Source organism: Leiobunum rupestre, chromosome 8 (genome assembly GCF_980474605.1).
Source record: "Leiobunum rupestre chromosome 8, qqLeiRupe1.1.hap1, whole genome shotgun sequence".
Lineage (NCBI taxonomy): Eukaryota > Metazoa > Arthropoda > Arachnida > Opiliones > Sclerosomatidae > Leiobunum > Leiobunum rupestre.
Window position 1 is genome coordinate 47117499 of NC_143391.1, and position 72089 is coordinate 47189587.

The 72089-nt window shown below is 34.8% G+C and overlaps 3 protein-coding genes across 8 annotated transcripts in view; 2 read left to right on the forward strand and 1 right to left on the reverse strand.

The window, feature by feature from the left end:
• The window catches only part of BHD (folliculin), a 23141-nt gene extending 5111 nt beyond the window's left edge, over positions 1–18030 (forward strand). The window contains exons 2-11 of one of the 2 annotated variants that reach the window (XM_090155869.1): positions 3243–3499; positions 4457–4603; positions 5640–5861; positions 5935–6199; positions 8429–8649; positions 9361–9474; positions 9537–9762; positions 12501–12603; positions 14924–15026; positions 17677–18029. In XM_090155869.1, the coding sequence (XP_090011995.1) occupies positions 3245–3499; positions 4457–4603; positions 5640–5861; positions 5935–6199; positions 8429–8649; positions 9361–9474; positions 9537–9762; positions 12501–12603; positions 14924–15026; positions 17677–17775 (1755 nt within the window). In that variant the 5' untranslated portion in view covers positions 3243–3244 and the 3' untranslated portion in view covers positions 17776–18029. Of the gene's footprint in view, positions 1–3242; positions 3500–4456; positions 4604–5639; positions 5862–5934; positions 6200–8428; positions 8650–9360; positions 9475–9536; positions 9763–12500; positions 12604–14923; positions 15027–17676 lie in introns of both variants that reach the window. The other variant, XM_090155868.1, reaches the window with a different exon arrangement.
• A 1187-nt stretch (positions 18031–19217) lies between these two features.
• On the reverse strand, positions 19218–22543 carry mge (translocase of outer mitochondrial membrane 22 homolog mge). Its single transcript, XM_090155492.1, has 4 exons — positions 22379–22543; positions 22167–22312; positions 20466–20705; positions 19218–19399 (listed from the first exon to the last, which is right to left on the reverse strand). The coding sequence occupies exons 2-4, from the start codon at positions 22308–22310 to the stop codon at positions 19313–19315; spliced, it is 471 nt and encodes a 156-aa protein (XP_090011618.1). The 5' UTR covers positions 22311–22312; positions 22379–22543; the 3' UTR covers positions 19218–19312.
• Positions 22544–28876: 6333 nt separating this feature from the next.
• LOC149933543 (uncharacterized) lies at positions 28877–57391 on the forward strand. Of its 5 annotated transcripts, XM_090155302.1 has the most exons (14): positions 28877–29005; positions 31522–32503; positions 42529–42635; positions 43236–43394; positions 43458–45162; positions 45256–45423; positions 47487–47624; positions 49838–50076; positions 51341–51400; positions 53788–53940; positions 54015–54645; positions 55441–55718; positions 56388–56487; positions 57056–57391. In XM_090155302.1, the coding sequence occupies exons 2-14, from the start codon at positions 31567–31569 to the stop codon at positions 57328–57330; spliced, it is 4950 nt and encodes a 1649-aa protein (XP_090011428.1). In that variant the 5' UTR covers positions 28877–29005; positions 31522–31566; the 3' UTR covers positions 57331–57391. The 5 variants fall into 5 exon arrangements, with proteins under 5 accessions (XP_090011428.1, XP_090011424.1, XP_090011429.1 ...); XM_090155298.1 differs by having other exon boundaries at positions 43458–45423; XM_090155300.1 differs by lacking the exon at positions 28877–29005 and adding an exon at positions 29051–29145 and having other exon boundaries at positions 43458–45423.
• The last annotated feature ends 14698 nt before the right edge of the window (positions 57392–72089 follow it).

The window sequence follows — 72089 nt, forward strand, 5'->3', positions numbered from 1 at the left end:
TGTTTTTAACATACTGTCGCAAACAATTCCAGGTTCCAGAGATATTACCTTAATTTTCCGTGAGTTTTTTCTTAAAGAAAGACTTCTTTGAGTTACGTAAGTGTGTAGTCACTGCATTTCGAAGGTTTTTGTACATTTGAATATAAGTGTTGTCGCTATTTTGTTTAATCCTATGACTGTGATGGTTACGTAGGTACATAAGTTGTTTGGCTGTGTCATCAATCCATGGAGGAAGTCCTATATGTATGCGGATAGATCTAATAGGTGCATGTTTATCAAGAGTGTTGCTAATAGCCGCTTGAAAGTTCCAGCATAGGGATTTCGAGTTGTTAATTGCCCTGAGATTTTGTTGTAGAGTAGTAACAAAATTAGTAGGTTCAATGGAAGAGAGATGGCGAGTCTTGATGAAAGTAATTGGCTGTTTATACAAGTGTATATTTTCCTGACACAGTAGATAAGGTGATGATCAGAAACTCCGTGGGCAATGACACCACTATCGATAATTCGTAGGGGGTGACTGACATAGATGTGGTCAATCAAAGTACCAGAGGATGGCCGAGTAATATCCACAATTAATTGCTTTAGAGTAGTCATGGTAGAGCAGAGGGCTTTGGTATTACTTGTTTTGCGATGTGCAAGGAGATTACAATTAAAGTCTCCCATAATTATAATTTCATTATTTACGGAGTCAGTAATTGAAGTAAGGTGCAAGTTCAGTTCTTGAAAGGATAGAATGTTGAGATCTGGAGGACAATAACAGACGCCAATGAGAATAGGGCTTGCTTTAGGATTGAGTAAGTTGGCACCAGAGCACTTCAATATGCGAGGTGTCGGGTAGAGATGTAATCAGTGTTGAGCTCCAGGGCTGTAGGTTTAAGAGTTGTTTTACATAAATGCAGAGGCCACCCCAGCGATTTCTTTGTCGATCCTTACGAAGAAGGGAATATCCGCTAATTTCAAGAATATTATTCGGGTGGGATGGGGTAAGCCAAGATTCAGAGATACTCATTATGTCGAAGTCATAGTCGAATATTATACATGTTACTTCATCCAGGTGGGGTAGCAAGCTTTTTATATTAATGTGACTGATCTTTAGTCCTCGAAGTAGTTTTTTTATGGTATTAGCATTGCTTGGGTGGTCAGTTGCTTGACTCCTTATTAGGCTATTTTCTTGTATTGATTCTGGTACATTATTCACATTTTTGATGTAAGTAAATTTGTTTGATCTAGTGCGTCATACCTCATTAATATCCAAGAAAGTAGTTTTTGGTTCCTTACGGCGCTGAATTTTATATGGATGTGGCCAGTTTTCTCGATTTAGGATTTCATAATCTTGGTTAATTGACGATTCAATGATAAAAGATGCCTTCCAATTATTTTTTTGTTCTGACTTTTCCAACGTAATAAAATCGTTATCTACTTCTATATCTAATAAGTGATCCATTACCTCCTGGATTTGGGTGTTTTTGGGACAGTTTGAGGGATAATATTTGTATGTGGAAGCAAGAGATAACTCAAGCCCTTCCTTAGCATGGTTTGAGCCCCAAGTTTTTTTATTTTTGCTACGGTCGGTTTGAAGAATATGGCATGATATGCCAATAGGCCAAATTGCCTGAGTAAGTACAGTATCAATATCTGTTGGGGTGTTGATAATATAACATTTACTATGGGCTTCTGGGTTTTTTGATTGGCTGGTTGGTCTGATGGCATGTACCTCAACTCCCTGCGACTGAATGTATTCTGCCATAGAATCTTCATTTGATTTAGCTGAGCAGTTACCAATGAAAAAATCTAGTCCGTCTTGTTGGATTGTTAATTTGGCCCTGGTTTCGACCAACTACCCTGTTGGACTTCAGGTTTGCAGGACTCGATTCCTTAGAATATAATGCCAGTCTACCCCTCTGTGGTTTCTTATATGCATTTTGGAATCCTGGTTTCCCTTTTCTTGCGGTATTTAGGGGATTTCCTGAGGTCTTTGTAGGTTCCTGGAGTAATGGAGTTTGTAGTTGTATGTCCGGCTGCATGTTGCTATTGTTGGTCACCTTACGGTTAGTACTACTGGTTGTACTTTTAGTGCTCTCCAGATGGCCTTTTGATTTAGTACTTGTGTTTGTATTTACATTTATGATACTATCAACTTTATGCTCCAGTATGTTTAAGCTATTTGTGTGAGCAAGATTTATATTTCCAAGTTTTTCTTCTAGTATTTCCTCGGTTGTTGTTTTACCTATTTCAATATCTTTCATTATCGTTTTCAACTGGGCCTTATAATCCAACTTCATCGAGGCTATTTGTCTTTTAATTTCAGTCAATTCATTTTTAACTGATTTCATATGATTTGGGCCTTTGCAAAGGCAAGGGTTAACTAGGCGTTCTCTACAAATTTCACAACAGTAGAAACGATTTGATTGATTTATGGAAACTTTTACGCAGGTAATATGAAAATGGTTTAAACATATATCACAGATAATCATGTTATCATTTCCTTGCCTTTGAAGTGTGCAGTCCGGTAAACAAAGCAACACATTCACTTTTCCACTTGTCTCTTCATCCATGATTTTGGTAGTATAATAAGACGTTTGCAAATCTAAGCTCACGGCTTAAATTGTCAATAAAATTGAATCATTCTGATAAAATTCAGAAATCATAAAGTAAAATTTCAAAACTAGTTAGGCCTAGGTTAAAAAGCAGGAGCTAAAAATACATGCGTCTGTACTCCAGCAGGTTTGCCAATGTAAATAAACATATTTAATATATAATCAGTTTTTAATATAATTCCACCAATTTTTTTTTACCCCTAACATGAAAAAGTGTAGCATAATATTTTAATACGGCAAATACAAGTAACCTGACTGACATGGACAATGCTTTTAAAATTTTGGGACAAGAAACAAGTAACTCAAGAATTAAATAAACCATGGATTCTTCAGTTTCTTTAAATGAAATTATGTAATTTTGTGGCTATTGTTTATCAATAAAAACAACTTACAAAAGCTTGTAATTTCACAATAACAACTAAATATTTAAATCGCTATTTCTCAAAATAGCCTTAAAAAAATTACGTATATTTTGCTTTCAGCATGTACACATGGATAAGTCATGTCCTTTAAATCTTTCATTAGTCAACCAATGACTTAATCATACAGTGCAGTGTTGAAACATGGTTGAAAAATACACGATAAACAATAAATTCAATTTTTTAAAATGATTCATTTATTGACTGAAGAAAACAATATTTTCAGAAATGAATGCTGTGATATCTCTAAGCCATTTTTGTGAACTTCATGGCCCAAGTGTTTTATTTTGTACCCAAGCATTTCACGAACATTACCCGGTTGTTGGCTTGTCAACTGTATCTCCAAAATTATCAGATCAAGAAAAGTTAATATCATCTGGTAAAAACAAGAGATCGTATTATGGTCCACCAGAGCTGTTATTTTCCATGCAAACATCTAATGATTTGCATTCCATCTCCGATAAAGGTCTAGAAATATGTGAGGTATGTATGAAAATATAGTTCCCAGTTTTAAGTAAAGTATTTACATTAAAAATGTACTTAAATTTTAACATACCCTAAATAACAGAGTAGACATAAATAAATATAAGAAGTTTGAGTCTGGAATTTAAATAATTTCACAAAAATCAGGTAACAAGAAAATCAAGAACTAAATTATGCCTGAAATTTAAATTAATTACATTTTAGGTTCTAGTATGAAATTATTATAATATTTCAGCTGAGCTGTTGATTAAAAGTTTGGCCTAGTTGCTAAAAACTTGTTAGGCATTTTAAATTTTGCCAGGGTTGCTGAGTGCTGAATTAGCGTGTTATAGTGATGTCGGCAGCCTAAGCTGTAATCAAATATATGTATATCTGATACTAATTAGCGCCCTTAAAAAAGTAGTCATTTTTTTGCTTGTATATTTTATATATGTTCATGCCATTGGACCTGTGTATTAACCTGGCAATTTTGAATAGCTGGAACTATTCCATTGAGAAATAGGAAAATACTTTTATTTCTTACATTTTCATTTTTCAAAAAGCCTAAGGAGGCTAAGGTTCTGTAAGAACTGCAATTTTGTATCCTAATAAATATTTTTATTTTTTGAGTTTCTTAATCATTTTGTTAGAATATTGTCTAAAAAGAAAAAAGAAAACTTTTTTTAGGGTATAAACTCTTAAGAATTTAAAACTTGTTAAGGACTCTTAAAACTTGTAAGATCACAAACTGAAACTCAGTTGCAAAATTCTTTGAAACTCAAAATCAACTTGGACAAGTTGATGTCATTGAATTTTTACTTAAATGCAAATTATTTTAATTAATTTTCATATTATTTTGTTTTGGTCTTCGGTAAATTTTCGTCATTGGTGGTTTTCAGAATACAGAATTTCGAGCACATGTTCATCTGGGGATTAAAGCCATGTAATAATGATTAATATACAATCTAATTTTTTTAGGGATGCAGTTCAATGCCACATAATGTGAAACGCTTTTTGTGTAATGACCATGAAGCTAAAGTCAGTTATATAAGCAGTCAAAATCCAATGCATCCCGAATTGTTCAGTTTAGTTCGTCAAGCCTGTGTACGGAGTCTAAGCTGCGAGGTTTGTTATATTAGCCAATTAAAAAAATTAAAAAAACAGGCTTTATTTTCATAATATTTTCGTGGTAGTTTATCCAATGTTGAAATAGACTTATAACTATTTTTCTATGTAGATTACCTAAAAATAGTTTAAAAAATTTAAGATGAGTAGTTGGAGTTTTGCATCATTCTATGTAGATATACCTAGTTTATGCATTTATGATGTCTGGAAGTTATACTTTGTACACATGCAGTGGTTCTGCTAGAATTTCTTTACACGCTGTTCATTAAAAACAAAAATGCGTTGTCATAATGAAGTATCAGATTTTTGATTTTTTTACAAAGTTCCTTTTAATTTTAACAAAATATATTAATAATTCAAGCTTGAAAAATAGTAAATATTTCATTAATTATTTTGAAATGAAAACTAAAAGATATTTATAAAACTGAAAACTGAAAAATTGTGGCACTTTTTCCACTAAAATTTCATATTTAAGGAAATTATGGGCCCACATTAAACAAATTTGGGGCCCCTCTGAAATATGCATGTAGGCTGTAGCCTACTTAGCCGCTGTTGGAATGTCTAAGGAAGACTGTAATGCCCGAATGATTCCATTAAAAAGTGAGTGATTTTTGCTTGCATTGTGGTATAGTGCCAATTTGACACTAAGCCTTGTCTGGAATAAAAACAGCAATGTTGGTGCCGGGAGTAGACTACTGTACATTATATTTCCGGGCAACAAAACAATTTTAGGTGCCTTCTGTAAAATTTGTAGAAATCTAAAAATGAGTCCACTTTTGAGAAAAATATTGGCCTACGCATCCTAAAATCCTGATGTCAATACTTCCAAATACCTAAAGAATAGTACATAAATATGAGGTTCTTATAGACCAAACCTGCCTTCGCGTATGTATAAGCCGCACAACACATGGTACACCATTTTTTATTCATCACACACCCTGTAAAAGTGGCTCATAAAATCAAAGGCTGATGTAATCCCCTAATGTAGCTTTACAAAATGTATGAAAAAGGTAATAGTCAAGTTTCTTGTTACAAGGTATGTCCAGGACGAGAAGGTCCAATTTATTTTGGTGATAATGAAAGAGGACATGTCCTCAGCTATACATTCTTCATGAAAGACAGCCATGCGAGAGGATTTCAGCGCTGGTATTCTATCATTATTGTAATGATGGACAAAATATTTCTTTTAAATTCCTGGACGTTTCTTTTAAAACACATTCAGAAACTTGTAACAGAGCTTCAAGCAAAAGCATCTAAAGTAAATTATCATTTTCAATGATCCATTATATTGAATAAATTGACTTAACAACAGTTACCTGATCCTCGTATAGGTATATGATGGAGAGCAATCAGAGTGCTCACACAGAATGTTGCGTTTAAATTCTGTGACTAGAATGACTCCAGACAATTTTCGAAGGCAGAGGGGAAATGCAAAAGCACGTTCACTAACAGAGTTGACTGGAGATTTATCCATCTTTCCATACATTCACCTTTGGTTTACATGGATACTGAGAGCTGGGGGATGTAGAATAAGTGAACGTTTACTTGAGGGGCTTCCTAGTGAAGATACTGTTGTTGATCTGGAGGCTCAAGAAGGTATACCTATTTATATTTTACAAAAATCTTGATCATGTAACTAATATTATTTAATTAATAATTATTTATATATTTGCCATATCTATGGGTCTATTTTAGGAATGCTCCGATATATCGGCCTATTTTTCTAAAATTGGTATCAGCCAATATTGGCTTAAGCGAAGCCGATGTTAAGCGAAGCCGATATTGGCCAGCAATACTGGTATTAGAAAAATATTTTCAGAAAAAACTTTTAAAAATAAGAAAATTCTCGATTAACTAACTAATTATAATATTTAATTTGATTGGCCGCTCCATGTATGCCAGACTTCAGAAGCTAGATCATAGGTACCTTTTTTCTTTAGACAAGGGTTACGAGTGTATACAAATAAAAAACAATATTCGATTTGTGATAGAAAATATGTATCACATAAAATGAAAAGAAATTTTCGGATATGCTCTGGCAAACTTATTTTAATGAAAAATTAGAATAAAATGGTACAATAGTGTACCGAACCGTCTTTTACAAAAATTTATCATATACACTGCTGTTTTGATAGATAACTTCAATGTTAATATCGGTTGATATATCCTAAGATATTACAATATATATCAGCCACGAATTGCTGATATATTCAATGTACTGATATCAGTGCATCCCTAGTCTATTTGTGATAGAGATGTAGTCTACGATGCATTTTAAATGTGATAGACCCACTATATGGCTATAACATTATTTTAAAATTTGATAATTTTTATATGTGAAAAACACCTGTTTGTTTATTCCCAAAATACCTATTATTAAAATCATTATTTATTATATATGCTGGTTGTGAAATTATGTTTAAAAACACGTATATAGCTAATATCCAATATAGCTTTGTGACCTGATATAACAAATTTACTTAAGCATACTTATATCTTTATCTGCTTCAGCTGATAACATCTTTTACTGGCATACATTTATATGTTGGACCTATTCCTTAAGCTGACAAGGGTTATACCAGGAAACTATAGAGGTACACACTTTGAATGTCTAAGGTTCCATTGGGATGGTGATACGAAAGCGCTTCGAGAAAAAGGCGGGGCTTAACTACGTCAAGTGTAAGAGGTAACACGGCATTTCAAATTCATTGGCTCCAGGTTTGACGCGAAAAGAATGCGTCATGGTAACAAATAGGCAATCTTCCCGCGAAAAAGGCTTATAAAACAATGAATTTAAAAACCTCAATTTGTTATCGTACTTAATATTTTGAAAGAAGTGTAGTGATACCTTATTTCAAGTATTTGTATGGTTATAAAAGAGATAATCAGGTAAGCTAATAATATAATAACAATGACTAGGCTTAATGACGAGTTTTCATTGAATTAGGGTAGCGAGGTGCGAGAGTTTTTCTCATCAGTTTTCCCGCTTTAAGACCGCCCGTTTCTATGAGCTTCATCACGGCCGTAAAAATCTTCCTAGACATTCCAAGTGTATACCTATATAGTTTCCTGGTTATGCTCATCGATTTTGTTCTAACTCATGTAACTTGAAATTTCTTAAAGGGGAAAGTTTCAATGGACAATTAATGTTTTTGACATTTAAAATTTTTAATTTTCTCTGTGATTTAATCTTTGTTAATCTGGCTTGCTTTTTCCTGTTTGTACCTCGTGAATAGCAGATCCGAAGAATGATAATTTTTTCAGCCATATTTCCAAAATTTTATAAAATCAAATGATGAATATTTGGGTGAATTCAATTAATATCTATTAAATGCTAGGAAAATTTAGTTAACTGTGATAAATTCTAATGAATATTGAAATAATTTGAGTAAATTTTAAGCAATTGGGGCAAAGAAATTTCTAAATGCAAATAAATTTGGGTACTATCAAGTATAGATTAGAGCAGCGGTTCCCAAAAGGTGTTCCGCGGAACGCTGGGGTTCCGTAAAAGGGTCACAGGGGTTCCGAGAATTCGCAGCGGGGCCATCTTTGTTTGTGTCAAGAGTTAAAGATGAGTAAAAAAAATGAGTTGGGGCTCCGCCAGAATTAGGTGGATAATTTAGGGTTCCATAGCAAAATAAAATTGGGAACCGCTGGATTAGAGCACTCTGTAGCCATGTCCCTTATTTTGAGAGCAAATCTATAGTTAAAGAATGTAATTTCCCACTTTTTGGTGCTATGTAGTAAACTGGCTATATTTTTGTCTTTATTATTGCATTTTATCTGTAAAATTATGCTACCTACAATACTTATTTTTATATTTAGAAACTGAAGAAGGTTTCATAAAAGTTCACACCAAAACGGTTCTCAATGAATTTAAAGCGACTATTAGCGAAACTGGCAATAATAACACTACAACAAAGGATGCTATGCTGTCTTCAAACATTTGTGCTGCATCTGCTTTACTAAGTGATCTCTTGGAGCAAACATCTATAGGACAACAGTTCAAAGAATCAACTGTTTCATCTTTACGAGAATTATATAATGTAAGCTTCTACACAAATTTCTACAGAAACTTTTGAATATTAGGCATTAATTATTCTCTTAAGGGAATTTAGTGAAGTACAAAGTGAGTTAAGGATAATTTCCAAGAGGATGTCAGATTGTGTGTCAAATTGTTTAAGCAGACTGATTTATATAGCATACTATGGCTGTGTTAATCACTAAAATCTTATAATAATACGATACTTATCAAGATGTAAATAGTTGTTGTATGCCAAAACGCTCAAAACCCATTTAAAATTAGTCAATCAAAATGGCCGCAAGCAGAAATCTTCAACATGCTTGTTAAACCATCATACGTTTAGTAAATGTATCAGAAAAACCTGCTTGTCAAACATTTTAATTTGATACCCTTCCAATACCTATTGTGATTTCACAACCGGAAGATGCAAAACTCATTCAACAACTGTTACTGTTTTTCTGATACATAATCAGGAGTGAATCAGAAGGTAGTTGAACGCAGCCTATAGTACAGACCAATCAGACATTTTTTGTTTCCTTGTATACTGGTTGCCCTACTGGCTACTGAGCAAATAAAAGTTTAACATCAAACATCTCAAATATACTGAAATTCTACCAATAGTTGTGGTGTAGTTAGTGTAAAACTGGAAACTGAAAAATTTGTAAAAGCATAAATAGTGCAAACTTTCCATCCTGGTCTAAGTGATTAATTTTTGTATTGTTATTATTTCTAGGTGATTGGTAAAGAAATGTTTCTAGTCTTGTGTTACCACACCGTAATTGGAAATCAAATTATCTTGAAAGGAAGTTCAAGTAATCTCATAAAATCAATTATTGATTGCCTTCAGGTGCCAGAGATAGTAACTTTTTCTGAATAAACAGTTCCATAATTTAAAAATGTGCTCAACAGGTTGTTTTACCTCGAGGCTGTTGTCATCCTGTCTATTATTCTAGCCAATATGTAGACTCTTGGAAGTGTAATTTTCTGGGAGTGCAGAAAGATGTTCCTATTCCAGAACATGTGCTTTCATCTGATTTACATCTTTGTATAGATGTAAAAGACTCGGTGGTGAATCAGGATAAAAGTTTGTCATGGACATTAACACTTCATCACTGTACGTCATTACCAGAAAAATGTAGGTCTAATTGCCATGGTTGCCCTTGGTAAACCCACAGTATAAATATTATTATATAAGAGAGAACGATGTTCATGGACCAACTGTCAGTTGTTGTTAGAGGTAGTTTAGAGAGTTAGCTATATTAGTTGGGGATTGGTTAACTCCCCATCAGCGTTGGTTAAGATCTAGCAGCTATCTAGGTGGCTGCTCAAACTACATTGCATCTCCTTTAATTTCTAATTACTTAACAATTAGATGGATAGTAAACAGATTAGTTTATGTTTTAATACAATGGTTAATTAGCCCCAAAAGAAACATAACCACTTATGTTAATAGTAAGGGATGTTATCAGTGGGATGCGCTACACAGTTTAAAATGTATTTGAAAATGAGCTGAAGAGGATATTCCTGTGCTACAGCACGCAAATCGTGATTTATATTAGTTCTTACGTTAATAGTAAAATTATGGTCCCAAAAATTGTGACCTGTATTATTATTATTATTAGGAGTTGGGTGGTTGGATGAAGCCCAACCTAGCACTTCGACCAGAGGTTCATTGTGCAGCCCCAGCCTTTTAGACATGAAAAATCCCAGTCTCTTAAACGAAGCACAAGATTTGCTTAACCGAGATATTGGAAAGATCGCTAATTTCCAGCCTGTAAAAATAGGACACAAAGGACATTATAGGAAGTTTCCTCCTCTGCAAGGCATGCCACGCACATAAAACTCTCACTGATTCAGATGTCTATTTAGCTGGCAGTGACCTAAAAGTAGGCCCGTAACCACCCTGATACTACTCTTAGAGAGCGATTGCAACTCAGTTGCTCTTTCCTTTTTAAGGGATAAAATCCTTAGCCTGCCTCTGACCATCTGTCTCAAGCCAAAGCTTGACCTGTCTCTTAGCCATAGTTCCACACACATGGCTGCGAACCAAGCCATTGGGTATTGGAATAGTAAGAACCTATAGCCTCCGCACCCTCCTTGTAAAGGGTGTCGGCCCTTTCATTACTATGATGCCCCCTATGACCAGACACCCAATAGAGTTGAACCCTGTTATGGTTGCCCAGTTATGAAAGGAGATCCAGACAGCTAAGAACGAGCTTAGAAGTGGTACTAAACAGATTAATAGCCTTAAGGGCAGCTGTCTGAGAAAATCTGAACTGTCTTGCCGCAATACTTCTTCTTAAGACAGAAGTCTACGTATAAGCAAATTGCAGAAATCTGTCTGAAAAACCGTAGCAGAAACTCCTATGCTTTAAAAAAAAACTTCTAAGTCTGACAGGTAAACCCTGTAATTTAGGGGCACATTTGGGCCACCCTTATGCACCTTCTATCAAAACATTTGGTAAATGTGTCTTCCACATAGATTTAATTTTCAATTTTACTCTATTTTTCTCATTTCCCAATTTTCTACCCACACACTTGTCACATTCGGATGTGTCTGCCTATAGGTTTATTTAGGATGTTTATCTTTGACTGACCCATGTTTGACTTTTTACCTTCGTAAAAATATAATTTTTTGTTTGATATATTGATGAGAGGTCTAAATCAGATTTGGAGAGTTAGATATAACTGCAGAAAACATCAGTCATTTAATCAGATCTGTCCAAATATCTTCAAAACCAACTAACAACTGAGTTTTTTTTAAAAGGTTCAAACATTTTTTTTCTTCCCCTCGTAAAACTGCATTGATTACGATGATCAGCATATGCTTTCCCGGCCTCCGCATGTTGGAAGATTATATCTGACAGAGTACCCGTTGTAAAAATTGTGAGCAGTTTCAATACATTTTAGAACTGAGCTATTCTATATGGATTTTACCTACCCATATTTTGACAAAAATCCTTATTTGTCAATTTATTTTTACTTTTTTTGGTTCTGTAACATATAGAACATGTATCAATCTTAAATTCCATTAACTTAAGAATCATGGTCCCTAGAGATATAAAAACTATGAATTGGTGATTCATGATTTAAAACAGTCCAAAAACAGTTTATTAAATATGGCAGCCATTAGAGAATAAAATTGGGAAAAGTAAATGGGCATGTTTAAGCGTCTATAAATGTAATAAAATTTTATATTTTAAGCCAGACAAGTTTAACGTATCACAATTAAAAATATTGGATTACAGACCAGCTGGTCTCATTTCCTTGTATGACACTGATTTATCTACCAAAAGCGAGAAATTCCCATTCAGTTTGGCCAGAATTTGGCCAGCTAATTGTTGAACAAAACCAATCATAATTTGTCATTCAAGTCAGCTGTAAGGCTGCTTTACTCCCTTCGCTTCAAAAATGTTTTGTGCTACCACATACCTCTCTTAGATTAAATGAAAATGTCCATAATTTTGGTAATTCATATCTTTTGAAAATTATCTTTTTAATCAAATCGAAAAATTGCTTAATTTAATTACTAGAAATTTTAGGTGGATAATGCAAGTGACCTTGCACAGGGGCACGAAAAGTGTAGAATAAAATGTGGCTGGGAGGGGAGCGATTAATAATCAGCACCACCCTAGGCCCAAGCCGCCCAAGTAATCGAGCGACTTTTAATGCAATTAATTCAGGTGGTTGGAAAATCCAAAGTTAAATATCTTCATCCCTTTCAAGGAGAAGGTGCAATGTAAAAAATTATAGAAAATATTTTGGGATCAGTTAGTAACAGTTATATCTATCGTTAGAGATCGAAAAAAACTTAAGATGCACATGCATACCGGGAATTAATTATCCTCATTCTAAATTATTTTGTTTCTCTAGTACCTCAAGTTTTGTGTGACATAGAAAGGCTAGTTCACGATGAAGTTTGTACTGAACGTTCTATGGAGTCATGTATTACTACTCTAAAGGAAGTCTGGATGAAGTAAGTTTGTAACCGGTATCCAATTCTAATTACAGATAATTAATCGAATTATACGATACAAACTGTTACATTTAATTTTGTTCGGCCCTTATTAATACTTAGGCTTAACGTAATTCAGAAACAATGGAATTAATGAAGGAATTATCTTTATTGGGTCTTAATCTTTTAGACAAAAATTAAACTTACGATATAATCCAGTCCTTTCACGTTTAATTGTGTATAAAAGGGGACTTGACTCTCATGCACTCTTACTGAGTGTAATTCATAACCTAAAACAAATAACCTACACGCCGCTTGCTGCATGGGTATTTATATTTGACACAAAAAAGGTTTTATGACGTAGGCTACCCTTACCAAAAAATAAGTTGGATTTCAGTTTGTATTTAGTTTGTATACACATTATTAGTTGATATTGAGTTGGTATTAAGTAGGCTCAATATGTCAGCATATTTCAAGTTACTATTAAAGGGGTAATAAGTTGTTATTCAGTTGGTAGGAAAATACTGCTTTTGCTAAGTTTGTAATTAGTTGGTTTTTAGTAGTCAGGAAATTACATAATATTTTTAAGTTGCTTTTAAGTAGTTAAATGTAAATGTTGATTCTGGTTTAGTTGGAAATAAGTTGATTAATAAAGAGAATTTAAGTAATTTTTAAGTAGTCATTTGTTCCAAATACATACTGAAAACCAAGTTGAAATACAAGTTGTCCTAAGTGGTTTTTAGCCAACTTATTTTTTGGTAAGGGGCTCTTTAGTCGAAAACAAATATGAAGGAGTCCACAACGGAGCGGGTGACATCTGGTAGATGTCGACCGACCCGTTGCAAGTTATTGTACCATTAACAATAATAAAATGTCTCAATGACTTTTTAAGCTAGCACAAGGAGTTTTGTCAGTCAAAAATATTCTTAAATATTTATGTATTTATGGTGGTGAATATCAACACACCAACACATGTCCGATGTTGAACATTTCTGTGTAAAAAATATCTTGCGGAAATGAAAATTCGCTGAGACATTAATTTTTGAAAATTATAATTTTCTAGCGTTACTTACCTGATCTCCATTGAGAAAGACCTGGTTTTCGGGCATTAGTTTTCGTTATTATTATGGGTGGATTAAAATTAATTATTAAAACGATAAACTCTGAGATCAGGGATCCATACCTCGACCATAGTAATTCTTATCCTGCTATATCAGGAGATCTCGCTGACCATTTTGCTCACCAATCTCAACCACTCCCTTTCACAATACTGCTGTTTGGGTTTTCAATCTGTCAAAAACACTTAAGTTTCACCATCATTATGGTTTAAAATACATATGGAAAGAAATTGATTTTTTTAAATTGTTTTAAATAGTTGGAAAAAAAAAAACTTGTTTGCAAAGACCATGACAAATAAATTTAAATGAAGCTGAATAATAGCTAACCTCTACATTTTATCTGTGGCCTGTCTGATAATAGAACTATGGTTCATAACGAATCAAAGGCATCGAAATGTGAAGACTTTGCGGTTGAAACGCCAGTCTTTCATTTATTAGATCATTTGAATACCTCTACATTAGTTTCAAGTATGAATCAATATTGCAAATGTTATTTAAATAAGACTTGTTAGAGGTTTGTAATCCATTTTTGAAAAAATATTTATTACTTTAAATTATCCTATCAAAGATGGTCGTTTTTTGTGTCTGTCACATCCTCGCCTTCCAGTTAATTTTAGTAGTTTCTTGAACTTTTTCATCTTTTTCATTGTGGCATAGGGGTTTCTGTAGAAGTTTTTTTATCTAATGAAACTTGTACTTTCACTTGCATATTCGCCAGTAAAAGACGCGGATCTGGTCACGAGCTGCTCGCGATTTCCCAGTGGAAGACAAAATCTCATCATGAGCACTCGAAATCGCTATTTAGTTACAACAGTTGGAATTTTTTCGTTTTCTGGCAATTTTTGTAGTTATGATTAAATAGGGTTCAAGAAGCTGTAGAAAATCACTAAAAATTTACTCCATTTTCGGCGTTCAAACTTTAACAGAAATAATCTTGACTTTACAAAAAGAACTATTTTGTTTCTGGTTGAAAAGTGATAAATTAAGTTAAATTAGATAAAGTTATGGTCTTGGCAAGCTCGTAGTGCATGACATTTGAAAACTGGCATTAAGGGCAGTTGCTTAAGGGAAATACTTTTATAACTTCCGTTCATTTAAGAAACATTTAGGTGAAAATATATCTTAGATGGAATATACCATGTGCGGAAACATTGAATGAATCTCACTACTTTGGTTCCATGTTTCATCAGATGTAAATTTGGTTAATCAATTTATTTTTGCAGCAAGGTCAAAGTTCTTTTTGCTTTCTCAAGAGCTGGACAACATCCAGTTCAAGAGACTCAGAAATTGCTTAATGTACTAGGAGCCCAAGAGCAAGACAAATTGGTAAGATAGATGTTCTTACGAACTTAAATACAAAGATATAAAACAACTAGGACATAAATGAAGAGTGAGAAATTTACTTGAAAAGTTCAATATCATTGCGTCATTTAAGGCTTACTATAAAATTATACCATCTTTGTAAGAAATTAGTAATTATAATTTTGTGGCAATAAGCATTTTAAATATTAGATTTAAACTATGTAAAAAGAAAAAAAATTATAATGTTGTAGTAGTTGTCAAAAAATCTTTGACCAGATAAATCGGGTTTTAGCATTTTTTAAGTACTATTTTTGTAAAATTGCTTAATGCCAAACTATAAATTCAACGCTGGCGTGTATTGCTCCGTTTCTAGGGATATGCAGTAAGAAAATGGGTGAGGTTAAAACTACACTATTTTCAAATTAAAATGGCTGTTCACTATCACAACCTGAGAAAAAATAGAAGACATGCATTTAGAATACCAGTAAATGAATTTCAGAAACCCATTTTTATCGCTGAAGTTCTTTGAGAATTTTAATTGGTTCTAAACATTTATCAATTTGCTTATTAATTATCATATTTCCCTTACCCAAAAATAGGTTGGATTTCAGTTTGTATTTAGTTTGTATACACATTATTAGTTGATATTGAGTTGGTATTAAGTAGGCTCAAGTTGTCAGCATATTTCAAGTTACTATTAAAGGGGTAATAAGTTGTTATTCAGTTGGTAGGAAAATACTGCTTTTGCTAAGTTTATAATTAGTTGGTTTTTAGTAGTCAGGAAATTACATAATATTTTTCAGTTGGTTTTTAGATGTTTCCCTAGTAGGATTTAAGTTGCTTTTAAGTAGTTAAATGTAAATGTTGATTCTGGTTTAGTTGGAAATAAGTTGATTAATAAAGAGGATTTAAGTTATTTTTAAGTAGGCATTTGTCCCAAATACAAACTGAAAACCAAGTTGAAATACAAGTTGTCCTAAGTGGTTTTTAGCCAACTTATTTTTTGGTAAGGGTTATGTGGTTAAAAAAAGCATAAATGTGTGTTATTTATGACCTTCATTTGAGCAGAGTTCAAACTTCTCAGTTCGATTGAGTTTAGAGCTCCTTTTCATCTAATGTGGTTTCCCCTTTCAATAAAAACTTGTAGAGGTTAACGGTAATAGTTACTGTAGGGAGCTGTTGGCTCGCGTGGCATGAAGGGCTTGCCACCACCCTCCTACGCATTGTAACCTAGGCACCTGTTTAAAGGCATTATAAGTCGCTAGATGACTTGGCGGTGGTGCTTTTGGTTTTAGCCTAGCTGATTATTATTATTACGTCAATATTGAATAGAAGTTTTTGAATTTAGGGCAATAAAATAAAATTTGTTTAACATCAAGGTATACGAGAGGTATTATTTTTTTTATCAATCTTGGTGTGAGATTATTTACTTTGGTGTACTTCGCTATTGTTTTCCACATGTGATATTCAATTTTGTTTTTGCCTTGTCTATATCAGTTATTTACTTTGTTCCTTAATAGCCGAGTCGACATAAAAAGGTTATCAAATAGGTTATGTACTCTCAGTAGTGGCGCCAGGATTTTTGGGGAGGTAGGCAGACTATTTGGAGCCCCCCCCCCCCACCACAATGTTTTCAACGTGGATTATTTTATTTCTTTTAAGCAAGTGGTGCAATTTTTGGGTAAAATGGTACGCTATGAAAAAATTAAAACTAATTATGAATTTAAACATTACTAAAAACAGTGTGTTGATCCTTTTTTTGTGTACCGATAACACAACAAATGAGTGGTTATTTACTTATTTCTACGATTGAATTCCAGTATCAATTTACATTCGTTCCTTTGGTACTTCGCTTGTACATCCCTTACATCAGAACTTACAACTTTTCAAAAATGAATGTACGTAGGTACACTAACAAGGAGACGACCCGAGGTGTTACACACCGATTTTGTTCAAACTCGGGGGATTGTTAGACCTTCATGTAACTTGAAAAATCCTAAAGGGAATTTATTCAATGGGCAATGGTTTTGCCATGGCAACGAAAAATGTTTTTGATAACATAAAATTTAAATTTTCCCATTGAAAATAACATGGGATTTTGACCGATTCCTAGGGTCCCCTGTGAAAAATTTAAAAAATTTTAAAATACCAAAATCATAAAAAATTTATAAAAATTGACGAAAAAATCAAAATTGATCACCTTTTGATCAATTTGGACCAAATGGGTGACAATGAACCGATATGGCTAAAATTGGAAAAAATGTGAGAAAAAAATAAAAAAAAAACAAACATGGAAAAAAATATTTAAAAATTGGTTAAAATAATTTTTTTCAAAATTGAAAAAAATGTATAAAATTTAAAAAAATATTGATAAAAAACAGTAGTTTCGATCGAAATTCATAGGAATTGACGGAAATTTATAAGTTGTGTAAAATCTGATTAATGTATAGATAAATTGCGATTTTTTTTTAAAAAAGTATTTATCTTGGTCAATTTGATCAATGTTAAAATTATGTATGATTCAACTCTACAAAAAACCTCAGCTTTTATAAGTTACGGAACTGTACCAAATAGCAAACCTGTCTTTATAATTTTGTCCTGAGAGTTTTATAACGCTATTATGCTTCATCCATTAGGCATTTCTCTTCTTAAACTCTGTACATCTTTTTTCCAGTTCTTAAAGTTTTGGATGACTGGTTTAAGCACCCAATACAAAATGCATGTTCTCTCATCTTCTGTGCAGCAAGGTTCCCAACACGAATCAATTTCGTAATGCTATTTCCTTTCATGTAAATGAAACAGAAAAGCTGAAATATTGAGGACACATCCGTCACTAGAATGAATCAAGGAAATGTATGTTGCGTGGGGCTCAATTCGAGATGTGAAAAGTATTATATCCTACAACAACTTGGTCCCTTTTAAAGTCTTCTAAAATCGTTTTTGTACAATTCAACTATGTGTCAAGCTTCCATATATGGCTGTTGAAGTGGTGGATCATTTAATTTTATGGAATTGTAAAATTGTAATGCTTCTTACTAATCTGTGAATTTGTATACTTAAAGTATTTAATAAAATATTTTTATAGTTATTCCTTTAAAATACAAACTTAAATAATGCTAAAAAGAAATAAAATTACATCTAAAGTAAGATATTTGATGTTGTTTAATCAAAATTTGTTTATCTGCTAAAAGCGTTGTCTATTCTTTCTCATAGGCTCCTAAAGATCTAGAGCACAAATCTTCCACCTTAGTGTAAAAAGGTTATTCTAAACATCTTGCTAATGATTAGAAATAAAATTACTGCCCAACAATCACTACCCCCAAATTTTTTAAATGCTTTTTGACATTAAGAGAATCAATAGGGTTTTTTCTACTATGTTGGTGAAGGCACAACACTACAGGGCTTTCCCATTGCTTTTTAATGAAGGCATGACGCATGCATGGTGGGCCGTTATTAAATAGATGCTGGCTAACGCCATCTTTCGCAGTCCGAGGAAAAATAGGGTGGGGTGGCGGAGTGGTTAGCACTTTCGCCTCGCAGCAAGAGGAGCTGGGCTCGATCCCAGCTTGTGGCACTAGGTGAAAACTCGGAACAACTCCTTCTGCGTTGAGTTTGCAAGTTCTCTCCCCACTGGTTTAAGGGGTTTCCCTCCCCCCGAGTTCTTCGGTTTCCCCTTCCATACAAACTTGTCTAGGTTAACGGTAATAGTTAGTGTAGGGAGCTGTTGGCTCGATCTCGTGGCATGCCACCACCCTCCTACGCATTGTAACCCGGCCATCTGAATTAAGGGCTTCAAAAGTCCCATGATGACTTAGGCCTAAGGTGGTGCCTTGGGTATTAGCCTAGCTGATTATTTATTTATTTATCTCCCTCATTAGTTCTGATAGCTTATTTTGTTTAGCAAATAAACAGTCAATTATGGCATTCTTTCCTTAAATTATGCATTTTAATCAAAATTAAATTATTTTTAATGGTACTATTTTGGTGTTGATGACATCATTTTCCAGCACATTGGTAAATAATTTTGTCATTAAACATGGCCATTAAATTGTTTATAAAAATTTAATGGTTTTTACACCGTTTTAGAGTTGTTTATATTTTTTAACTCCAACCAAAACTGGGTGAATATTAATGTTAAAATTTTTTAAATGCTTTAACTTCGGAAACAAATTGCTGGCATGTCAGTTTCATAATTCAAATTTATATAAAAACACATAACAAAAAGTGATTTATTAACAAACAAAAATAATTTATAAACTACTAGTCATATTCCTTAAGAGTTTGTTCAATCTAAAAACCTCTAGATTTCATTAGGTTCGTGGTGGTTGTGGAATTCCAAGTCCTACAGGAGGTGCATTCATACCTCCAGAAACTGCTGCGCTAGGACCTAGTAATATCTGTAAAAACAGTCAACTGTTCAAAAAATTGTACTGGCATATCACATTGCATAAATGAAAAAAGTTTCATAATATAAAGGCGTTTAAATAATTCAGTTTTTACCATTCCCATCAAAACATTCAAACTGACACAATCTAGTATAAATGTAAGCAATAAAGAACCTTGCTCTAAATGAGGGGTTGGGGCATGGGGCATTCAAAATTTTTTTTCAATTTGCAAATACAATGAATTTTTACTTGGTTTGGTTTTTTTTTAAATTCAGAGATGCATTTTTTTGTGGTTTTTTCTCCTGGATTGGACGTTTTTTCAAACATTTAAGGATTTGTATTTTTTGCCACTTAGATTCGTTAAATTTTTCCTGGATTGGTGCATTTTTCCATAATCCAGCAATACAAAATCATGGATTATTGACTTTTCAGAGAGTGTACAAGATTTTTCTGAATGACTGACCCCTCATCTCTAAATGTCTCCCCTAATTCTTTGTGGCTCAAACTTTTCAGTAATGGTAGCAAGAAACATCATCCCAACAAACAAAATCTGAATTTCTGTGCTGATTATATCTTAAAGAGAATATAAATAAACATGAGGAAGTATTTGTTTGCCACTAAGAGGTCAATATTGGCCTTGTCTCCTATGACTTATGACTATTTCCGCATTGCTTAGTGGTTTTTTAGTTGAGGTAATTCAAAATTATATAAGTTTCCTGTGAATAACAAGTTTGAGGCTATATTCCCTTAAAGTCCTCATACATTTGCCAAAATTGATGAAACAAATTCCTGTTTTAAGTAAAATGTATCTTCCTTAAAGATAATATAACCTCAGGTATTTGGTGTCGAACACTAACGTTTGCAGCTCTGGCCGCTCTTTTCTTTGGCTTTAAAAATGTTTGGCACTACAGGGAAATTTGAAAAATTAAAGGGAGACTTCCCTAAAGATTGCTTTGCAGGTTATATTCCCTTTAATAAATTAATAATAAATAAATCCCCCCCCCCCATTTATTGGTCTTTAACTGGATCCATGGTGGTGCTTAATGTTATTGCTATAGTCATATTTAGAAATATTTACTTGGCGTTGCTGCTGTTTCTGCATTTCATCCATCTGTAATCTTTCCATTTCAAAAACTATGGGAGCGATAAGCAAAGCGGATGATGAAAAGAAGACCCACAATGCTGCACGGCTCAATCCATAAAGCGATACTACTCCTGTTTTTGAAGATGAAACTAAACTAGTGACTCCACTTCTCAAAGTCTCCGGAAACATCTCTGTTAAGCCAATCAGTCTTTCCATTATAGTTTCATCGAGTTCCTTAAAGAAATGTTGTAAGTATTGATTAGTATTCCCAACCAAAAAAAGAAAAGATTCACAATTAAGAAAATGAGGTGGCATTCTCTTTATGTAGTCAGTTTCCATAATGCTATGTGGTGACACCTTGTATCAAGATGTTAAACAATTTGTAACTCTAGCTTTAATGTAGCTAAACAAATGACTTCAGTAATCTCCGATAATGAGTTTGTTCTACCTTTCAAACCAAACCTAAATTTATCAAAATCACATGGACATGTTGCCAACTTGGCCTAGGCATTAATTCATGTCTTTCGTAGATCCCGGAAAAGAAACAAGTTGATGTAATTATCAAACAAAGAAATTGGGAATGGTTCCTACATATGTTTATTATTTACGGTCTATTTCACCAATGAAAGTGGTAGGGAAAGATGCCTCCATCAGATGGTCCAGTCAAAGTTTATTGAAATTTAAAACACACTAAACTCTTACTTCGTAAAATAACGAATTATTGGAACTTAACATAAAATTGCTATCATAATCGCTTGCTTCATTTCTAAAGGTAAATATTTAAGATAGAAAACCTAAGTACATATTTATTACTTGCTATCAAACTATAATCTGTCGGCAAATTTCACAACTAATAGTAGGAATTGAGGTTTCCTGTTTCAAAACTTTGAATTAAAATTTAAACAATCATTCTGTGATCCATTTTCATTCAATAGTCATTAGCAAAGACATGTTCAGGAATTTCAGGTCAACAGAGAATTTCGGTGGAACTATATCCTGTTTTCATGATTCCCAGATTTTCTTAATCTTAACGGATAGAGATTGCCTGTGGTAGAATTGTAGTAAGATTCTCCTCAAAAGGCAAAACCTTACTGCTTGCCTTCCTTTCAGTAGAGAACACGTCAAAACTGCTTAATACATCATTAAGCAAAGTTAATAATTAACTTATGTGTGAGAGCAGCGGATAAAATGCATTCAATCCTTCTTAATTTAAGCATATAACCTTAACAAAAAAACGTACTTTTTCACAAATCTTCCTGAATACAGAGATTAAAATTCTTATATTTGATGTGTACTGTCAAAAAATCTATTAAACCTATCCAAAATAGGTTCCCTAATATTATCTCTCCGGTGACGATAGACTTCAATTACTCAACATACCCCGGTTAATAATGATGAACAACCATTTCATAAACCAGTGATTTCTTTACCTCCTGCACAGTTCATAAAGAGGTCAAATAATTGTGCGTACTAAAATGGCATTTTTCATATTGCACCATTGCCACATGCAAACTAAAAAAAGGTACATCAGCACGATGCATTCTGATAACTAAGTGACTCAAAGCAGCCATTAGAAAAAGAAGAAAAACTATGGAAAGATGCACCCTTTTCAAGCAAAAAAGAAAATGGGTTGCCTAGGGCTATTGAAACACTAATCACGTCCCTGTGTTGAGAACAGAACTTAAATAAATTTACATCATCATCATCATCATCACTTTCCGTTCCTATGGGTGGTAGTTCAACCAGGGATTGTTTAATATTACTGCTACTGGGTGAGGCTTCTCTGCTCTCTGGAGTGCTCATTGCTTCAACTCCACTGTCACCTTCTTCTGACGGCATACCTTCGGGAGAAAAATTACATAAATATATAACTATTCAGAAGTTAAAGATTAAAATAATTATTCTACCAAGTTCCAATAACTTTAAAAAGAAATAGGTGTTAGAATGTTAATAGTTTCAAAGTTCTAAACCCTAGGCTAAAAGAGAGGCCTTGTGGATTCACTCATGCTTTCAATGAGTCCAACGACTTTCGAAAGTTTCGATATCTCTAGTTTGCCTATTTAGTCTTTGCTTTAAGCATAGACAATTATGGACTTGTAAAACAAGAATAATTTGGCAACACTGTAACAGTGCTTCCAATCTAATAATTTTATTTTGCCCCGGTTATTTGACAATTTGGTTCACCGTTGAAACTTAGATAGGTAGCGGCTAAAGCACTCTGATCTTAGACTTTACGCCGATGATCTCAAACTTTTTAATGTAATCAAATCCTATTTGGATGTTATCTCGCTTCAACACGATCTTGGGGTCCTGGTCACTCAATAATGGTCTTAATTTTAATAAATCGAAATCTGTAATACTGTCCATTGGGATATCTAACCACGACGTTTAACTTAGTCTCCCTACACCATACTTCCTGTTTAATGTTTAGCATCCTGCAGTGGAATGTCTGTGGAGTTCGCGCCCGGCTACCAGACATTATCGACCTTCTTGGAGACTTTCACTCATCCTTTATCACGTTTCAAGAAACTTTCCTCTCCCCAGCGGTGTCCATTAACCTCCACTTTGGATATCATGAGGTTTTCCGCGCCGACCGAGTCATTCTCCCCCCAGGGACCAGAGGAGGTGTCGCAACTCTGGTTGCCAAGTCTCTTCCGGAGAATAGGGTTGGTCTGGATCAATGCAAATAAAACATCGTACACAAATTTTCGCTCACATTATCACCACTTTCGGTACAGTATAAACGTGCGAAAAACCACTTTAAGGGAAAAAAGCCAACAAATAGTATTATAGGTTCTTAAAAATGAGAAATATACGAAAATAAATGTTCAGTCAAAATTTAAATTATAAATGGAAGCTTTTAACAAAATTACGTCGATTCACCACGACAACCCAACGAAGCATGTACAAGTCAATCCAAATACGAAAATTGTATTTATTATAAACTATCAATACTTTCAATAAAAATTAAACAACAAAAATAACCAATAGAAAAATATAAAAGAATATTCAACCAAGAAACAAGTTAATCCAAATACTTTGAAATCAGGAATAAATAAAGCCAATTAGCCTTTTCAGTTTACATAGAGCTACGTAGTGGCAAATGCAAGAAGCTCATAAGCTGCTGGATTTTCGTCTGCTAAGCAGACGCTTAATTGAAAAATTGTCTGCTTAGCAGACGAAAATCCAGCAGTTAATGAGCTACTGGCATTTGCCACTACGTAGCTCTATGTAAACTGAAAAGGCTAATTACCGAAAGTTGAAAAAATTATGTTAAAGAAAAAACGAAAAACACCTTGCCGTTAGCAATACATGGCTTACAACGTACAATAAATGACCGTAGACGGAATAGTTAGGGCTCTTTATAAATAAAAACAAACAAACCCAATTGATGAACTACATTAAACATCTTAATACGTCAAGAAATCGTTTAAAATAAATTACGCAGTAGTGACGACCCATTTAAAAACCAGACCAAATAAGAGCCCGATGTATACAATTCGAAATTTTCTTCATAAATGAACTATTACGCTTGAAACATAAATACGGTAAACACATAATAGATAAAAATATATGACTTAAAAAAACAAGAAATGACCAAATCGAACAAAGGGAAATTCAAAACAAGTTGGCAAGCCAAAATATATCTCTCCTCGGAAGAATTGTCCCTAGCGGTATTAATTTCTCGAGATGATTCTTCAAGATAGATCTCCGCAATTCAGAGTTATTTCCTAAAAACGTAATCCAGGTTCAATAACGCCCGGTATAAAATTTCAATTATAATTAAAATAATTGAGACGAAACAACCGAGTATAATTTATTCAGAATATTATAAATTAAGTAGTTACAACAGTGAGTTAGACGTACTAAAACAATGCACAATTGAATTTAACCCTATTTACGGTACAGGTTTATCAGTTGAATATAATACGAAGCAAATTTTAATGAAAGAAATATCTACAGAGGGTATTTGTATTTTTCTCGCTTACGAAATACTTGCCGCATCTTTAATGCTCATTTTATTTCAAATTAAACATCTTAATCAGTCGAATAAATAAATTACGAAGTAATGACGACCCAGTTTCAAACCAGACCAACATATGTGTAAGCGCACGATGTATACAACTCGATAAAAATATACGACTGAAAAAACGAAATAAAATACAAATAAGACGAAAGATTTAAAATTAAAAAAAACTGATCCTAATAAAACGTGAAAATACCCTCCACGTCACGCACATTCGAAGTACGCATAAGTAACGTTATACTATATCCAGTTTAAAATATTAGAGTATCAAAATATAAAAGTAACGAATAGAAAAATACACAATAACAACCCAATCCATCAGACTTCAGAAACCAAACTCATGGAAAAATATTATAACGCATTCAAGCAATCAGACTTCAGAATCAAAATAATTCATAGAAATATATTATAACGCAGTCAAGCAATAAATTAGTTCAAATACTTAGAAATCAAGCAATAGAAAATATAATATCAAGAAGCGCAACACCTTACCATTCACAAATACGATTTTTCACGTTACTATCACGTTACTATAATGAAACCGGATAAGCTTTTGGCATGACTTACGCTCTTAAAGGTTCCTCTAAGACTGGACGATTTTGCGGGAAAAAGTAAATAAACTAAAAAAATAGTAGATACAAATATAAGACAGAAAAAAACAAAAAAGAACGTAATCTCGATCAGTTAAAAAACACAACAAAAAATCATATCCGAAAAAATAAACATACTGACAATTAAAGAGTTTAACAATGTCATTGAATAATATATTACAGATTTATAACACAACGTAAAAGGAAACAATAGGTGAAAACTATTCGCTAGTTTTGGAGTAATTTTTTAGGAAATAGCGAGCAACTTCAAAATACAGTTTGGCTTTTATACTATGGAAGAAGTTGGTAGTTTGGGGTAAAAGGTGTACTCTTTTCGTCCCAAAGCGAGCTAATAATTTTGGCCTAATAACACAGCGGCACCGAATCAAAAACACAGCGGCAACGAATCAAAGTCCTAAAACCGCGCTCCCGGTTCAATTCCCGACGAAATAAAAACAAGTTCACAAAAATAAAAAAAACAAAGTTCAATAAAAAATATCGACAGATATTGTATTAATCCGTTTAGTAAAAAACCCCGCCTTATCATAATGGTTCCTTTACTTTAACATTTTCCCTAAGGAAGTCAATGATCACGATCAACTTTTACATTAAAATACTTAATTATTTAATAAAATATAAGATTAATATAATTTATAAATATTTAATTAAATATAAGATTAATACAATTTATTAATATTTAATTAAATATAAGATTAATATAATTTATAAATATTTCATTAAATATAAGATTAATATAATTTATAAATATTTCATTAAATATAAGATTAATATAATTTATAAATATTTAAAATGATGTAGAATAAATTATAGTACCTAACGTTATAACTTTGTAAAGGATATTCGCCAAAGCTGTTTTTTAACGCTCACCGTCACACGGTGGTTTTGCCAACCCTACGAGAAACTGCGAACGCAGAAATTTCGAGACATTGCGTACGCAATGATTAAAGGGAATATAACCTCAGGTATTTGGTGTGGAACACCAACGTTTGCGGCTCTGACCGCTCTTGCCTTTGGCTTTAGAAATGTTTGGCGCCCCTGTACCGGGAAATTTGAAAAATTGAAGGGGTCTTCCGTAAAGATTGCTTTGCAGGTTATATTCCCTTTAACCATTGCACGGAAAATGCGAACGCGTTCGCAGCCTGGACAGACAGACAGACCCAGAGACAGACACGGTGATTGTAATACCCTTCCAGGGTACAAAGTACCCTCGGAGAGGTAACAACTCGTTATCTCGTTCGATAAATAAATTAATTAAAAATAAATCAAACGAAAGTATCGTAAAACCCCACTTTTGCTCAAACCAGTGAAGTACGCGATAATTAATAAAATACATTAACGAAAACTTGAGTTTATATTAATTCATATTTTTTATTAATTTATATTAAATAGGACAATATGATTAAACAAAAAACACAAGAAGCAATGGCTCACGTTTCGATTCCCGAGTCCTGACCCGCAGAATATTTATTATTAAAAATAAAATAAATTGTCTTTAATTTTCCATAAACGTTTTCATTAAAAGTTTCCTTAAATATCCTCTAAACGTTTTTTTATTACAAAAACGATAAAAAATGAAAATCATAAATGTTAACTACATTATAGAAATATTTGACATTAATAAGTTCATAATAGCGTTAATATAACTTTACCTAGTCAGTGGTTCTGTGGTAAAGTATTCTCTTGCCACGCAGAACGGCCCGGGTTCGAAACCTGGGCGGCACATTCGTTTTTAATCGACAGAGAAGACGCTACATTAGAATATCTTCGATTCAATAATTGAAATGGAACACGAAATATCGTTCTATTTCATTAAAAACTGAAATTTAATACTTTGTTAATTTGCAATAAATGCTTCCGCTAAAGCTGAAGGTCTAATTTTCGATAAAGCGTAATAAGTGTCGGTGGTTCTTTGTTAAAACGTCCGCCTGTTATACTGGAGGGCTCGGGTTCGAATTCCACCCGATGCGATCGCAAATTGAACCTATTTGCACGTTGAGACGCGTTTATCGTAACCCTCAGCACTCGGGCCGTCCCAAAAGTTAATAAGAAGAAGTTAGAGAGAAAACACCCATACATACAACACACCTAACACCCACAACCACCATAACACGAACTCAACATTCACACATTACGCATAAACATTACAATAACAAAATTTCCAATGAAACGGAGTTGAAACCGTCACGACACACAAAAATACACACACATACACACATACACACACACACACACTCACTCACACATACACACACACACAGAGAGACAGACACGATGATTGTATAACGCCTCGGAGAGGTAAAAACGTATTTAGCGAAGTTGGTAAATTACCAATAAACGGTGCGTTACACTATGCGAAAAACAGGTCTCACAACATTGTTAATTGCAATTAAAAGTGTGAGGTTTAATTTATTTTTAATATTCAAGTACACTCTGTTTAAAAGTCTTCGACGGGTGAAATTTTTGCCCTCTTTTTAATTCTGCTAGAAAACTATAACAGATAGTTTGATGAAACCAATTGCAAATATTATTTATTTTCCAATATCTTTCGTTATTTATTGGTTTCGTCCGCCAAAAATTAATACTTTGGCGGGAACCGTCAAAACTAATTTTTGACATTTTTTAAAATATTGGTTCTACGTCACTGACTCGCGCGTTTTTGAATTCACAATGGTCGGTTCATATTTAGAAAGTGGAAAAATTATCCACTTATTAAACAGAGTGTACGTGAAGTAGTATATATTAGATTACTTATCGTATTAAAATTTCATTTAATTCTATTAATTTATTCCACAAGTTTTTTTTAAATGTTACTTTTTACTATACATTTTGCATCTATTGGGAATCAAAATAATATTCTTAATTTTTTACTTCTATAATTTTACTTATGGTATTATATTCATTTTCAATAAATGGGAAAAATAATATTCGCTGTTGAACCAAGGTGTATTCAAAATACATTGAGTAGTTTAAAAATGCTGAAACGGCCACATACTAAAATGATAGAATAGACGCTTCAATAAATCGTCCTCCAAGAAAATCGCCAAGAAGTAATATTTCCGAGAGCCAGGACCTGCAAGTCACTGTTTATATAAATAATGGAAATTTTTCACCTTTACGGCATCAACAACCATTCCCTTTTAACCAGGTAGCTTTTTTGACATATTAAGGCTTGGCAAAACCAAGGACAGTAGATACAGGGATGAGAAAGTGTATTGGCGGCCTCTGTTGGAATATATCACCTAAAACGACCTAAACGCAAGATGAGTTAGTTGTAAACAAGAAAAAATGGCGGTCACCTAATTTTAGCGGTTCTTAACGAGGCTTAAGTGTTCAAAACCAATGGGAATTTTATTATTTACGCTCGTAGTTTTATTTTTAATTTAACATCAAAATGGTAAAAACTAACTACAATAATACTGCCCATGGTGAACCACGTCTTAACAATAGCCGCGGTTTGTTTACATCTAACTCCCCGTGAATATGAAGACGTTTAAAATTGAAATTTTTTCCCTGCTTTCTCGTCCCTGTCTATACTGTCCTTGGCAAAACCACGACGTTCTTTTTACAGGTGAAAAGTACAAGCACTATATAAAGTTTATTTATTTTATAAACAATATAACTTGTTGGTCCTGGCTCTCAGAAATATTACTTCTTGGCGATTTCCTTGGAGGATGTTTTATTTAAGCACCTATTACATACATTTTCATCAATTTAAAATAAAATTAATATAGTATTCTTAATTTTTTTACTTATGGTACTTCATCTTTTTTCTTATGGTATAACATAAATTTTTAAAACACGCGCTAATAGTTGTTGAGCTTTTGTGAAGTTTAAATATAATCGGTGGTAGACTGTATGCTCAAAACGCCACATGCGCCAGAGGGAAATTGAAATTGGTAAAGTATGTCTTTGTATGATCTTGGCAAATTAGGTTTGTCCGAACGGGAATGATGACAAAGGCGGGAACTTATTTATCTGTGATTCTTTCTTGGTGTTCAAATTTTAATAGATTTTAGAAGGACATTAATTTCTTTTTGTAAGTTCATTTTGTAAGTTTGTTTATTATTAGAGATGTCAAAACAGTACTAAAACGTCTATGAAGTTTTCTGGAGTGCTAATTTCCGAAAATGTCAAGATTGACTACTTGTTGTGCTGTAAAGTGGGCAATTTTACCGTCTTTTAATGTAAATAATATGCTTAACTTGGTAATGTTAATAGTTCAAATGTGTTCTTTTTCTCCATGGTTTGGGAAAAGCTTGGGCTGCTACCTAAACAGCTCTAAAGCCACGGTCGCACCATATCTTTTAGACAGTTTCATTGAGAGTTTATCTTCAAAACAGCATTCATACTTACTTAAACCAAAAATAAATAGACATTTATTTTTGCTTAAACTGGATTTTAAGTTATAGTGTGACTGTGCCTTGAGACAATCTGTGTAGGACTAGAAATTCAAGTGAAGAGAAGCACATTGTGAAAAACTAAATGAAAAGAGACTTAAAACGGTTTTAAAATTCACAATTTATTTATTTAAAAATCCAACGTTTCGGAGGAACTCTTCCTCCTTCTTCAGACTTGCAAAATCCCTGAAGAAGGAGGAAGAGTTCCTCCGAAGCGTTGGATTTTTAAATAAATAAATTGTGAATTTTAAAACCGTTTTAAGTCTCTTTTCAACTAGAAATTCAATTAGTAATAGAGGCTAATGTGCTTCTTTAGCTCCCATTTAAAGGTTTTCACCAGCCTCATAAATTCGCTTCCACTCCCAAACCTATAGGTGAATGGAGGAAATAATGAAACCACTTTGATATTGGCTGTCTAAGTGAGCATGTTTATCGCCTATGGTACGTGGTGGAATCCTTAAAAGGGAATATAACCTTTATATACCTTTATGGAAGACAACAACAAAAGGCAGTAAAATAAATGGGGGTGGAATTTCTCTCAGTTGCTGGCCCTTTAAAACTGGATGCAATCTAGGGAGAGAATACCCGATGGGTTGATATTTAAGTATGCTTAGTGGCCGTCTTATACCTGTTGCTGAGAAACAAATCTTTGTGGTAGACGTAAGTCACCAACCCTCGTGGAGCTCTTGGGGTCATCTAAGCTCACTGACCGTTATATTTAAACATGCTCGTTTAACTAGATACTTAGCACCAACTTTGAACTTGTTAAATTAACGCAAATTATTAATTGTTAATCATCATAGATGTGAAAAAGTAGAATTGAGCTCAGTGAATATTGAAGTCGAGAAGCAATGAGAATTTCAGCCATGCCATCACAAAACGTTCCCCTTTTTTCCTAACCTCAACTTCTATAAACCTTCCGAAGCCGTTGGAATTTACTTTACAGTCTATTTCAGTGATTACCTCCTTAACAAATGATTAAGCAGGGCAGAAAATGTTAAAAGCCAAAGTGGAATGACCCTCCTGAAAAAAGTGTTTCCTAGTGTCCTTGAAATGATGTAAAAATAGTTCCTTATAATAATGCTTTTATTACTCATTTATTTTTCAAATCAAATGAACCCAGAATAGCTTAAATGGCCTAATTGAGTTTCAGACGCTGGGACAAGATGGCGCATTGTCTCCTTTTGAATAGTAATAATTGTGATCAAAGTTCATAGTTGTGATTGAATACTTTAAAAACATTACAGTAAACCAACAGATATTAATTTATCTTTAAAGATTTTTTTTATTAATAATCCTTCTATACTGCCCAAAAATTGGTTAAGTAAACTCAAAATCAGCTAAGAAAACCCAAAGTCATAACGTAAATCACTGTTTGAAAAATATGAAAGTAGCAACTTTTGAGATTTTTCATAGTAAAACGTTGTCTACTGAAATAAATAATGAAATTACAAACTAATATGAGTGTAGTCTTAAAGATCTGTTTGTAAGTACCTTACCTTGATGTCACCAATACGGTTGGGAGGGGACTAATACTGGTTGGGAAGGGCTTAGTGGTGGTAAGGTGTAGTTTATAAACTAAGAGGATGAGTGGTGAAGTTAGAGGAAAGATTGCTCCACACAGTAAGATTATTAACCTTTGGAATGTTTAAATATCCATTGGATCCTCAGATTGAAAGCAAGTCTTTGGACTTGTTTTTTAAATCGTTAGCTTTCTGCCTTTGCAAGTGAAAATCTCAGTAGTAAACCTAGCCTGTTTCTACAACAATCACCTGGGGGCCATAGTGTATAGTTTCCTTTTATTAATAAAAAGAGTATACTTATATAGCACTTCAAGAGTAGTTATGTATTAGAGGTTAAGTTAAGCCTATCTTATGCTCACAGGGACAAGGTTCATTACAAGTAACAAAATCGGCAAATCATTCAACAGGAATTATTTACAAAACTGGAATTGTGATTCAAAAGAGATATTCAAAGTAAAATGTCTTTAATATTTCAATTTTTTTTTGTTATAGGGCAGAGCAGAGCAGTCATTTGCTTAGCAAGTTTTACTTACTAGAATGAAAACTGAGGAATTGCAGTATAAGAAATTAAAAGAGCTTAAAAAGGAACAAAAGGGATCATCTCATGTCAGTCGTGGAGCAGTATCGAAACCTACAGCCAGAAAATCTTTTCCTTCTAATCTTAAGATCAAACCTGCATTTATATCTGAAAAACACAAAAAACGTGACAATTTCCAACATCCGAGTGTTTCTAATGAAGTTGACATTACAATTGCAAATATAGATTCTGATCCCAATGTTTCAACCGGAAAGCAATTCATTGAACAGCAAAGTGCGATTGCGCTAGCTGAACCAAGCCCTGAAATAGCATTTAGTGGGAATAGCAGTTCACAAACACAGAGTTTACAGAAAGATATTGCAAAGGTCTTAAGCGAAGGTACTGATGTTGCATTAACTAGCTCCGATTGTTTGACCACAAAGTTAGATAGTTGTAACATTATGAGTTTAAGTACAAACAATCCAGTTGGAACAAAATCACCTAAAACTGAAGATCCTGATATCAGTATTGTAGAAGCGAAATCTTCCTTGGAAGAAAAATCTCTTGTAAATGAAAAAGAATCTCGGAAATCAGAGGATGTAGATGAAGATTTAAATAGCAAAGTTTGGAAAAACATTGCTCAAGACTTGGAGGACATATCATCTGATGATTTTGATAGTTGCATGGGCAGTACAATAGACAATGACATCCTTGATGAAGATTTGACAAAAGAAGATGAAGCACTAGCTGTTAAATCATTGATTTTGGACCTCGAGGATGAAGAACCCTCGGACTGGGAAGATAGAGAGCCTTTAGAAGGTGAAATGATAGATAGTGATTTGGCCCATATTAATTCTGCACGTGTTGGAACAATTGAAAATCCAAATGAGGTGTGTGTTCTTCTCTCATCTGATGATGAAGGTGCTGCTAGTAGCTCCAAAAAGAAAACAGTCTCTGGTAAGAAATTGAGATAGTAATATTTCTTATTTAAGCTCTTTTCTCCTAAATATTGTAAACTACAGTGGTCTTAGTGCTTTTTATTTTTTTTGGCCCGCGCCTGGTAGACCTTGTCACGTAGATAGCGTGGGTATTTTTTTTTTACCACAAATGAATATTTAATTTTTTTTATTTAATTGGTTAGGTTAGGTAAGGTTTTTCCAATTTTGGGTGAAGCTTTCTAATTTTTTTGGCTTGCGTCTGGTAGACCTGGTCACGTAGATAGCGTGGGTATTTATTTTTTTGAAGATTTAATTTTTTAATTTAATTTAAAAGTTTTTTATATTTTTGGGAATTTTTACTGTTTGTTTGATTTAATTCTTTTTGTTGTGTGTTTGCTGACACCACTGTTTTGGTAGCCCACACAAAGTGTGAGTCCCATTAATTGTTGATGTAGTTTTGGTTTTTTAGAGGGCGCCACAGAAACTTCTATTGGGTACTACGAATAAAGGCTTTTCTTTATTATTATTATTATTATTATTATTGAGTGGGGTGGCAAGCCAAGCACTACGACCTAAGGTCCATTGTGCATCCCCAAACTGGGTGACTTAATTAAGTCCTATTGCTGACACAAAGTTTAAAATCTGCCCGGCTGTGATGTTAGAGACGTCATAAGTCTCCAACCCGTGCATACCCAAATGCTCAAACCTCTGGGCTGCATAGTAATCGCAGCTACAGAGTACATGTGAGGCAGTTTCCTCCACAGCTAGACAAGCTCTACAAATCGGGTCATCACTGACCCCAATAAGAGTTAAATGTCTGTTTAGATGGCAGTGGCCTGTGAGTAGGCCAATAACAATCCTAATACTAGCCCTAGAGAGTGAGAGTAAACTCTTTGGCCTGCCTTTGACCCTCAATCTCAGACCATTGTCTGAGATGACGATCTGACATAAACTTGGAGATCAAGCCGCGTACAAGTCCCCGGGAGATGGGGAGAGCAGGTTCCGGCCCAATGAACCCAGCCCTCGCACCTTCCTTGGCCAAGGCGTCAGCCCTTTCGTTCCCAAGATGCCCCTTATGCCCAGGCACCCAACAAAGTTGAACTTTATTGTGTAACCCAAGAGCACAGAGGAGATCTAAGCAGCTAAAAACCAGTTTAGAAAGAATACTATACTGGCTGAGAGCTCTAAGGGCGGCCTGGCTATCCGAATAAATCTGGATAACCTTCCCATGATACCCCTGATGTAGAAAGTAAGCAACACAGGAGCAAATGGCAAATATTTCCGCCTGGAATACACTAGTGTGTATCCCAAGGCTTTCATAAAAGCCAATATTATTAGTAAGGCAGTACATCCCCGAACCAGTGCCATAGTGGACCTTAGACCCATCAGTGAACCAGACGATCTCTCCTCTGGTACCGAGGGTCAAGTTATTCCACTCCGCACGGCTAGGGAAGTTGACCTCAAAAGGTTTATTAGAGTGAAATTTAGTAACTATCATATCAGAACCCATTGTAAAAATATCTGATTGGAATTATCCCGATAGAGCTTAGTGTGGCTGTGCTCCCAATTATTAGCCTTCCACCAGCCATTTTGGTTAAGCCTATAGGCACCTAAAAAGGCAGCTTCCTCAATAAAAAGGTGTAGAGGAAGCTTATTCAGGAGAATTTCCTGAGAAGCGCTTGGGGCTGTTCTCATGGCTCCTGTAATGCCGACACAAGCTAGCCTTTTAGTGCAGTTCATTTAGACATGAAGTTTGCATTAAATGTAGTAGTAGGTTTGTCTTTTTTATGTTCTTAGGTCCCAGTAGTATATACTCAATTTTGCAACTTCGAAATCCCTGTGCTAACTCTGGGGTACGCTAAAAACCACGAGTTTTTCAGACTTTTGTCTAATATTGTCTGAGATACAGCTCTTCAAAAATAGGCAATTTTTGCCATAATTTTGGTTTTTAAACTATCATCTATGTGTCGAGCCAAATGTTGCCATAACGATGTTCCTACGACCCTTATAATAGCAAATGATTTGTAGGAAATTTAATTAGCTTTCATTGAAGCACAAGTACTTTCCTGTAGGCCTACTAGTTCTCGAGAACATGATCAAATAGTTAAATTACTGTTTACCGCTAAATTAAAGAAAGTGTCGGCCCTAGTGTAGTTGCGTTCTGGCTCAATAGGTGTCGCCTGAAATTTTTGCCAAAAAGGTTTTTGTAGAATATCTTGGATCAAAATACAAGGACTTAATGTTCAAAACGATTTATATTCATTAAAAGATTCATTTACAGACTTATGAAAAATGCTTTAGTAATAAAATACACTATTTAATAAGAAAAAGTGGGATTATAAAAACTACATGACTAGCAGGTATAAAGTCTCTTTCGCAGCTTCCGAGAGAGCTATTTATTCAGATTCCATAGACGATAATGCGACTATGCTCTGTTTTACACTTCTCCATATCATTGGATTTCCTCCAATGGTTAACACAAATCCAGTAACTGATTTTCTGTCGTCTAAATCAGAAGCCCCCGTTGCATCCGAATTCATTTGTACGCTTGTAATGCAGTCCATAGCTTTCAGTATCACACACATATTTTAGTACATTTTCAACATAGCCATAGTGCTTTATACTTGGATTGTTCGCAAATCGAGCTAATGTGGACACAACATAAGCTATGTCTGGTCGAGTGCGATGTGCAATGTATTGTAAACTACCAATCATCTTTCTATAAAGTGATGGTTCAGTATCATCTTCTACAATGCAGGGATTTTTATTCTTTGATAACATAGTTCCTTTAGTTAATGGTACATCTTGCTTCTTTGATTCTTCTGGAACTATAAATTGTTGTTTCAACATGCTTATGTATTTTCGTTGGTGTATTTTTAAACCATGGTTATTAAAATCGAATTCTACTCCTAAAAAATACTTGACACCACCTAGGTCAACAACTTGAAATTCTTTCTCAATTAGACCAGTTATTTTCTTCATTAGTAGTTGATCTTTTGTTAATAAGATTATGTCATCCACATAAACTAAAATCAGGGCTGAAATCCCATAGCGGTACACGCAATTACACCCCTGAAGCTTTACGAGACCCATCTCTTGTAATCTTTTATCTAGTTCAGTATGCCAACTCCTTCCACTCTGTTTCAAGCCATATAGTGCCTTTTTGAGTTTCCAGATAAATTGTTCCTTTCCATTTACGCAATAACCTTTTGGCTGTGCAAGATATACTTCCTCTTCCAAATTTCCGTATAGGTACGCACATTTTATGTCCAGGTGTTTATGAAACCATCCCATATAAACAACAAAAAGGAAAATTAATATCGTTATTAGAGTGAAGTTTATCACCGGTGCATAGGTTTGGTCGTAATCATGTTTATACTTTTGTTCGAATCCTTGAGCAACTAGGCGTGCCTTAAATCTTGTAATTTTTCCATCTTCATTTTGTTTGACATCATAGATCCATTTGCTACCAATTATTTTCTTTCTTTCTGGTTTTGGAACTAAATCGAAAACATCTCTATTTTCTATTGTATGAATCTCTGAATCCATTGCATCTTTCCATAATGTTGATTGAGGGCTTTCTACCGCTTCTTGAAATGTCATAGGTATTTCCACACAATGAAAATCCATATGTTCTTCTTTTTCTTTTGTCTTCTCTTTGAAACCAAAGTTTGAAGGCTCAAACTTCAATCCTTGATCTCAAACTTCAATCCTTGATCTTCAAAATGTTTCTTGACATCTGACTGTGATCTACATTTTGTTCCATTAGGTCCATAAAAGTAAATAACTTTTCGTCCCTTGGATTCACCTTTCTGTCTCACTTTTATTTCCTTTCTCCAACTGTCAGGTAGATCATTGTTTACTGCGGGTGGTTGAACTATATCAGGTTCTCTATGTACTGGTACAGGAACTTTATTTATAATTATCTTATTTTTGTCTTGTTGAATTTCTTCTCCACTGTAGAAATCTGATTCATCTTCTTCTTGGTCGGTTTCGTTTTCTTGATCTGTTTCATCTTCATTGTTCTCTTCTTGTTCGCCTTCATTTTTATTCTCAGGCCAATTTTTGCTTTAGACAAATACAGTATCCTCACTTGAATAACCATTGATGGATGTTATCCCTTTCTTGCTTTTATCAAAACGAACATGTTTGGTTTCAATGACTTTGTCATTCTCGTAAGGAAACCAAATTCTATAACCAATTGTTTTCCCAGCATAACCAACAAGAATTCCTGGTTTTGCTCTTCTAGTTAATTTTGATTCTCTAGGGCCAGCTATGTGTACGAATGCCAAACATCCATATTGTTTTAGATATCCCACTGAAGGTTTTCTGTTTCTCCATTGTTTTTCGGGTACTTTTTCTCCAGTTTTGGAATGTGGAAGACGATTTGCTAAATAAGTACAGGTATACACAGCTTCTGCCCACATCTTTTGAGGCAATGAAGATTCCTCTAATAATGTTCGCGTTCCATCAATCAGGGTTCTATTGAAGCGTTCTGCAACTCCATTCATTTGGGGAGTATAAGTGTTGGTACGTTCAATTTTAATGCCATCATGTTTCAAAGCTGTTTCAAAATAATTTGCAGTATATTCTAGACCGTTATCAGTTCGCAATCTTTTGATTTTTCTTTCCAGTTGTCTTTCTGTCCAGGCTTGATAAAGTTTAAATTTCTGGAATGCTTCATTTTTCGATGCCATTGTATAGACCACTGCCTTTCTACTAAAATCGTCAATAAATGAGATATAGTACCTCGCTCCTCCCAAAGAAGTTACAGGGCAAGGACCCCATACATCAGAATGTACGAGTTCCAAAGGGTACTTGGTTGTAATTGAGCTTATTTGTTGACATGGTTGTCTAGTAGACTTTGATAACCGGCAGGCATGGTGAACAAATTTCTAAAGTTCCTTTCAAATTTGGAATTCCCTTGACCATATCCAATCTTGAGAGGTCAGTCATTCTTTTATTATTCGGGTGACCCAATCTATTATGCCATAAAGTCTTCTCAGACAATGTACTTGTAAATGTTTTAGATCCATATAATTATCTTATTTTAATTTATCAAATGTAAAAGAGCCAACAGAGTTAATATCTCCTGAGTTACTTCTAGTTCATCTTCTAGAACATTCTTTATAGTCACTAAGCCTTGTAAACCACGCTCTGCTACCATTTGTAGAATATCTTGGATCAAAATACAAGGACTTAATGTTCAAAACGATTTATATTCATTAAAAGATTCATTTACAGACTTATGAAAAATGCTTTAGTAATAAAATACACTATTTAATAAGAAAAAGTGGGATTATAAAAACTACATGACTAGCAGGTCCAGAACCAAAAACGTAACTAAAACTAAAAGTTCTGAAACAATAGATCTGTAGCAGACGACGAGATAAATGATGAGCACAGTACATAAGCAATAAAATTATTTGAGATTATATTTCTAACAGTTTTTTTAAACTATCGTCCATGTTTCGAGCCAAATATCGCTACAACGGCGTGTCCTACGACCCTTATAGTTTGTAGGAAATTTAATTTGCTTTCATTTAAGCACAAGTATGTTCTTGAGAAATAGTTAAATTGTTGTTTTGTGGTAAATGAATCGTATCATTTTTCAAGCGATTCCTATGGTTTTATTTATCTCCTTTGATATATTAGTACTACGGTTTCCGTTTAATATATCTTATATATATTATAGATATTTATGTATATTTATGTTTTATTTATAAAACCTGCTTCCCTGATGGCCTTGACCGACTCTCCATCCATCTGAAAAATCCAGCGGATGGCAGTCGGAACCTTAGACTTATTGACAATCTTCCCGCATTGCGTGTTCAACGCACTGTTGAAAGTCTTAAGCCTGCGAATAAGGAAATTAGCGTCCTTCGTATACACATCCATGGTGCGGAAGGCGACCTTGAATGGTTTCGGCAGGTCTGTTACCTTCATGTTAGAAAGTAAACGATTACCAACAGACTTGCTTTGCAATATAAAACTGGTTAGTTTAATTAGTACTATAAACAATATATTTACACATCCAACATTTAGAATTCGGCATAATGTCTTCTAGCCTAACCTATCATCTCAACATACTAAGGAGGAACAACAAGGCTGCCAACAGGCTCAAGGAATATTTTAGACATAAGTTATCACTAGAGGTCGCGCTAATATTATACGGGGGTCAAGGTCAGCTAATTACAACACTCCCCTGTAATTTAATAATTTGTTTGGTACAAAACTTGTTAAATTAATCTAATGCTTAAACAGAAATCTATAATTTTCTGTGGTAAGAGTTTGATGAATATATCGGCCAAGTTATTCTTGGTGGGGACGAACTCTAAATTAACCTTTCTCGAAATGATCCCTCACAAAATAGTGTTTTATATCTATGTGTTTAGTTCGGTTATTTTCTATTCGACTCTCGGAAAAATAAATAGCTGATTGGTTATCGCACAACAATAATGGTTTCTTAATAACACCTAAGTTATTACACAAAGGATTGATTTCTATGAGAATACTATTTAACCAAATCAGTTCTCTTGCGGCTTCGGCTAGTGCCACGTATTCGGACTCCATACTGGCCAGAGCCACTGTATCCTGCTTGGTCGATCGCCAACTCACTGGATTCCCCTGGATGTAGACGAATAACAAACTGGTGGATTTTCTGTCATCTTCATCTGAGGCGTATGATGCATCTGAATAGACCTCGAGTGCACAGTTATTAACGCGGCGATAGTTCAGTCCATATTCGCTGGTAGAGCAAATGTAGCTCAAAACGCGCAACGCGTAATTATGGTGTTTTCTACCGGGGTTGGACGAGAAACGTGCTAATTTTCCCACAATAAACGCGATATCAGGTCTCGTTCGCTGTGAAAGGTATGATAAAATTCCAACAATTCTTCTATACGATGTTTCCAAGTAGTCACTCTCTGGGCAATCTCTCTTAGTTAATGATACACCCGTGGGTAAAGGCATTTTCAATGTGGGGTCTTTAGTGATGTTATATTCTTTTGCGATCTTTGCTATATACCCGCTTTGATGTATTTTCATAAGCCCTTTGGTGTGTTCAAACTCAATTCCGAGAAAATATTTAAGTTATCCTAGGTCAGTTATGTCGAAACGTGCTTTCAGCATCTTTACAATGTCTTGCATGGTCTGTTCATCTCCTGCTAGGACAATGATGTCATCAACGTAAACAATAAGGATTCCGTTAGTACCCATCTTATATATACAGTTACAGCAACACAGTCTTTTGAAATCCATTTTCAACATGGTTGCGTCCAGCTCATTGTACCACTGTCGACCACTTTGCTTGAGGCCATAAATGGCTTTCTGGAGATGCCAGACGAAGGAATATTTTAGACATAAGTTATCAATAGAGCTCGCGCTAATATTATACGGGGGTCAAGGTCAGCTAATTACAACACTTCATTACTGAAAGTAATGACCCACCTGGAACCAACTCCTTCTGGTCAAACTCCTTCCCCAACCATTCTGCAGTAGACACATCCTCCAGCTTAAAACTCCAGAATCGAGGTAGAGGGTCACCCGAGGGGTATCCCATCTATCCTCTCCAGAATCCTTCGCTGGATGGTGCCCATCTCTTCTTCAGAGATGGTTTTCATGGGATAGCCATCAATAGTAATGGCCATCTTTATTGAGCTTAAAGTCTCACTATAGGTCTGGTCATGGACCTTAGACTGAGGCTTTTCTTTACAACTATACTAGCTACGATGTTAGTAGGTACGATTCCAGATGGCCCATCGGGGTTCAATAAATATAGGGCTGGAGTGGCCCCAGGCGCCAATACTTACTACCACTAAAAATAGTCCTTAAGCAAATTTTTAAAAAGAGTGTGGTGTCGGCGAATAAACAAAGAATTGCAACCAAAAAACTATAAACTTCCAAAAATTGTCGAAACGTTTAAATTAAGTTAAAAAGTTAAATCTTCATTTGCGGCCAAAAAATAATTCCCTCTTAATCGCCACGTCAAACTCTATCGTGTCCGGCGAAAAACATAAGGGAGGGGGAAAGCAGCTGTACTTAAATTTTGGCTGAAAATGACTTGGAGGTGAAATCTCCCCTAGACCTAATCCTACCAGAAATATTGAAAATATGATTTCTAAGATTTTAATTGTTTTAAGGTCAATCAACCGTTTTCAAATTAAGTTTGACAGCCCACTGATAAGTGCTAAAATATGCGGATATTTTAATTTGTTAGTTATTTGGCTTAGTTAAGTCTAGAATTGTGTTTTGTTTATCTCAAGCAAAATTTTATTTTATTAAATAATTAGCTACAATGTATTCAGTACAACTCTGCCACCTGAATAAATGGCTTTAAAAGTCGCTAGATGACTTGTGCTTAGGGTCTTGCCTTGGGTATTAGCCCCTCTGATTATTTTAACTTATTATTAATGGCTATTTTGTCTGTTTAAGTTGTAATTGTCAGCAGAGGGGACAAACATTTAAATTTATAGCCCGGCTATGAATACTTTCTATTGATTTACTCTTGAGTTATGGTAAAAGTAAATTTGTTTTCTTTTGCTAGTAATTTTATATAAAAGACTATCGATATTAAGAAGTGTTTGATATAAGTGCCACTATAGATGATGGAAATGTTGAAAAGATAGATGTGATTTTGAATTATTTTTCTACAAAGTTAATCTAAATTTTTGGTTTTTTGAGAGGGTTTTTTGGGAAAATATTTTGGGGTGGGGACTAGCCCTATAGAAAGGACTTCCGACCAGTTTCATTGTTTTAGATTTGGAATTTGGCCTGCCATCATAATTATTTGGTCACCACTGCTTTTATCTCAATCCCATTTTGAAAAGTGCATAGAGTAGTGAAGCACCTCATTAAGAAGTGTTACATGAGAAAGTTAAAATTTCCACTTCGCACTGTCAATACGCCCTGTAAAAATAAAAAAATGATGGCCTCTAAACTAAATATTTTGTGAACAATATACCCTGATAAAACCAGATTTGGTAAAATGTTATTTTTTTCCCTCAATTTAGTGTAATGTTACTGCATTATTTATTATTTTTAACATTAACTCAATGAAAATTCTTTTTACGTGAATTTGCACTTGAAAACCTCATTATTTAAGCACTAATTCATAAAGGTGGTATTGAATATAATTTAAAAAATAAATTTCACCAACCATTTGTTTTCAAATTATTAAAGAATGGTAAGGATAATGGAAATTTTTCAATGAAAGGAGACTACTTCTATCGGTGGTTTGGGATAGTGATCGTACGGGGACCCCGACCCTGACCCGGTAAGTCGGGGATCCCCGGGTTTTCAACTCCGACCCTACTCAGGTAGGGTTGTAAAATTTTTGGGTTGGGTTTTTTTTTAAGTCTGGTTTTCCAAATAAAACAAATTAATAAACGCCCGATCGAGTGCTTAGCTACAGCCTACAACCAAAACGAAGAAGGACGGGGCAAGCCCGCCGCCTATTCTCTCAGCGACTTCTCTTGTTTGAAGGTACAATGTTCGCGTCAACTTCACCAGGCTCGCCTCTCGTTCACCCTGGTTTTGATTTTGTTTTTGGTTTTAGCATATTGTTCCATAATTTCGTCACTTTGGGGAATATTTTACGTCATCGTAAGAAGAAAATCCCCCCTAGCGAGGCACGGTCAAAGGCTACGTGTGATGTGTTAGCAAGCGGATGCAAAACGGCGACGAAGCAGTCTGTCTTGTGAATAGCTCTCAGTAAAAGTATTACATGTGAAGAATAGAAAGTATCACTCTTATGGAACAATATTATACACTTATGGTTTTACTTTTACTTTTAAATAATCGGCCGTTGAAGCGACTAATCTCGGCACTTTTGTGAATAGAAAACGCTTAAAAATAAAAATTCCAAAAAACCCAGACCCGACCTGGTTTTTGGGGGTTTTTTCTCTCCTCGACCCTGACCCCGACTCAAATGTCACCCCGTACGATCACTGGGACAATGCATTTTTTTAAAGTGCTAAACACGAACCATTATTTTCTATTTTATACTATTTTTACTTGACTTTCATTAGAAATGTTTTAATATAGATGTAAAAGTAAATACTTCAGAACTGTCAGACGAAGAAATGGATACATTACGACTTGAAAATGATTCTCCAGTTCAAGAAGTGGAACATTGTTTGACTGTAATAAATGTAAATAATTTTTATTATTCAAAATAGTCCCAAGTGAATTTTTTTATGCATCCCTCCTTAAATAATTTATTAAACATAATTTCAGTTAAATTGATCCTTGATTTCCTATTAAAGGTACTATAGTAGGATGTTCTATGTATGTGGATCAACAAATTAGGGATCGTATGGGGTGAGATTTTTCTTAGGGTCAGGGACTTGGGAGAAAAAACAGGTTGGGTTGGTGTTGGGTTTTCTTAAGTACATATTCACAGTAAAAATGTCAATTATGTAAATTGAAAAATTGTGCTTCAAATTAACATAAATAGCTTGATTGCAGAGCTTTTTTTGTGTGACATCTTAAGAATTTATAAATTTTTCTATGTTTTTTAATTTTCCTTGTACATTTTTAATAAGTTCAGGTTTATTTGAGAGGAAAAAAACTATCTTGATGCAGGGAAGCTGACTACCCTGCAGGAAATTTCACATAACATGTATTATAAAATAAAAGCTATTATATAAACTTATTCCTAGACACCACTCTAGGCATAAGTCAATCAAGTGACTTGCAATGACATTATTCTAGGTGGCTGGATTCTAAAAAAAAACTTTTTTTTGTTACAGGACTCGTCTGACAATCGTAATAATAAGAATACTGTTGAAAAATATGAAATTCCCATGACTATAAGTGGAGTTCACAGCTTCTGCCCTAATGATATGGAATCTCAAGGAAATAATGAAGTACCTTCCGTTGAAATAAGAGAGGAAAATTTTATTGAACCTGTAGGTAGTAAGACCATTTAATTGGAAATTTTGAATGCTAATGATAAAAATTCTTTAACTCAGGATCCTAATTCAACTGATGATATGAGTGTAAGCAAGGAATTAGCAGCTCAAGAAGAGGAACAATTCAATCCCGAAGCACCTCATGAGGAGTGGGGTTCCGAACATTATGCAGATGGTGAATATGCATGGGAAGCAGATGGAGAAGAGGCACAGGATTGGGAAGAGGGTGGAGAACAGGCTGAAGGTGAATGGGATGAGCAGGCTGATGATGAGGCAGGTTTGAAGCTAGAAGAGGGAACTGCTCAAGAAGATTTTGAGGGAGATATAGAAAACCCTATAGGTGGTTTGTTGCAGAGTGAAGTAATGAATGATGAATTGCTGGTGGAAGATAAAGAAGATTTAGTAATGGAAGAAGATTCAGTACCGACAGAAATCAAAGGTAAAGATGAGGTAGATAAAACGGCAATCAAAGACAACTCAGTTGATGACCATTTTGTGAAAGTGAAATTTACCCAAGGTGAAATTACAAAAGATGTATTGTTACAAAGTGAAACTGTAGGTGACAGGGTTCAAAATAGGTCACCCATTATTGATGACCAGGCACCAGACATTGATGAATTCACTCAAGATCTACCTATTATTGATTGTATAACTTTTGTTCCTAATCTTGAGCTGGCTCAAGAAGAGTCTACCGGCAATGATTTTGTTCAAGAAGAGTCTACGGGCAATGATTTTGTTCAAGAAGAGTCTACAGGCAATGATTTTGTTCAAGAAGAGTCTACGGGCAATGATTTTGTTCAAGAAGAGTCTACGGGCAATGAATTGGCTCAAGAAGAGTCTACGGGCAATGAATTGGCTCAAGAAGAGTCTACGGGCAATGAATTGGCTCAAGATGAGTCTACGGGCGAGGAATTGGCTCAAGATGAGTCTATGGGCGAGGAATTGGCTCAAGATGAGTCTATGGGCGAGGAATTGGCTCAAGATGAGTCTATGGGCGATGAATTGGCTCAAGATGAGTCTATGGGCGATGAATTGGCTCAAGATGAGTCTATGGGCGATGAATTGGCTCAAGATGAGTCTATGGAAGATGAGCTGGCTCAAGATGAATCTATGGGCGATAAGTTGGCTCATGTTGAGGCTATGGGTGATGAGTTGGTTCCAGATGAGCCTATGGGTGATGAGTTGGTTCCAGATGAGCCTATGATGGGCAATAAGTTGGCTAAAGATGTAACCACGCCTTGTACACTGGCTAAAGATGGAGCTATGACAGAGGATATAATTCAACAAGCACCTTTGAGTCTTGAATTAGATCAAGATATTCCTAAGAAAGATAAATTGGCAGATGAAGAGCCAGTGATTGATGACTTTGTACAAGAACAAGTTATTGAAGATTTAGTTGAAGTGGCCGTGATTGATGATGCAGAAATACCTATCACACAAAAAGATGAATTAGCCATAGACAATCCACAAGTCAAAGCTGTTGATGAGAAAATGGTTCAAATTGGTACTTTGAAAAATAAATGTAGTTCTAGTAAGACTGTTAAAGTTGTTGGTGGGAAGATAGACATTGAGCTATCTCTAGATGAGCAGATGACTAGTCTTGATCACGATAATAAAGAGTCGAGTATTGAAAGGTCGCGTGGGGGTGCTGCTACTGAGCATGACCAATTAAAAGGGTCAGAAGTGGATGTTGAACTTAAAGATAAAGATTTGTCTGTGAATGATATGAAAGAGGATGATGTGGCCATGGATGATTCGAGTCAAGGTGAATTGGTTATTAATGAAGGCACAGATTCAAAACTTTCTCCAGCTGAGTCTGTAACAAACTCCTTAACCACCAAGGCTAATTCCAATACAGTCATTCCTGACATTGAGCAACTAGAATCAAATGAGGAGAAATCTGCACAAGATGCCTCAAAAAATAAAGTCCAAAAGAGTGTCACTGACAGTATTAGTGATGGAATAGATGATACCAGACTTCAGCTAGATTTTTCATCAGAAGAAGAAAATGGCGTTCCAAATGTCAGTAAGTTAATTTTTACCGTATTGCTATATATTTGTTACCTCATTAAGAATGTAAGGTCTCAAAATATTGCTATTATTAAATAGCTTCCAGCACTTATTTTTTAAAATTTTGGTTAGAAAGGTATAAACCTTTTTAGCAAATTTGTATCACTGAATATTTATGATTATTAATGCATTCACCATTTCAAAGAAGTCCTTAACCAATCTTCTTTTTTATAAATTTTTCTTCAATTGTGAGCGCACATTAAGGAGGCTTGAAACTGACGTGTTGCAATGTTTTTTTTTGCTACAAAATCTTTGATTTTCGTTATTTTTAAGTATTGTATATTATTTTGGTAATTCTAATGACAGAAGTCCCTTACCAAAAAATAAGTTGGATTTCAGTTTGTATTTAGTTTGTATACACATTATTAGTTGATATTGAGTTGGTATTAAGTAGGCTCAAGTTGTCAGCATATTTCAAGTTACTATTAAAGGGGTAATAAGTTGTTATTCAGTTGGTAGGAAAATACTGCTTTTGCTAAGTTTGTAATTAGTTGGTTTTTAGTAGTCAGGAAATTACATAATATTTTTAAGTTGGTTTTTCCCTAGTAGGATTTAAGTTGCTTTTAAGTAGTTAAATGTAAATGTTGATTCTGGTTTAGTTGGAAATAAGTTGATTAATAAAGAGGATTTAAGTTATTTTTAAGTAGGCATTTGTCCCAAATACAAGCTGAAAACCAAGTTGAAATACAAGTTGTCCTAAGTGGTTTTTAGCCAACTTATTTTTTGGTAAGGGGTAGTTGAAATTTTCAGTGGATTTTAAAACCCTGATTTATTTTTGTGTTCAGTGACCTGTTTGATCTGATCACAAAAGCTTTAGCCGTATTCAGTTTAATATTGAGCAAATGAGAGAGAGCAAGCATTTTCCTTCAAAAATTAAGAAAAGGAAAGAGATGAGCTATCAGAGAGAGACATTATCTGAACAGCTCTTTTAAGGACCAATTTGGTCAGGTTAACATGAGCAGTTTTTGAGCTGAGATTAGACTTTTACAAATGTAATTTATTGAATGATCATGGATAGTAGTGAATTATATTTACTTACAGACCAGTGAAGGAATAAGACAGACAATCGCAAATAAACTAGAAATTATTATAAATCTGTTAAATAGTTTTATTTTATTTCAATCTATCACAATTGAAAGTAAAACCACAGAAGCTAGAGTATTCCTAAGTGTGGGTTTTTCAGGTTGGGCAGAAAACCAGCTTTTATGGAAATTTAAAAATCCATTGTGGTTAAAACTGGATGTAACAGGTGGTTTTAAAATGCTTGAATTGCATTACTTCAAAAATGCTCAAATTGCCCGATTTAAAAATTACGTTTTTGCGTGTGACAGTACCTTTACATTGTAAGGTATAGCACACTTATTTACCTGCTTTTATGCCCTAACATGGTGGTGTATTTTCACGCCCATAATTAATTTTAAGATCGCCTAATTGCTTATATCTAGCTCTCATTGCTTACGACAAAAAGTGAAGGTAAGTTTTAGATTTTTCAATATTTCAAATTCATTTCTCAATATTTTTTTAATAAAAAAAGTGGATTCAACCATGGATTTTTTCGGAGGTTAAAGCTGGTTAAAACTAGGGTGGATTTAACCTAAAGCTAATGATTTTAACCATTATCTAGGTTTTCTTCATTGAAGGTATAATTTCTATTGTAATGAAATTTAGATCATTATGGCATTGTCAAAATAATTTAAGAAACCACCTTGTTTTTGTTCTTATTTTTTTCCAATATTGGTTTCAGAACCAAATATTACTGATTATAGACAGACTTTTGAAAATATGGTATTCTGAAGATACCCTAGAGTTAAGAAAATATCATAAAAAATTGCTTTTTTTCATTAAAATATTTCAAGCAAAAATAATTAAATTGTATTGACAAATCATGTGTCTAGATCTCAAATAATCATGTAGCTTTAAAAAGTCTATAAGCTATCAAAAAATTACTTAATATTTTTGTTTGTTCCACATGTATGGGCCTCTGTGGAAATTGACCTGTGGATTTGCTTTTTCCCGTAGTGAGCAAGGAGTCTAAAGATACTGAGGAATCGACAAATAATGATTTACTGTTGCGAAAGAGAGGGATTGATGACTTCAATCTTGAAGTTTTTGTTTCTGAAATTGCACCAAAAAAACCTAAACTTGATCCTATTAAAGGTAGGTAGCATTGTTATCTACTAGTGTTCAAACATAATTTAAAGATTAAGTTTAAAAATAATAAAAGATCATGTGTTTTTTGCCACATTCGTTGTCATGGTACTACAAAATGTTTTATAATATACAAATATATATAACTCAAATTGTAATGCGAAAACACAATGGTTTTATGGAACACTGTAAAAGCTTTAATTTAAAAATAGTGCTGGTCGATATCGTACCGATATATAACCAATTTTTACCGATATGTATCCGATTTTTACTTATTCCAATATTTTCCAACAAATTATTAAAGCTGAAGGTCTATTTTTACGGTGCCATCAGCCTTATTTTTAAAATATGTGAAAATATCGGTATATTGGTATTGGATGGAGTGGTGGTTAACACTTTCACCTCGCAGCAAGAGGAGCCGGGTTCGATCCCAGCTTGTGGCACTGAGTGTAAACTCGAAACCACTCCTGCGTAGTTTGCAAGTTCTCTCCCCACTGGTTTAAGAGGTTTTCCTCCGAGCTCTTTGGTTTCCTCTTCCATAAAAAACTTGAGGTTAACGGTAATAGTTAATGTTGGAAGCTGTTGGCTCGCGTGACATGATTAGCTTGCCACCACCCTCCTATGCATTGTAACCCGGCCACCTGGATTAATGGCTTTAAAAGTTGCTTGATGATTTATGCCTAAGTGGTGCTTTGGGTATACCCTTACCAAAAAATAAGTTGGCTAAAAACCACTTACGACAACTTGTATTTCAACTTGGTTTTCAGTTTGTATTTGGGACAAATGCCTAATAAAAAATAACTTAAATCGTCTTCATTAATCAACTTATTTCCAACTAAACCAGAATCAACTTTTACATTTAACTACTTAAAACCAACTTAAAAATAATATGTAACTTCCTGACTACTAAAAACCAACTAATTACAAACTTAGCAAAAGAAGTATTTTCCTACCAACTGAATAACAACTTATTACCCCTTCAACTAGTAACTTGAAATATGCTGACAACTTGAGCTTACTTAATACCAAGTTAATATCAACTAATAATGTGTATACAAACTAAATACAAACTGAAATCCAACTTATTTTTTGGTAAGGGTATTAGCCTAGATAGCTGATTATTATTATCATTATCGTTAATTTAGGCGCGAACTGATAAATCACAATATCAGTAACTAATACCAATATCATATCGGTTTCAGCCCATCGCTATTTAAAAACAATTGGTGTATAATATCAGTGTGTAACCGGCTTCGATCCCTATTACAAATATTTAACGGTATTTACGAAGCCTTTGGTTTACAATTAATTACTTAAGTCGGGCTCAAAGACTAGGCTTAATCGTAATTAACGAGGACTCAGGCTTAGTAGATCAAAAAAATAACTTTAATTAAAAATGGCAACTTACAATATAGTCGAGGCCGTCGACTTGAATAAAATTTTTAAATTGTTCAGGAAAATACCCCGATCGTCCGAGTATCAGTATTATCTGAACGCGTGTCTTTTATACGTTTTAAACAAAACAAAAAAAAAGGGAGAACGTCACATGACTTCTCAAAAATTAAACTCCAGCGGCGGCGAGTTTGCAACAGGACGGGCGACATCTGGTGGAGGTCGCCCGAACCGTTGCAAGTGTTATCAGACCTTTGACTGAGTAACTTAACTGTGTAACAACAAAAAATTACTGACCAAAAAAAAATAATGTTATTCTCACGGCTAATGGCAAATAATATTTTGTATTAAAGGGAATATCAGTGGAGCATCCCGGGCTAGGCTATGGCGTACCGTTAAATTACTTTTGGGTCAACAAATCTATTATAAGTGCCCCAAAAGAATTTTAGATTATATCTCTATAACAAACCACTGAGCAGCACCAAAAACGTCAAAGACTATAGGAGGGAGTGGCCAATTATGAGACTTTATGAAGGGGTGGAAATAAATTATGCATATGAAAATAGTTTAAAAGAATGCAATTTTTGTGTTGCACCTCGGATACATTCCTTGTAAGTGTATTGATGATATATTTTAAAATATAAACTTTATACATTTAACTTATTCTGTGGAATATTCCTTAATTTGTCATTATTACCAGGTAAAGGATGAGATAAAATATATTTGAATGGAAATTGTAATAGTTCAACAGTAATGACTGTAGATGCTCACTTTAATTTTGTTGGTACTACTATTATAGACAAATTGAAAATTTAGCATTGCCTTTTCAGATGAAAAAACCTTAGAAGTTGATGACTGTTCATTAGTAGATGAATATAAACCATTCATTGTTCCCACTTCACCTCGAAAGGTTACAATTAATGAAATTGAAGCTTTGATAAAGGAGCGTATTTTTCACTATGTTGATCAGCATAATAAAATAAAAATGGAAGCTCTTCTTGAAAAGTGTGAGCAGTTAGAAAAGCAAGTTGAAAAGTGGAAGAAGAAAGCGAGTTATTTGGAGAGCCAAGTAAGTTTTTCTCTCATTACTTTAGATTTAGTCATGACTAAATCTAAAGTAATGAGAGTAATGATTTCACAAAGACTGCAGTCTTTGTGAAATCACCATTTCAAACCCAATTGTGCCACTTTAAAATTGAATTAGTTTTTCTTGCCGCTTCCTTTTTTTCCATTTGTTTCGAACATTCGTACCTAAAGATTATTTTGTATATTATATAAGTAATAGCCTGTGTGTAACAACTCAATTGAAAGAAATTAATGAGATCTTAGTTGACATGAGTGAACCTGAAAGCTTGAGACTGATATTTTCCTACTGGACAAATCAATAAGTAAATTAAAAAGGTTGAATTTTAACTTAATATCTTGATTACAGCAAGAAGGAAGATAAATTTGCATATTAAAGCCATTGTCCTTGAACTTTTTTCATTGTTTCAGGCTTTTGTTATGATTTAGCACTTCACTAGCATCTTGAATGTTGATGATGCATATTTTGTTGTGTTTACAGTTATTGTTTTATGTAACATCCATTGAACACGGAAAATATCTTAAAGGTATACATATGTTACATCAGGAGTTTATACGTCGACCTAGGAATGGCTGTTTGTTTTCATTCAGTCAAAAAATTCTGGTGTAATTATGCTTAAATTTATCGGACATTATGGCTAATTAAAATTATAACAAAAACAGTTCTCCGAACAGGAAAAACTGTTTAGAGCTCTTACTAGTTAAAGCCTTAAAGGTGCAAATATTACTTTTAATCTAATTTTATATCTTCATTTATTTAGTAATGTAGTCAACCATACATTCAGTCTTCCAAATGACAAGTACCCTACTTTTGGGACCAATGTCTATGGCCATATTTTTAAAAGAAAAGGGTCTATAAATCATTATTTTTATTCTTGTACATCTCCTAACATTTAGAATTTTACTCTCTTATTGTTCATGGAGGCGTATATTTCTGTGAGCTACGCAGGACGTTCCTGCGTAGCTCACAGAAATATACGTCTCCATGAACAATGTAATGACGCGCCGAGACTGTTGCCTCTTGCCTGCTTCGGCCAGTTAATCATGCTTCTAGAAAGTTCTTGTTTCACTAGCGACATCTATTATTAATTTGTCTTACCGATATGGCGCTAATCATGAAATTACAAAGTTCAGATATAACATTTATATATTCAGTGAGTCTTTGTGATTTATCAAAGAAATTTAGCAAACCCTACCCCCAAGTTTTACTTTACATATAAAGTATAAATTTTATTTTACTTTAACTATAGGTTAAAGAAGCAGAAGCAGAAATTGAGATATATAAACAAAGTGTTGCTAATAAACAAGTGGTAAGTGTTTTCTTTCAAATTTTTTATATTATTTAGGGAACATAATCTATTATAATAGTAATAATAATAATAATCAGCTAGGCTAATAGCATAGAGCATAAATTAAAAACCAAAGTAAATGCTTTTGTCTGAAATTAATTGAAAACCATATTTTTGTAGATAAAATATTATTTTAGTTATACGTGTAATCTTTCTTTAATCTGCGTAACCCCCGGAAATAATTTAAGTAATAGCCGGTTATTTGCTTGTTTTTAAACAATTTTATGAAAAGTGACATGTTAAAAATACAAGAGATTCTCAATAAGAACGTTTTTGTACTGTATTTTTTAAAGAAAATCTTCTATAAAACACTTGTAAATACGCTTTGAAACTGTTTTGTTGATATTATGTATCTAGATAGTGATTCTCGGTCATCCTGTTGCATTGGATCATAAGAATGTTATACTCAGTGAAACGCCTTCTGAATCCGATGAAGAAATTGATGTAGTTACAGTTTTGAATGAAAGTCCAAATTTTCCAACTGCAAAATCACTGGAGGGTGTAGTGCCAGCAACAGTCACATTAAACCTCAAGTCCTTATTAATGGATAATTCTCAAAAGAATCCTAATAAAATAGTCACTGAACTTCTTTGCAATGAAAAGAAAGTCCATCACAATGCTACTGGAAGTGTTTCGAGCTTAGATAATGAATCTCTTAAAAATTACAATAGTGAGTTGAGTTTTTCTGAAAATGTGAACCATGGTAAAAACAAGAATTACAATAGATTCAAGAAAAAGGGAACAAAACTCATTAATGAAAATTGTTCAAGTTCTGATAGTGAAGATCCTCACAAAAGGGCTTTTCACAACACTATGGAAAGAGTTAGAAGAAAAGATCTAAGGTTGTTATTCCAGAATCTACGCGAAATTGTTCCTAATGTAAAAGATAATATCCGAGCACCTAAAGTGTTGATTATGAATGAAGTTGTTATTTATATTGAACAATTACAAAATAATGGAGCTGCCCTGGAAACAATTTTGAAGCAAGAAAAAAAAAGAAAAAAAATCCTTCAAAGAAACTTAACAAATTTACTTAAAAAGAAAAAGAAAATTAGGATGTATTGAAAACAATTAATACAGAATGTAGATGTGCCTGTCCTTGAATTTGTTGCAGTTTTTCTTCAGCGATGTAACACTCTTATTTAATGACAATTCTTTATTCGGGGACATTTTGTGAAAAACTAAATATCATAGAATCTCAACAAAGAAACACAACGAACAATTTTTTACTTCATTTTAGCCAAGCACCATCACTTGGTGTTTTCATTTAAAAATAATTTAAAATATTAATATTACTCTTACTTTTACAAAGAATTAAAAGTATTTTTTTAAACATGTAATAATTTTTTTACTATATGGATACACAAACCTTTAATGGAGCATATGAATTAAAAATGTTAGCTAAATCTGTGTTGGTCAATGAAGTTATGTGAAATATTTTATTCTTGAATTGTACTAAGTTTGAAGTTATTGAGACATATATATATAGTTAATTAATTATCAAGTTATATCTATCAAGGTGTGAGTTTTATTCTTATGTATGTTGAGACAATTTTCAGGGTTTTGCCTAATTCACCTCATGGTATGTCAGTATGCTCATCTCTGCTAGTTAATCAGTTTGGTTTCCTATCTCATTGGTTCCTTAAAATGTACATCTAACATGATTAATGAAATTGAAAAACATTGGTGACGTGTAAAATGAGACTGCCTCCATTTTTCTATTACCTTCTTGTGCCAGGGAAACTAAACCATGGTGCCCTCGAATTATTTCAACATATTCAGTAATAAATACATTCTTGGTTAAATATTGGAATTTCTGGTATTTTCATTGGTCTTCCTGATATTTTAGCTCAATTTTTCTTGGAGACCTAAAATTATGCTCTGCCCTCTTATTTATTTTTACTATGAAGGATTCAGTTAATTGTGGCCTTGATATAAAAGTTTAGATTACTTATCACTTGACTATGAATTAATTGAAATAAAGAAACAGTTTAAATATCAAAGATAATTTGGTGGCATATTAGTGTTCCTATAGGTTTTTAACTATCAGAACTATTAAATAATTGACATAGATTTTAATAAGGGTTGCCAATGAGCATCAGAACTTTTACAAACAATGCTTTGAATTTTCGAAGATTTTTCATTTGAATAATGTTTTTAGATACATGGGTATTTTCCATTTATTCAATGTAATAAAGTTTGACTATAGATTTAGTCTAGTGAATAACCGAAAATAAATTCCACTTGGTAGTAATTATCTTATTTATGATTTTTAATAATTGTAATAATTATCAACCTATTTGTCCAACAGTGTTGATCATTCCTACGAGTTGTTCATTTATTTTTAGCAATCAAATTTATCAAAAGCCAGTATGGATTTACCAGCATCAAAGCCTACACCAACTTCAACTTCCAATACATTTAGTCGTAAAAGTACTACACCAGTGATGCCTCAAAACAGGACCTACCAAACTCAGAAGAAAACTGAAACTGCTGTTAAGGTTACTTATGCTATATAATAATTGGCCATTTTTGCCAATTATGAATATTGAATTAATAGTATTTTTTTATATAGCAAAATTCAGGTACTGCAGTTCCTTTGGCATTAATTGCGAATACAGCTGTAACACCACCAAAACCACCAAAACCAACAGTTGCACAAAAAAACCCCATTGCTTCATCATCAAAATCTGCAACGGTTATAGATCTCACTGAAGAAGAGGAGGAAAAATCCAACAAATCATCTTCACTTTCCAGCCCCCAAAGTGTAAAAGTCATTAATTCATTAGCCTCAACACTTCCAACTGGCACAAGCCTACTTCAAACAAGTCCTAGTCGTCCTAATGTATCTGTCAGTTATCAACCAATTGTCACTTCGGGGCAAGTTGTTACATTGCCAATGCTCTCTGGTAGTTCCATGGTGCAAATAATTCCATCGGGTAGTGCAACAATACCCACTAGCACAAACATAGCACCAGGTGTAAGAGTGTCGTCAAATGTGCGTCAGCAAACATTTCCAAATGCTCCTGCTGGAACGCAGGTTGCTTATTTGTTGCAAAATGGACCTGGATTACCAAATCAACCTGGTCTTCCAGGTATGAATAGACATGTATTGGCTCTTCCTTCTCCAAGTGGATTAATCCAAAATCCCAGGCCCGGTCAGATGCAGACTATATTGTTAATGCGAAATCCTGTCACTTCCACTGGTATGTGTTTTAACATAAGCCTATCAACCCTAAGTTTGAATCGAAAGGCAGTGTTAATTCAAGCAAATGACTGTCGAAAGTACAGCGCTAAATCCACCCGGTGGCGGAAAAGAGAATCGTAACGCATCTCGCAATGCATGATGCCAGCTGCTTTGGTAAGAGAGAGGTGCATAGAGAGAGAAAGGGGGAAGAATGAAGCTTCAATTTATCTCTACCAGATTTCTTCTTTTTCGCCCGTCCAGTGGTGGTACTAAAGGGCGCTATGCGCGTTTCAAACTTAGAGGTTATAGGCTTATGGTTTTAACTATATAAGTAAATTAGATTTTAAGCTAATTGTGGAATTAAACATTTATTTAATTACATCAGTTATACAGAAAGACAAATTTAACAACCCTATGCTTAATATTACAGGGACTGTAGTTTTAAGAAATCTTATAAAAGATCTAGTTACTTGGGGCAGTTATTGGCTTAAATATTTATTTTCAAAAACATTTTTACTAAAGCAACTGGCTTAGCTCATGGTTAAATCTGTTATAAGACTTTTCTATTAGCCTCATAGAGTGACTTTCAATCTAAGCTATTCACTGTGTGTAATTGCTTTAACATTTTTTAAAACAATTTACTTTAGTTCATTTTACCTTATTTTACTTCATTATTAGTATGCTTGAGCTAGAACCGTTGCATGTGTCTCTTAACAAGATTCCAAAATGTTAGTTTTTAGTTCAATGGCTTCCTTTTTTTTTCTTGAACTTATCTGCTTTTGCTTATAGTACCTAATTCACCTTTATTTTATAGGATTTCCTTCCGGGGCTAGATACACAGCACCATCAATCGCTGGTATAAGACACAGTGTACCAACAGCTTCAAGTTTATCACATGTAAATAGTAGTAGCACAGCAGTTAACACAATTCCAGTCGGAAGTAGTGGTCTCAGCATTTCACTCACAAAGCCTCAAGCAACAGTAGTTCCTCAGTTAGCAAATCCAGTAGATCAGAGAAACAAAACGAGGCTTCCACCACCAATGATGAACCTGTCATTAGCTGGAACTTCATTAACAACTATGCCGAACCGAGTTAGTACCCTTTTAATCTTAAAGAATTAAAACAAAAAAGTGTTGTACCTACCAAAACACATCACCTGTAGAAAATAGGGGTCATTTTCCATGGATCAATGCACTAAAAGAGGCAGCTGCTTTGTGTGAAGAAAAATGGCGTTAATTGGTCCTACTTCTAGAGAGAGTATCGGTCAAGGGTTAAGGTTTGGTTGCTGCTTTGCAGTGACATTCTAAAAACGTATTTTTAGGCATGTACGAATTACTTTAAATTAACTTAAAAGGGGGTTTCGAGTACTCAACGATTTAGTCATAGGTTTTGAGTGCTCTAAAATTTAGGCTTACTTTCTCTACACTATCGAAATTCTTTTATTGAGACTTCTTTACCCAATTAAGCAAAAGAAAATATCAAAAATACTCTGATGGTAACTACCATTTTGTACTATACATCATATTTTAACTTATAAAATTGTAGTTTAGTTTGATATAACACTAAAAGGTTACTGTAACATCTAACTTTTTTATTTTTAGTGAAGCATTGAATTAAAAATCAAACAAATGTACTGATTGTACTCTAAAATTTGATTTTAGTAAATGTTTTGACTATTATTAGCCAGGGTCATCTTTTTACGTAGGGGCCTCTAACACTGTAAAGATGACCTAAGCTAAATGTTTATTTTTACTTTTTAGCATCCAGCGCCACTTCCTCCTCAGCCCGTTTATAAATCTACTCCAAGTATGAAGTTACTTCCTCCGAGACCTGCATTGAAGATATCAAAAGTGGCTAATGGTAATAAATATTGTTTGGTATAATTATACAGAACAGAACCATAAGATTTAGTTTGTGAGCCTATTGTGATAAGACCTTAAGGAAACGCACGAATTTCTTAATTTCCGAAATGAATATCAAACTTCATTAGGTAGTTTATCCTCAGTTGTGGTATTTTGATGTAGGTCACACACTCGACCCTCAAAAATTGTTTTGAAGGCCAACGTTCTGAATGTTGTCTATTTTTACTGCCAATGCCTAGAGTAAAATTTATAGTATAATTATAATTTATAGTATGGATATTTTTTATTGAACTAAAATGGGATAATATTAATATAAATTAAATGGTTTTGTAGTAGTAATTTTCAAGTAATTACAAGTATTTGTTTCTGGATCGAGTTAAGGATCGATGCCAGTCTCCTGAATGGGTGGATGGAAACTAGAGTTTGAGGAATAATTGTGAATTATGTCAAACCATTTGGTACTGCTTTTTGGAACTAGGAAATTATAATTTGTTATTTACATTTTTATTAGGAAATTTGTTAAAGAAATTTAACTTTTGCTTAACTATTACATGTGTTCATTCTAGGTATTGTACTATCGTGGAACATGACAATAAATACAACTCATGCTGATATTGTATCATACCAACTCTACGCATATCAAGAAAGTGCTAACCTTCCCAGTACTTCTAATTGGAAAAAAGTGGGTGATGTCAAAGCTTTACCTTTGCCAATGGCTTGCACCTTGACTCAGTTTGTTGAAGGGAATCGGTACCATTTTGCTGTGAGGGCGGTTGATGTTCATAACAGATGTGGTCCTTACAGCGAGCCAACACATATTGTGCTGCCATCAAAGAAGTAATTTGTTGTATCTTGTAAAGTTAACACCATAATAAATATCCTTTTATCATTAAACAATTTTATTCCAGTTTTTTCGGTTCCGATTTTTATTTTATACTAGTAAAAATTTCAGATTGAAATTAGAATAATTTTATGTTATTTTTAACAGAAAACGTTTAATTTAGCAGAGAAACTTCCACTCTGAATTTACAACGAAGCATGCAATCGTCAGTGTCTGACATTAAAAAAGGTAACTGAAAACCATTTTAGTGAAAACCTCCAACTTTATTATGGTAATGCTAATTGGCTATGCCATAGAATTTAAAAATCAGAATTTCCAAGGAAAGAGTAGACGCTATGTAATACGAAAAAAGTAAACTTTACTTAATATTTTAAAATACCTCATCTACAGTTACCGTATTAAGAAAAAAATTTGTCAAGCCAATAATTTTCCCCATGGGGCATTGTCGTAGCCTAAATGCGTGCAGACTAAGTTGAAATAATGAACGACTTTAATTAAAATCTTGAACAATTTGGTAGTATGTTTACATCATAGTTTGGGAGCAAGACATTGATTACAAAACGCTGTACAATTGATTTTACACACCTTTTAAAAAAGTTAAGTAATGTTACAAAGTTAAGATAAATGTGCAAGCGCTTGCGGGTTGTAGTGGTATAGTTTTAATAAGATACAAGGTTTAATCGAATTGCACAGGTCTTTAATCAACAATCAATCGTTACAAAAATGAGCTTATAAAAGTGGTGAAGCGCCGTAACGATCTGATCACCACTTGCGTCGAACAGCTCTTTATATTAGGCGCTTCTTCCCGCCAAAACCAGGTTTGTGGCCAGAACTCCACCTATAATAATTCCGCGGTTTTCCATGCCCGGAGCTACGGTCCCCGCCATTACACCCTCGGAAAAAGGAAAAAACCCCTTGTATAGCACGTTACCACAGGGCGTCCCGCAAATCTTCAAATGGAGGGTCCCCTACTGCCCGGGGAGAAGAAGTAAAATAACCGATATGGAGATCCCCACACAACTACGGGTAGCGACGCAAAAAGTTTATCACTTAAGGACGAGACCGTAACTTGACTCTTTGTGGCTCGGGAGAAAAATAATAAACCAGCATTCGATTAGACCCAAACAGCCCGGGCTTAAGTAAAGGATCACCCTCTGGATCAGCCACAAGGTCCTACTCCACAGGAACCATCCCTGCAGGACCATCATTCTGAGGGCCCAAATCAACGGGAAACCCGACAGGAACCTCAACACCTCCCTGGAAACCCACCACTGGGACCGCTCGATCGGAACCACCACCACTGGATCCCAAGTCGACCAGACCCCCAACAGGCTCCTCAACCCCCCCCCTGGAAGGGCCTCAGAAGGTAAAGAGGTAACCGGGACGTCCTCCAGCTGCATCTCAGAATCGTGGGACTCGGAAGAAGGATTCAACTTCAGCGGGTTAATATGTCAAGTGCCAGCCAGCTCCCCATGTTTATCAACACGTAGGAAATCGGAGTCAGGCGTTCCACGATGCGTAACAGGCCCCGCCACCTCGGGAGAAATTTCTTCGTCAAGCGCCCAAGCACCCAGCTGCCCTGGATATGCGATGATTAACGCGCCATACAACATACCCACTTCTAAGGTCCCATTCCGGTAATTCTCATCATAATACCATTTCTGGTGGTCACTCGCGAAGGAATTCATCTCCGGAGCCCAATCCAAGGACAGCTGAAGGTCCCGCAAAGGTCCTCGCTCGTATTCAACCACATCGGCCTTTGAAAAGTCAGGAACCGCAGGAGTACTACCACTATCATTATTATTATCATACCCATGGTGGAAGTAAAACGGTGAAAACCCCGTGGACTGGTGAATTGCACTATTGATGGCTAATTGATTCATACATACTAATCATTTCCCCCAGGACCCTGTTAACCCGCTCTGTTAAATTAGACTGAAGATGATAAGGAGTCGTAAATTTAGGCTGAATATGCAAAAGGCGGCACACTTTAGCCCACAACCCAGAAATAAATTTCGGACCATTGTCGGATAATAGCGCCCGCATGATACCATGGCGCGAGACATATTGGACCAGGACCTTACTGACGGTGATAGACGTGATATTGCGGACAGGAAAAACCTTCACGTATTTCGTGAAGTAATCTACAATCTCCACCATAAAACGGTTCTGATTCTTCGTCACAGGAAGTGGCCCCATCATATCGATCTCCACCCGATCCGGGTCCGTTAAGTTAGCCCCCCCAGCAACCCGAAATTTTGTCAGACCTATATTCTATTTGCACCCCCCTTGCACCACCAAAATAAAAGCTTGCACCAGAACAGGGCGGATTGCACCGGCAAAATTAAACTGGGGGGCCAACTTAATGGCCAGCCCCCAGAATTTCCAAAGGTCATTTTTTCCCCTATATTCTATTTGCACCCACCTTGCACCACCTTGCACCACCAAAATAAAAGCTTGCACCAGAAGAGGGAAGATTCCACCGGCAAAAAGGAACTGGGGGGCCAACTTAATGGCCAGCCCCCCAGAATTTGCAAAGGTCTTTTTTTCCTATATTCTATTTGCACCCACCTTGCACCACCTTGCACCACCAAAATAAAAGCTTGCACCAGAAGAGGGAAGATTCCACCGGCAAAAAGGAACTGGGGGGGGGGGCAACTTAATGGCCAGCCCCCCAGAATTTCCAAAGGTCTTTTTTCCCTGAATTCTATTTGCACCCACCTTGCACAACCTTGCACCACCAAAATAAAAGCTTGCACCAGAAGAGGGAAGATTCCACCGGCAAAAAGGAACTGGGGGGCCAACTTAATGGCCAGCCCCCCCCAGAATTTGCAAAGGTCTTTTTTTCCTATATTCTATTTGCACCCACCTTGCACCACCTTGCACCACAAAAATAAAAGCTTGCACCAGAAGAGGGAAGATTCCACCGGCAAAAAGGAACTGGGGGGGGGGGGGCAACTTAATGGCCAGCCCCCCAGAATTTCCAAAGGTCTATTTTTCCTATATTATATTTGCACCCACCTTGCACCACCTTGCACCACCAAAATAAAAGTTTGCACCAGAAGAGGGAAGATTCCACCGGCAAAAAGGAACTGGGGGGCCAACTTAATGGCCAGCCCCCCCAGAATTTGCAAAGGTCTTTTTTCCTATATTCTATTTGCACCCACCTTGCACCACCTTGCACCACCAAAATAAAAGCTTGCACCAGAAGAGGGAACATTCCACCGGCAAAAAGGAACTGGGGGGCCAACTTAATGGCCAGCCCCCCAGAATTTCCAAAGGTCTATGTTTCCTATATTATATTTGCACCCACCTTGCACCACCTTGCACCAGCAAAATAAAAGCTTGCACCAGAAGAGGGAAGATTCCACCGGCAAAAAGGAACTGGGGGGCCAACTTAATGGCCAGCCCCCCAGAATTTCCAAAGGTCTATGTTTCCTATATTATATTTGCACCCACCTTGCACCACCTTGCACCACCAAAATAAAAGCTTGCACCAGAAGAGGGAAGATTCCACCGGCAAAAAGGAACTGGGGGCCAACTTAATGGCCAGCCCCCCAGAATTTCCAAAGGTCTATTTTTCCTATATTATATTTGCACCCACCTTGCACCACCGAAAACAAAGCTTACATAGAATCAATGTCACATAAGTGTCCGACACAAATAATGTATGAACAGTCTGATTAGAATCGATTTGTGGTGGTTGTTGTATCATAAGTAAAAAAACGTAAAAATACGACTTCATTTTTGGGAGCGGTTCTAATATAACTGACCGAAACAAAAACAATTTATGAGCAGTCTATTTATTAATAGTATCAGAAGTAACACAATATAAGTAAGTAGGTCATTGAAAAACTTACTGGCAATTTTATAAAGTGGGAACCGAGGGGCAGTTATCTCCTTCGCAGAGTGCAGAAGTAATCAAGGTTAAAAATTTAATCGCATTAAATTTAATACAGCCAAAGCTGCAGACATCAAATTTAATCAGATTTAATCAACGAAGAGTGCCGATTTAATCATGGGAGTGAACTGCCCCTCGGTTGGAACAAATCATATATAAATATTTTGACCAAGTTGATTAGTAGTGCTATCAAAAGTGTCCTAAACAACAAAAGTACGACAATTTTGTATTTGGGCCAATTAAAAATTGCTTATGAGCAATCTTCTTAGTAATAATATCATTAGTAATGTCATTAATGCAAGTATGATTTTTGATAAAAATTATAGTAAACTAAACTGAAAACCCCAAGAAACAAGTTTTGTTAAGTGGGGATTTAAGATCTGTAATTAATAGTGTATAAATAAATATAAATAAAATGAAATAAATAAACAACGGATATTATCTTTAAAATTCGGAATATTGCGCTACCAATAGCTAAAAAATTTAAACCAATTTGGAAAGATAACACCAAAATTTTAGCAGGATAGTTACAAAGAGGACCGTGGAACTAATTGGTGTGAAATGGGTAATAAAAGCAAGATAGAGGATCGCTAACAAGGGAGTAGGGAGAGGCGAGGTGTTACTTTTTGAAAATGGAAACGGAGCTATTTATTTCTACAAGATAATTATACTGGTCCACCTATATTCTAAAATGGACCTAGTCCAATTTAAAACACGTGAGCAAAAACCAAAGCAAAGGTCAAAGTATAACGGTTCCCACAATACTTAAAGCTTGGAGTATTTTGTTCCGTTCGGGCCTTTCGTGCAGTTCGGTAGCGATTTGAGTTTTATTTATTGCGTTAAGTAACTAGATGTTAAAGTTCCTTAAAGCCAGTCGGTAAAATGGTGTTTAAGAAAAAGAGTAAAGAGGAAACCGAGAATATAACTAGAGTAATAATTGCACATGCAGATGAAGTTTTCAGTAGTGATAAGTTTCCAGGAAAATCGCGGTCTGTATGGAAGGATATGTCAATGGTGTTAGAAGGGTCTATGAGTGCCAATGCTCTTTATACGTACGTCCGAAAAAACTACAATAACATTTTGGAGAACTTGGGAATTGGATCAAGAAAGCTGAAACCGAGAAGACAGAAGACACTGAATCACAAAAGAGTAGCGATATTGAATGCGATGAAGGAGAATCTGCAAATCATTCGGATTCATTTAATACGTCAAGCGGCTCGCAAAGTTCTAAATCAAATGAAGAAAGAATGGAATTTAACTTGACGATTACTTCAGAAGAATACAAAAAAATGTCACCAACAGATGTTATCTATAAGAAAAACGAGCCAAAAATTACGAAACAACCAAGTAGGCCTTACTTAGTTTTTAAGAAAGGTAGCTGGACCCATGTCATTCATCGACATTTTACTAATGATACAAAATTACCATGTTTAATCTCCTTTAAACGAGCGAAATTAAGCCGGTCGGCTGAAATATATGGTAAAATATTTGGGCATTGCACAATTTGCAAGTCGAATTTTTATGGAGAAATACAAAATGAGCCAGTAATTGACTTCGATGTGCAATTAAGATGTAGAATCGTCGGCAATTTTAAAACACGACTCTTCAAAGAAAAGACCATTATCTGGTTTGGCCAGGAAAGAGGCGGTAAATGGAAAGGGTATAGCTCCTAGTGCCCTTCGAAGAACCAGAGCCGCTGATGTTATGGAATTTGGAGATGAAGAACCTAAAGATCTTCCTTCAGCTAGTGTATTACGGGTTGCCAAACACGAAGCTTTGAAAATAACTCGGGTAAACGCGGATCCCGTGGTTGCTTTAAATATAATGATGGATTTACGTCACTTTAAAGGTGTAATTAGAGAGCTTGGTTTTCGTCCGTTTAAAGTTTTTTTTTGGTCAGCCGCTCAAATTCATGTGTATCAAAAGTACTGTTCGTCAACTACAAGATCACGATTAGCATTAGATGCTACAGGTAGCGTTGTTAAGAAAATAGAGCGGCCTTCTGGCGAGAAAAGTTCCCACATTTTTTTGTATCAGGAAGTGGTCAGAGATACACGTACAAATAAACAGTACCCAGTGGTACAAATGCTATCAGAATCACACAACTCTGACGTCATATCTTACTGGCTAAATGTGTGGCTGAGATCAGGTGGGATTCCGCCCAAGACCGTGGTTACTGACATGTCGTTGGCGTTGCTATCGGCGGTCTGTCGATCTTTCAGTGATTCAACTTCACTGAATAACTACTTATCAATATGCTTCGATCTGATAGTTTTGAAGAACAAAGAGACGAAACTACCATCGTGTTTCGTTCGTTGTGACGTGGCTCACACTATTAAATTAATATGTAACTGGCCAAGTTTGAAGAATAAAATTAGAAGAACCAAAGAGTTTTATTTACGAGCGATGGGACAAATTGTACAAAGTTCTAATTTGGACGATATGAAAAATTTATTAACAGCAGTTATAACAGTTGCAATTTCTGAAACACAAGGCCTTATCTGCGAAACCACCGAAACAACTATTTGTCAGGTTAGGAAGGAATGGTTGACAAGAAGAGTAGCCACTGGTGTGAAAGAAGACATGGATTCTGTCCAGAAAAATATAACAGAAGTCCTGGATAATGAAATTGATCATTTAAATGATACGGGCAACCAGCAAGGCTTCGGTGAAGACCATTCTGAAAGCTTCGAAACCTGGGTCGGTGCTATCGTAGAAGAATGCAAAAGAGAACTGTCTGACCAAAATGTAGGTGATATAGGGAATCAGCAGTACGAGCCAAAACTAATAGTTGATTTGTGCCGTTTGTCTCGTTTAATACCTCTATGGACTGCGGTGATGACGTCATTTTTTGTAGAAAAAAATCTCATCGCTAGTAGTTCGTCGGTTGAAGGCAGCTTCAACGATGTTAAGCACGTAGTTTTTGCGCACAAAAAACTACCTTTAAGGGTGGACGAGTTTGTGGCAGATTATGTTCATTCCATAGAAGGGACCATGAAGCTAGCAGCAACACCTAGCGCAACGAGACTTTCGTCTATTGTTAAAGGTTAATTCCATTTATTTTAAACGTTAGATTTAACGTTTTAAGATCCCCTTCTGATTTTACTAAATACATTTTTTCATATAGAAACGAACTTCCCAACTGAATCCGAACCGAGTGAAGCCGAGATTGGAAAGATACAAGAAATTAGAATGTGCCATTATTGTGACGTAGCTTTAGTGAGTTATAATTTACCTTATTATTTCATTCAAAGTTCGAAAACGTACTTTCTGTATCAATATTATCAATACCTATTTACCTTTATTAAGAACGTACGAGTCAAATGAACATTTTATTTTAGTATTCGAGAAATTGAGTGGAATTAAATGAAGATGAGTTCGATTTAAGGCCTAATTTGGCTCGTGCATCTTTAATTTTAGCTAAATTTAACAATTTAAACAAATTTATTGTAAATGCCAAAATCGCGTGTAAATTTAAAATCAATTTGTCAGGGAAAATATGATCGTCGACACTTTTGTTTGCGTTTGATTTTCGCGGCTCGGCCGTTCCAATGTATATTTTACTTCTGGCCTGTTGCGAGTTACTAGCGGGGGTAAGCCTTCGGGGCTTAACTAATTAACTAAAATTAAAGGGTACGCTTAATTTCTAATTGTTTTAAGTCGGATGAAATAACTTTAGACAACACAGGATTGCCTGCTCAAACTTGTTTATTCTATTAACTTCTGGTTAAACTATTTCTCTAACTGGAGAAATTCTCTCTTCTGGAGAGGAATTGAAATCTTAACCTTATAGGTTGCCGCTAAAAATGTAACTGAGGAGAAAGTTAACCTTTCCCCTCCTATTTTTTGTTCTCAATTTTTAGAACTCTTACTTTTATGGTTTTGACCTTGGGGTACCGAGCACCAATCGCTTTTCCTAGCCTTTAACGCTAATAGGCTTCAATCGTTGCGCGGGCGCTGTCGTGACAAAGAGAGAACGCATCCCTTTCTTCAATTCCACGACAGCTATCCGAAACTTGCGCTTAAGTGGTCATAAATCGCAAGTTTCCGAAGCATCATAAAAAAACCCCTTTGACAGGCAATATCCGGGGGGAAAAGATGCTTCGCAAGGTCATTAGGCAGGTTTATAATAACAAAATGAAATATTTACACTGATAATTAATTTCGAGATATATGTATAAATATATATATATGTGTGTAGAATGTCAAATATTTGGTAGGTAAGCTCGTGTGATAATACTTTTTGGGACTACCGCGGCCCACTTGTTAGTTATAAGAGTTGATTTCTATGAGATTTCTATGATATGGTCCGAAATGTAGTCATGTTTTTTTAGTTTCATCATTAGGGCAAAGGTAATATACAACCTCTGTACCCTAGATTCGAAGACCCACTTCAGACATGTTACCTCCGAAAAATCGGTCTTTATTGGTTACTGTTGGGCGCTAGCTATAGTTGGTAACTATGGAGCTAATTTTTTCGGACTTCCATAAGGAGTGGGTAAACGCTATTGACTACGTGAAATGCAGTGATTTCGAATCTAAAGTATGAGGTCTATGCCAATCATAAATAAAGGACAATGATATTTAAAAGTACCCAAGAAAAGCTTTATTTAAAACCTAAATATAAAAGCCGACTAGTTTCGGTCGAGTTATTGCACCGTCCTCAGGGGTATGACCCGTTTACAAAAGTATTTACACCCTCACAAACTCAAAATAATTTGTAGATTTAACTAAAACGTTATATCTAAATGAAAATGATATAATGGCTTCTTTCGACGTTACGTCGCTATTGAAGAAAGTACCAGTTAATGTTTCAAGAACCAATTAATTCAACATAAATTATCTCCCATAGAAATTAATGATATTCTAACCCTAACTAAATTATGTGTGGAAACCCGTTTCATAATGTTTAACGGTTATTAGCTGACATTTTCCTTTAAAACGTTCCATAACTATCTTGATAATATGTTTGTCTCCCTTACGACCGATTTCCCATTCAACTGAAACCTACCATTTTGGCGGATTTTAAATAGATGTTTCCAAAGTTTTTTCCAATGCATTTCCCACAAGCGAATTCCCATTCGGCCGAATCATATTATTTTAGCTGATTTTATGTAAATTTACGAGAAACTTTTAATAATTATTAGATTGAATGGCACCATGGACTATTTAACACAGGGACACTCCGTTCTCTTGTTATACCTATAGGGAGCTCCGAAAAACCCTTGTTAAATGCTCTTCCTCTTTTTCTCCCCCCCCTCCCCCGACAGAGTTTTACTCGGGTCAAAACGTCACAAGAAGGAAACGGCTACCGCCATCTAGTAGTTTTCAAAAGCACTTCTGAATTTGGATAAATTTAGCAGACGGTTCTGTCTCAGTTTTACAACGGTCTTTTATGCAGCGACAATACGTTTTATGATACGTTTTAGCATAACATTATATTTTTATTGGGAAAAATGAAAAACTCTGTTTAAATAAAGCGTGTAAAAGTGAATCAAGATACAGCAGTAAACAGCAGATAAGGGGACTTTTTTTTATACCATTCCCTTAACCAAAATTCTGAAATTGATAGCGATACAAAGGCTGTTTATTAAGCCTCTGTAAACACTTACCAAAAACAAAATCGACATCCAATTATTTTTCTCCTTTTTTTAAGTTGAGAAATGAATATCGTTTCATAAGTTAATGAAGAAAAATTCATTTTCTATTTACTTCAAATTAAAAAGGACAGTTCTTGCTAATTTAAATCCGAAAAACAAAACTTTCCGCGCCACAACATGTTGGCCACTGCCACATGGACTAGCTTTATGTTCATTCCCCCCTTTTCTCATCCCCGTTTGACCCTAGTTTTCCGTTAGTTCTTAACTATACCGCCAGAGCGCACATTTAATTAACAATCGCCCTGTGTTAATTAGTCCATGATGGCACCCGCCAACTCATGTAACGAAATCATCCGTTTTTTAATTTATTCAAATAGTGTTTATTATATCTTATCGTTACTGTGTTTTTTGTGTATATCAATTTTTTGAGCACAATATTCGATACATTTTTTATCGTGTTTGTAGTATAAATAGCGGAACTTTACCGCTTTAAAATCAGTCTTCTCAACGTTTCTTCATCATGCAACTTGCGATTCAGTCGTCAAATAAAATTGTTGATCTTTAAATGTTGGTGTCGATATTTCAATTTTACCTTTAGTTATAAATTCAGTGCTAGTTAGGACGTCATCGACCTACTACGCTTCAACTCAGTGCAATTTTCAAATATGTAATGGCTATTTATGGATTCGGACGAATGGGAATTCGCTTGTATGAGTTTTCCCATACGACTGAATTACCATTTGTCCGAATCCATTAATAGCCATTACATATTTGAAAATTGCACTCTACGATTTTGACGGATTTTAAATAAATTTACGATGCATTGTTCGAATTAGAATTCCGTTGTATGGTAGAGCACTAAAAACGCCTAACCTAACCTAACCTAAACTAACCTTATCAAAACGGTATCGTACGCTAATCAAGCTGGGCCGTCTACAACGCGACCTAGAGGACAGTACCTAGCCATATCGTACCGAGTAGTTTTCTACCTTATATTTACAGAACCTAACCTAATCTTACCTAAGCCCAAACTATACATAATCCTAATCTAACCCAACCTAACTATACATAATCCTAATCTAACCCAACCTAACTATACTTAATTCTAATCTAAACCAACCCTAACTCATATGGATAGATTAAGATACCTCTATAAATAATGATAAAACCCAGTCAATATTGTCAACGGATCGAAACTTCATATTTTTTAAACTCACGCCCAATATTTATTTGTTACACTATTATTATTATTATTATTATAATTCGGTTAAATGGGACCCCTCCAACTTGGTGCTATTTTTACAAATATATATGGATTCGGTCGAATGGGAATTCGGTTGTATGGTAGAACACCTGATAATATACATCTGAACATTAAATTTACACTGGAATTTATGAATAACAATGTTTTGCCTTGCCTAGACGTACTTGTCAAAAAGGTGAATAATCGCATTGAAACTTTAGTGCATGGAAAACCATTCTCAGTCTGAACTATTCCTCACCACCGATCTTTACACCCTATGCCCTATTGATCTAACAGAAAATATTTAAGTTCTGAACTGGAAGTCCTCCATCTTGTGGCTGTTGATAGAGGTTACTCCCCCAAGATAGTCTATTTAGCAGTCATTAAGAATACACATTCCAATGACGTTCCAAACGTACTACTAAAAAAACCATTTGATAAAAATCGCCCCATTATATGTATTCCGTACTACCAGAAGTTCATAATAAAGTCCTTCGGGGGAATAATTCCACTTCGGTTTATTCATGATAGAACATTCCGCGGCACCCACGGGCTCTACTTAAACGCGGCGGAATACAAACGCGTCCTACTCGCGGATGGTGATAGTCCTACACCATACGCGTGTTCGCCGCCCGTCGTCTGCGGTCGGCATTCGGAAAGATCTTTCAAATAACGCGTCTTGGAAGACGTTTAACATTGCCGATAAAATTATGAAAGGTATACTTTTTAATAAGTTAAAATATTTTAGTAAATTAAATATTTAATATCTTTTAAAATAATAAAGAGTGAGAATGGAAAATGTATTTCAAAATATCGGGGAAATAATTTGGTTGTTTTTCTAAAAACTTCACCTTATCATTAAATACAATTTGTAGGAATTCTACAAAGTATCATAAGTGAAAGAATTGACTAGGTAAATAATTCAAGATTTCTAATGTGAATACGTCACAACCAGGATTGAAAATTAATCTAGAAAAATTATATTAATAATGAAGTTAATTATATATTTAAAACTTAGTTTGTACAAATGTTTCTTATCTTACTAGAACCACTGTGATAAAGAGATAAACCTTAATTTTATTTTAAGTTGCCATAATTGAATACTAAATATAATTGGGTGTTAGTATGACTTATTGGTGCATCCATTCTACAGAAGTAGGTATGTGTGACGATAATATTATGGTTCGTTGAGTCACTATGCTTTCTCAAATGATAAAAACCAAATAAATTATTGCAATTATTGATAGCGTGGAACCGAGCGAGGATAAGACATTTCAGGAGGTGTAAGCATCTGGGTAATCTGAGTAACGTCGAGACATCCCCCCTAACCCAAGAAAGTGTTGGGGAAAAAAGGTTAAGTTAACCCCCAAAAATATAAGGATAAAATATGTTTTTAATCATTTAGGGTTTATGACTAGCCCTGTAAATAGGGGTATTCGGTGAACAACTCCCCCTATGATAGCGAAGACTGCCCCTATTGATAGTACATAATTAAAATGTGCTACTACATAATAGGTGTCGTGAAGAATGATGTCTAGCGAAGAATTTGCTAAGATTACTCCAGTGAGCCCCCCTGTTGTAAATAAAAAGACAAACCCTAAACTTCAATAAAGAGAGGGGTCTAAGTTAAATTTTGATCCGTGTATTTTTGCTAGTCAACTAAACATTTTAATTCCTGTTGGGACGGCAATGATTATCGTAGCTGCGGTGAAGTAAGCTCGAGTGTCTACATCTATTCCTACAGTAAATATATGGTGGGCCCACACAACAAAACCTAAAATACCAATAGCTAATATTGCATTTTTATCCCCAGTGTCCCAAATGGTTCTATTTTTCCTGTCTGGTGACTAATGATGTGAGAAACTATCCCGAATCCTGGGAGGATTAAAATATACACTTCTGGATGACCAAAGAATTAAAATAGGTGTTGGTACAAAATTGGGTCCCCTCTTCCTGCGGGGTCAAAAAAGAAGTAATGAAGTTTCGGTCTGTCAAAAGTATCGTAATAGCCCCAGCGAAGAACTGGGAGGGATAGAAGAAGGAGAATAGCTGTAATTTTAATTGACCAGACGAATAGCGGGAGTACGTGTATTAATTACAGTTGTGATGAAGTTAACGGCCCCTTGAATTGAGGAGATACCCTCTAAATAGTTAAATCAACAGAGGGCCCTCTATGAGCTAAATTTCTTGATAAAGAGGGATAAACTGTTCATCCTGTGCCAGCACCTCTTTCGACTCTAGTGGAGCTCAAAAGTAGTAGGAAAGAGGGGGGTAGTAACCAAAATCTTATATTGTTTAAACGGGGAAAAGCTATATCTGGCGCCTCTAATATTAAAGGGACTAATCAGTTTCCAAAACTACCTATTATAATTGGTATAATTATAAAGAAAATTATCACAAAAGCATGGGGGGTAACAATTACATTATAAATTCGTTCATTTTCTATTATCGATCCTGCTTGTCCTAATTCAATACGAATTAGGATTCTTAGGGCGGAACCTACTATTGCTGCTCATACTACAAAAAATATGTATAGTGTCCCGATATCTTTATGGATCACCATATTCATCGCTGTAAAATGTCTGAAGATAAAGATTTAAATTTATTAATGGGTTATTCCTTTTACCATAGTTTTATAGTTTAAGAAAAATTTAAAATTGCAAATTTTAAGATATGAGCAATTAAAGCTTAACTTTGATTAATGTAAACTTTGAAGGTTAATAGTTTTTTTAACTTATAGTTTAGGATAATGAGAGGGCCCAGTATAACAAACACAATCGAGAGTCAATTTTTTTGGTAGTTTAAGAGGTCAAAGGTTATTCTTTTATAAATTTTATGGTTTGTTGAATGAAAGGTTAGGGTAAAGACTAGGATTAGATACCCTTCTATGCTAACTTATATTGTTTTAAGGAATATTGGTAAAATTAAAGAATTTGGCGGTGTTTTATCCCCCTAGAGGAACTTGTCGTGTAATCGTAGACCCCCGATAAATCCTACCTTAGTTAAATTAAGTTATTGAGTTTATATACCTTTGTTTTTGGATTAATTAGCTAAATAAAGTATTAGTTTTCAGTTTTAAAGTGGTAAGTTTTGTTAGTTCCAATCAAGGTGTAGTTTATGCTTAGGTAGAGATGTGTTACTTTAGTAAAGGATTGGATTGCCAAGTGAATTTTTGTGTGAAAAAGGATTTATTAGTAAATTTTTATTAATAAGATGAGTTGAATCGGGCTCTAAAACATGCACATATCGCCCGTCACTCTAATTTTAATATTAGATAAGTCGTATCAAAGTAGATTGAAGGGAACTTGTATCTAGAGGTTAGAGTAGAGCTTGAAGTGATTTATTTACATTAAATAGTTCTTTGTATATCAGAGTACTCTAATAAATATTTTGTTAGTTATAATACAGGGGGAAATTTGGTTGAAGAAACTAATTGTTTATATCGTTTTATTAAAAAAATTTGAAGTAGTTAGGTAAGTATTAACTGTGAGGGTGTTTAAAAATTTAGTTAAAAGTAGACATTTTTGTAACTTTTGTCTCAGAGTAGGTTAATATTTTAGATTTATTTTAGTTTCCCGAATTAGAATGAGTTCGATGCTTAAGTGTTAATTGTGACAAAATTAATTAAATAAGTGTTTAGTAGGGAGATGCTACGCGAATTTTAGGTTATCTGGTTTCTTTAGAAATTAAAAAGGTAAGTGTTATTTTCTAACGATAATAGCATAACGTTTGTTAGGGTTAAAGGCACTATATTACGACCTATTAAAAAAACTTTCTTGTAGTTCCATTTTTTGAAATAGATGGCGTCAGGGTAAAAACGGACCTCCTAAAGTTTTGTTCGTATTGGACGGGTAATGTTTGCCATGTGGCGAAGATAGAAGAGTCCATTTTGGTTTTTGGGGTAGAACCTCGAAAAAAGGATGTTCAATATGGAACCCGCAAATGGGCTTTTCTATTTCGAACCCCGGCGGGCGGCCAGTCTCTACTTGTGCCGATAGCTGTAGGCAGTATATTT

Bases quoted from the DNA above. Each gene is read 5' to 3' on its own strand.
- mge (XM_090155492.1), bottom strand. From the start codon at position 22,310: ATGCCGTCAGAAGAAGGTGACAGTGGAGTTGAAGCAATGAGCACTCCA. The intron at 20,706-22,166 runs GTAAATTTATTT...CATTTCTTTAAG, and splicing joins GTGATGATGATGATGATGAT to GAACTCGATGAAACTATAAT. The intron at 19,400-20,465 runs GTAAATATTTCT...CTGTTTTTACAG, and splicing joins AGAAACAGCAGCAACGCCAA to ATATTACTAGGTCCTAGCGC.
- LOC149933543 (XM_090155298.1), top strand. From the start codon at position 31,567: ATGAAAACTGAGGAATTGCAGTATAAGAAATTAAAAGAGCTTAAAAAG. The intron at 42,636-43,235 runs GTAAATAATTTT...TTTTTGTTACAG, and splicing joins ATTGTTTGACTGTAATAAAT to GACTCGTCTGACAATCGTAA. The intron at 55,719-56,387 runs GTTAGTACCCTT...TTTACTTTTTAG, and splicing joins TAACAACTATGCCGAACCGA to CATCCAGCGCCACTTCCTCC.